General features: G+C 40.1%; 4 protein-coding genes across 6 annotated transcripts; 2 read left to right on the top strand and 2 right to left on the bottom strand.

Annotated features, from left to right (window-relative positions):
• Positions 1–41177: 41177 nt before the first annotated feature.
• Positions 41178–46757, top strand: LOC133787243 (mitochondrial phosphate carrier protein 1, mitochondrial). The gene is made up of 6 exons (XM_062225533.1): positions 41178–41564; positions 41962–42311; positions 42394–42437; positions 42740–42954; positions 43047–43171; positions 46281–46757. Exons 1-6 carry the CDS (start codon positions 41427–41429, stop codon positions 46345–46347), a joined length of 939 nt encoding a protein of 312 aa, XP_062081517.1. The 5' UTR covers positions 41178–41426; the 3' UTR covers positions 46348–46757.
• A 2263-nt stretch (positions 46758–49020) lies between these two features.
• LOC133787191 (calcium-dependent protein kinase 26) lies at positions 49021–53337 on the top strand. The gene is made up of 9 exons (XM_062225529.1): positions 49021–49264; positions 49707–50568; positions 50771–50914; positions 51000–51152; positions 51341–51456; positions 51571–51738; positions 52132–52356; positions 52511–52660; positions 53028–53337. The coding sequence occupies exons 2-8, from the start codon at positions 49782–49784 to the stop codon at positions 52634–52636; spliced, it is 1719 nt and encodes a 572-aa protein (XP_062081513.1). The 5' UTR covers positions 49021–49264; positions 49707–49781; the 3' UTR covers positions 52637–52660; positions 53028–53337.
• Positions 53338–55391: 2054 nt separating this feature from the next.
• On the bottom strand, positions 55392–57789 carry LOC133787207 (uncharacterized). Of its 3 annotated transcripts, XM_062225530.1 has the most exons (4): positions 57435–57789; positions 56510–57150; positions 55908–56112; positions 55392–55728 (listed from the first exon to the last, which is right to left on the bottom strand). In XM_062225530.1, exons 1-4 carry the CDS (start codon positions 57682–57684, stop codon positions 55688–55690), a joined length of 1137 nt encoding a protein of 378 aa, XP_062081514.1. In that variant the 5' UTR covers positions 57685–57789; the 3' UTR covers positions 55392–55687. The 3 variants fall into 3 exon arrangements, with proteins under 3 accessions (XP_062081514.1, XP_062081516.1, XP_062081515.1); XM_062225532.1 differs by lacking the exons at positions 55392–55728; positions 55908–56112 and adding an exon at positions 56118–56435; XM_062225531.1 differs by lacking the exons at positions 55392–55728; positions 55908–56112 and adding an exon at positions 56118–56360.
• A 7899-nt stretch (positions 57790–65688) lies between these two features.
• LOC133787175 (uncharacterized) lies at positions 65689–66784 on the bottom strand. The gene has a single exon (XM_062225528.1). It carries the CDS (start codon positions 66577–66579, stop codon positions 66109–66111), a length of 471 nt encoding a protein of 156 aa, XP_062081512.1. The 5' UTR covers positions 66580–66784; the 3' UTR covers positions 65689–66108.
• Positions 66785–72089: the final 5305 nt, after the last annotated feature.

Genomic DNA, 72089 nt, shown 5'->3' with positions numbered 1-72089 from the left:
ATTCTCAACGAATTTCATTCTACATGGTAGAAGAAAATAGAGAGGAAGTCTTTAGGAAAATTCCTATTGTACTTCTCGTTGAGGATGATCCTAAGACTTATAGAGAAGCTATGCAATCGAGAGATAGTGCATTTTGGAAAGAAGCCATCAATGATGAGATGGATTCCATTCTTTCCAATAACACTTGGGAATTGGTAGACCTCCCACCGGGGTCTAAGCCAATTAGGTGTAAGTGGGTATTTAGGAGAAAATATCACACTGACGGCACTATCCAAACATTTAAAGCTAGATTAGTAGCTAAAGGGTTTAGGCAAAAAGAGGGTATCGATTATTTCGATACTTATGCGCCTGTTGCAAGAACAACTTCTATAAGAATTTTGCTCGCTTTAGCTTCTATACATAACTTGTATGTTCATCAAATGGATGTCAAAACGGCATTCCTTAATGGTGACCTCAACGAGGAGGTCTATATGGAACAACCCGAAGGGTTTGTCCTACCAAAATATGAACATAAAGTTTGAAGACTGGTAAAATCCTTATATGGATTGAAACAAGCTCCTAAGCAATGGCATGAGAAATTTGATCAAGCCATCATGTCTAATGGGTTTAGACATAACAATGGAGACAAGTGTTTGTATTCCAAAACTTTTAAGGGATATATGATCATTGTTTGCTTATATGTGGATGACATGCTTATTATAAGTAATAGCATGAAAGGGATAGAAGAAACGAAGAGGTTTCTATCATCAACCTTCAAGATGCCAAGACTCCATTCAATCTTAGTGTAAAACTAGAGAAGAATGAAGGAAGAGCGGTGGCTCAATTAGAGTACGCTAGAGCTATAGGGAGTCTAATGTACGATGCCCAGTGTACTAGACCTGATATAGCATTTGCGGTAAGTAAACTTAGTAGGTTTACAAGTAATCCAAGTGTGGATCACTGGAAGGCAATTGGAAGAGTCCTAGGTTATCTTAAGAAAACCAAAGGACTAAGCCTTCACTACTCCAAATTTCCTTCGATTTTAGAAGGACATACAGATGCAAGTTGGATATCCAATTTTGGGGACAACTTGTCCACAACTGGTTGGGTATTTGCACTTGGTGGATGTGCAATTTCTTGGGGTTCCAAGAAACAAACCTGTATATCTCATTCCACTATGGAAGCAGAGTTCATAGCTCTAGCTGCTACCGGCAAAGAGGCCGAATGGTTAAGGGATCTGTTGATAGAGATTCCCTTAATCAAAGATAATGTATCTACTATATCTATACATTGTGATAGCTAAGCGACATTGGCTAGGGCATACAGCGGAGTGTATAATGGGAAGTCTAGACACATAAGAGAATTGATTCAAAGAGGAGTCATCTCAATATCCTATGTGAAAACAAGTGAAAATCTGGCAGATCCTTTCACTAAGCCACTAACGAGGGATTTAGTGGCTGCATCATCTCGAGGGATGGGACTTAAACTCCCTAAAGAGATTCACGATTGATGGTAACCTATCTTAACACTAGTTATTCAACTAGTGTTAGGTTCAATAGGTAACAACAAGTCAATCAAGTGAATATTAGTTGTACTCAAAACAAGTCCCATCTGAGATATTGAGTACTTGTGTGTTACCAAGTGGATGGTTAAAACCGAAAGGTTTTTTAATAGAATTCAGTCTTGTAAAGACAAGTATTTTTGGTAACAAAATACTATAAGAATTCTACCTATATGGACCTAGGGGTGGTGCCGCCTCTCATGAGAATTGGGAGGATTCTCAAGAACATCCATCAATGGAAAGTGCACATGGCCATTAACGGTGCAAAGCGAGACATAGAGGTCTCAAGTGAACAGCGCAAAGGTGTGTGTTATCACCAATTTGTCATCATGAAAAGATGGTTCAATGCCTAGTGCAACCTAATTTTCGACAAATTTTGTGATAATTACACTATAGTAAAGTTCAAGTTGAAAAACACTTTACTTTATGCACTAATGCAATGACTCCTATAAGAGAGAGTTCTTATTTAATCAAGTGGGGGATATGTTATATTTCAAAATATAATTATTGATTAAATAAGTGTTATAATAAATGACTATTTAATCTACTGGGGGAATGTTATATTATTTTAAAATATAATGTTTAGATTAAATAATTGTGACAAAGTGTGTCACATATTGTAACATTTAATAGAGAGTTACAATATTTAGATATATGAGATATATCCAAATAATGTAACACATTTGGTGTTACAAATTTGTAACTTCCAAATATTACCCTTTATTGTATAAAATTGTTGTTACACAATATTGAGATGAATTTCATAAAGCCATATGTGATATGGCTGTTAGAGATATGATTTTAACCCCAATAATGTGTTTTGGCAGTTACAAAATCATTTGGGAGGTGTTATCCCCATTTCCTGACGTGGGCCCGGGACGGCGGTCAAGGCCCATGGACTGGGCGTTCGAATGTGGGCCCGGCCCAGGCCCACTTGGTACAGGAATGTCCAAGGGGCACGACCCTAGTGCATTTCTGGGGCTCAGACTGTGTCCGTGATGGCGATCCATGACAGTTGTCCAGGAGACGTGCAGAGCTCAGGATCGCGTTGAAGTATACGTAAACGGTCCGGACCTGCGGTAAGCGAAGAGGGACAAAGGTAAACGAACTCGAATTAGGTCGTCCCCAGTTGGTAAGGAAAAGCGTCCGGGACCCTGAAGCCGCCCCACTCCGCGTGGGGGTTGTCCCTACTTTTCACCTGCGGAAAAGGCCACCTCGGGATTGCACGTCGCTGTTTCAGATCTACACTGCCAAGTACTTTGACCGATCTTGTCCCCTGAATCTGGCTCGTAACTCGAAGTGCCCAGACCAAAAGCACCATTTTGTCGGGCGAATATATAGTTCTTGGACCACCTTATTGGGCCTTAATTAGTCTTGAATTTATGTATGTTTTATCTTTTACATTGGGCTTCCACCAGAGAAGCCAAGAGTATCCATATCTCTAATGGGCCCGGGTCATACCCGGCCCAGATCCAGTGTTCCCATGAGCCTATAAATACAGGCAATAGAACACTGGGAAAAGGATCTCTCTTCGACATATATACAGTTACTCTGTCAAAACATAGAGAAAAACTCCATTGTAAAAAGACTTTCCAAGCTTTAATATAACTGACTCGTGGACTAAGGCTTATTAACGCCCCAACCACGTAAAAATCCTGTATTAATCTTCTACATTCTATTACCTTATTCTTAGCTAATATCTATTAGTGTGGTTTCCGAAAATCTCGGTAAACATTTTGGTGCTTTCATTGAGAGCTGAAGAAAGCTAGTGCTAACGTCAAGCCTTTACTACAATGGTGAACACACGACACACCACGTTCGACCCTAGTAATCCAGAGCGAGGCAATGAAGATCTGTTGCCTTCCCAGCATCTTCCTCAGAATCCACCTGAGAATACTCCTCAAGCATCTCACCACGACGAGTCACAAGACTATGAGGGTGGGACAGAATACGAAGAAGAGAATGAGGAATATTACGAAGAGGAAAACGGGGGGGTACCACAACGAAGCTGGGGATCCCGAGATCCCCGAAGGAGAGCCCAACCAGCAGGACCTGGAGATGACCAGACTGAGGCAGCAGGTCCTGGACTAGGAGGCCAGGATCGCTGAGCAAGCGGAGGCGCATTGAGGGATGCAAGAGTCCCTCCAAGCCCTGTAGGTGTTCATAGCCCCGCAGGGTCCGGCAACCAATCCTACAACTGGCCCACTCCCGGGAGCGCAGTAGCCTGCTTCGCAAGCCTAAGCCGCGGCCCCTGAAGAAGCAAGGCAGGCCCCTCCCCTGGAGCAGTTTCCTGAGCCAGCCCCAGGAAACCCGGACAGGGAGAAAAAGAAGGCTGGTGGAAAGACCCGAGAAAAGACCACCCCCGCCGCGAAGGCTGGGGCCTGTTCCCGGCCGCTCCATAGGAAAGAGAAGAGGCGCCCCGTCCCAGGACGAGGCCACCCGATCGATCCGCAGGGGACGCGGCCACGGAACGCACAGCCCCGGCACGCCCCAGGGCGAAACGGGCGGGAACGATCTTTGCACCCAATTGCCTCGGTTAACAAGAATCGTCGGGAGCAACCTCGCAACTAGGAGCATCATGCCCTCGGTTCAGGGGACGATACATCTCGGATAGACCTACGCGACGGAATGAACGCTCAGAAAGAGCGGGCCCGTAAGGAAAAGATTCTCTCCCGAGGTGGCGACCTCAGAAACAACATCAACGACAGGAGGAACGAAAGAATCCCCCTGGAAGACGGCACGGCCAAGCAGCTCATGGAGCAACTGGCTGCTTTGAAAAAGGTCACGGACTGCTTGGTCCGCAAGCAGGAAGGCGCGGACACTGACTCCAATGAGGAGGATAAAGAGCCCTGCGCGAGGCACATCTTGGACGCTGTACTACCCAAGGGGTTCAAGATGCCAAGCCTCACCGCCTATACTGGAAACTCCGACCCCAGGGACCATCTGTCCCGATACAACCGGCTCATGACAGTGGCCCATGTCAGTGACGACGGCAAGTGCCTCTGTTTCTCGATCACTTTGGGTGGTCCCGCCGAAGAGTGGTGGAAGAGACTTAAGCCGGGATCCATCCAAACCTGGTCAGGGCTGCAGTCAGCGTTTCGCAAGCAGTTCGTGGCCGCCATGAGGATGGACATGCAGATCAGCGCCCTCGCAAATATCAAATAGCTCCCCACAGAGACCTTGAGGGCCTACATCCAGCGCTTCACTGGGATGACATGTAGTGTAGCAAGGTCGCTACCCTGGAAGAATTCATCAGGAGGGCCCAAGGATTCATCAACTAGGAAGAGGCTCAGATTCAGGCTTTTGGGTGGCCTCCGGTTCCACAGCCCAGCACCCAGGCGTTCCCAGGATACGGGGCGCAGTTCCCGGCGCAGTCCTATGCCGCGCCCCCCGTCGCCCCGGGACCGGCCGTTGCGCCTGGAATCAGTTACACCCCTACGATGTATGGCCCTGCCACTTCGGGGTATGCCCCGGCCCAATCCACCCACTTCTCTGGATATGGAGTCGCGGCCCAGCAGTCACAGGCAGGAGTGACTGAAGCGAGCGTGAACCCTTCCCGGGGGAAGCGATCTGGCAAAGGCCAGAACCGGCCCGAGCCGGTCAAGAGGGGATACGAGGCCCAATATTCAGAATACACCAATCTGGTGGACACGAGCAAGAACATCTACCTGGCCACAGAAAAGGCAGTTCACTACCGAAAGCCTAGCCCTATGTTCAAGGGGGGAAGGAATCCGAGGGATACCAGCAAAAGGTGCGCCTATCATAAGGATGTGGGCCACACCACCGAAGAATGCCAGCAACTCAAGGATGAGATCGAGAATCTCATCAAGTTGGGGCACCTCCACCAGTGGGTTAGGATGCCCATGGGAGTCCCGGGCCTGTCAGCAGGCCTCGGACAACCCACGGTCCCGGGAACTCCCCGGGCGTACCCGCCTCAGGGAGGGTATGCACAGGGACCCACGGCGCAGGCCCCTTAGGGGCCCCCCGTCGCACAGGTTCCCGGCCCAGACATGCCTTACCCCTCCGGGGCCGCACCCCCTCAAGTTGACGGACATGTGGCCACCATCTCGGGCGGACCTCACCTAGGAGGACCGTCCAGGAACGACCAAAAGCGCTACCTAAGCAAGTTACACCACGATCAGGAGGTATGCGCCCTTGTCCAGGCCCCGGCTCAATGCCCTAAATTAATGAACCTCCCCGTCACCTTCACGGAGGATGACGCCCGCAATATCCATTTCCCGCATCATGACCTGTTGGTCATAGATTCTCAAATCGCCAACAAGTTGGTGTCCCGCATGTTGGTGGATGACGGGAGCTCCGTCAACCTCTTGTTCAAACCCACTTTCACTGCTATCGGCTTGACTGAAGCGGATCTGGCATCATGTCCTACCCAGATTTACGGCTTCAATGGAGATGTACTTCTCCCCATGGGAAAGATCCAGTTGCTCGTTACGCTGGGAAGTGAATTGCAGCACTCGTTCAAGTTCTGCACCTTTGTAGTGGTGGACTGCCCCACCGCTTACAACATCATCTTTGGCCGGCCCACATTAGTCGAGGTCGGAGCCATCACCTCCATTCGTCATCTTTGCATGAAGTTCCCATGCGACAACGGAGGGGTAGGGACTGTCCGGGGAGATCAGAAGAGCGCTTGGAAGTGCTACCACGTGTCGGCCCGGCCAATATATATGGTCCGAGAAGAACCCGTTGAGGACTTTGTCAACACAATTCCTCCCCCCCTGCTGAGAGGGTGGTCCGGGAAGAAGATGACCTGGACCCGAGGATAGGGGATGACCGCGTCCTAGAGCCAATGGACGAGATAAAGGAGGTATGTGTCAGTGACATCGATCCAACCCGGATCATCCAAGTCGGAAAGAGTTTGCCGGCGGAAGTTCGAGCCGCCATCATCGCCCAAGTTAAGGAAAACCAGGATATCCTGGCCTGGTCCCACTCAGACATGACGGGGATCGACCGCAACATCATCTGCCACACGTTAAGTATCGACCCAAACGTGACCCCGGTCCGCCAGAAACGCAGGCCTTTAGGGACGGAGAGGGCCGAGGCCCTTAAGCTGGAAGTTGAGAAGGTGTCTTCTATCAACTTCATACGCGAGGCTGTGTACCCCGTGTGGCTGGCCAATCCCGTCTTGGTGCCAAAACCAAACGGGACATGGAGAACGTGCATCGACTTCACGGATCTCAACAAAGCCTGTCCGCAGGACTGTTTCCCGCTGCCCCGGATCGACCAAATGGTGGATGCTACGTCCGGGTACGAGATCTTGAGCTTCATGGACGCTTACTCCGGCTACAATCAGATCTTTATGCATGTGGCAGATCAGGAGCACACCAGTTTCCAGACTGATAAGGGGATATACTGCTACATAGTCATGCCCTTCAGACTGAAAAATGCCGGGGCCACCTATCAAAGGCTTGTCAATCGGATGTTCCGGGCCCAGCTGGGGCGAAACATGGAAGTCTACATTGATGACATGCTGGTCAAGTCCATGACTTCCGGAGAGCATGTGGATGGCCTGGCTGAAGCTTTCGCAGTCATTCGAAAGTATGGGATGAAGCTGAATCCCAAAAAGTGCACTTTTGGTGTGGCCTCCGGGAAATTCCTGGGCTTCATAGTGAGTTTCTGGGGAATAGAGGCCAATCCAGATAAGATCAAGGCATTGATTGATATGGCCTCCCCCGAAAGCATAAGGACGTACAAAGCCTGACAGGGCGGATAGTCGCCTTGAGCCGTTTCATTTCCAAAGCCACGGATAAGTGCATCCCGTTCTTCAACGTCCTTCGGGGAAGCCAGCGTTTCGAATGGTCAGTTGAGTGCGAAGAAGCTTTTCATAAACTGAAAGAACACCTGGCCCAAGCTCCGATCCTGGTGAAACCAGTGGATGGGGAACCTCTGTACCTCTATCTAGTAGTGATAGAGCACGCGATCAGCGCAGCACTGATACGGGAAGAGGAGAGGACACAACTCCCGGTGTATTATGTAAGTAAGCGATTGTTGGATGCTGAGTCTCGGTATCCATTGATCGAGAAGCTGACCTTTTTCCTGCTGATGGCATCCCGGAAGCTCCGGCCTTACTTCCAGGCCCACGCCATAAAGGTCCTGACCAACCACCCGCTGCGGCAAGTGTTACAGAAGCCCTAGTCATCGGGAAGACTCCTGAAGTAGGCCATGGAGCTAAGTCAGTTCGATATATCCTACATCCCTAGAGTGTCCATCAAGGGGCAAGCCCTGGCCGATTTCATCGTTAAGTGTTCCGGGATGTCTCAGGAAGACAATGATCCCGAGGTCCCCGCGGCACCCATCTGGAAGGTCTTCGTAGATAGGGCCTCGAATGAGAACGGGGCCGGGGCCGGGATCATCTTGGTGTCACCACAGGGACACCAGTTACAAAATGCCCTTCGTTTCTAGTTCAAGGCATCGAATAACGAAGCGGAGCATGAAGCTGTCCTAGCCGGGCTGCGTTTGGCCCAGGAGGTAGGGGCAACGAACTTGGAAATCTATAGCGATTCCCAGTTAGTTGTCAGGCAAATCTCAGGGGAATATCAAACTAAAGGAGAGAGAATGGCGGCTTATGTGACCCAGATGAGAGAGATGCTATAGGCGTTCACAAAGCACTCCTTCCGCCAGATCCCCCGAGAACAAAATGTCTTCGCAGACACACTAGCAAAGCTAGCCACCGACGCCGAAGCATAACTGGCGGGGCTAGTCCCCGTCAACCACCTCCCCGTCCCAAGCATCAGGGCCTCCGCGGTCCACACCGTCGATCACTCCACGTCGTGGATGGGATCGCTTATCCGCTACCTGACATCTGGGGAGGTTCATGCCGACAAGGCCGCAGCGAGGAAGCTCCAATATCAAGTCCACCGATATGTCATGATGGACAGGAAACTCTATCGCCGGGGGTTGTCCATGCCCTACCTCAGGTGTGTGTCCGGGACTGAACTAAGCGCCATCATGCATGAAGTGCACGAAGGCTTTTGCGGAGATCACACAGCCGGCCCCAGTCTATCCAAGAAGATCCTGCGCCAAGGATACTTCTGGCCTACCATGGAGAAAGATTGTGTCGACTACATCTGCAAGTGCGAACAGTGCCAAAGGTACGCGAAGGTTCCGCCCCCCCCCCCCCCCCCCCCGACATAATTAACCTTGATGACTAGCCCCTGGCCCTTCGCGGTGTGGGGGATCGATCTTGTAGGATCGCTCCCAACCGGGAAGGGAGGGGTGAAATATGCCATCGTGGCCGTGGACTACTACACAAAGTGGGTTAAGGCGGAGCCCATGAACACCATCACTTCCAAGAAGGCATTGGATTTCGTCATCAACAACATAGTGTGTCGTTACGGCCTCCCCTACAAAATTGTATCTGACAACGGGAAGCAGTTCGACAGCGCCCACTTCACGGATTTTTGCGAAAGACACGGTATCGTCAAGAGCTTCTCCGCGATCGCCAGGCCCCAAGCGAATGGGCAGGCAGAAGCTGTGAACAAAATCCTAAAGGGGACGTTGAAGAAAAAACTCCAGGCCTGCAAGAGCAAATGGCCCGAGGAACTGCCCCGTGTACTGTGGGCTTACCAGACGACCGAGAGGACATCAACCAGCCACACTCCTTACTCCATGGTCTATGGATGCGAATCCGTCATCCCCATCGAAACGACCATCCCGTCTCACCGACGAGACATGTATGACCCCGCCCAGAACCACGCCTTACTCCAAGAATCACTAGATCTCATCGAGGAGATCCGGGAGGAATCGCAGGTACAGCTGAAGATGTACCAAGGCAAGATCGTGCGGCACTTCAACTCGAAATTCAAGAGCCGAAAGTTCGTAGCCGGCGACTTGGTCTTGCGAAGAGTCTTCCCTGCTACTCAAGATCCGGGAGTGGGGGTTCTGGGCCCGAATTGGGAGGGGTCGTATGAGATCCAACACGAAGTGTGCCCCGGGACATATCGCTTAAAGCGGCTTGATGGCTCGGAAGTCCCGCGAGCCTGGAATGCGGAGCATCTCCGTAAATACTATCAGTAGTCAGGGAAGCGTGTTCTAATTTAATATTTTCATTGCAAACGATGTACGCCTCAGGGCGACCTTTTTTTTTAATAATAAAAATGGTGTGTACAAAACATCATAAAAAATATGATAAAACAATGAGAATCTTTCCCAAGTGACCCCAGACCAGTCTCCGCTCACTTGCGGGGGGTGTCCTGGGTATAAGCAAATACCTGGCGGGGCGCAAGCTCAGGCTAGTCCCGGTTCAGACCGACGAGGTCCGGGTGATACGAACCCCGTGGGACCGAGCCCAAGGCTGGTCCCACCCCGGATGAACGATGCCCGGGGGTATAAAATTGAAGAGGACCGAGCCCAAGGCCAGTCCCACCCCGGACGAACGATGTCCGGGGGAATAAAGTGAAGAGGACCGAGCCCAAGGCCGGTCCCACCCCGGACGAACGATGTCCGGGGGAATAAAGTTAAGAGGATCGAGCCCAAGGCCGGTCCCCCCCCCCCCCCAGACGAACGATGTCCGGGGGTATAAAGTTAAGAAGACCGAGCCCAAGGCCAGTCCCACCCCGGATGAGCGATGTCCAGGGGAATAAAGTTAAGAGGACCGAGCCCAAGGCCGGTCCCACCCCGGACGAACGATGTCTGGGGGTATAAAGTTAAGAGGACCGAGCCCAAGGCCGGTCCCACCCTGGACGAACGATGTCCGGTGGAATAAAGTTAAGAGGACCGAGCCCAAGGCCCATCCCACCCCGGACGAACGATGTCCGGGGGTATAAAGTTAAGAGGACCGAGCCCAAGGCCGATCCCACCCCGAACGAACGATGTCCGGGAGAGAGAAGCATCCGGTATGCCCCAGGGCAAAGCCGTGGCCTACAACTGAAAGGGAGAACAAGGTTCCAAAATAAATTCAGCCCCGTTGGCCCTGGCCACTGGAGCCGGGATTAAAAACTTGGCAGTTAGGTCTAAAAACTCGGCAAGCTAGTCAGTTGGTCTAATCCAGGCCGTTGGAACCGGGATCAAACCCTTAGAATCAATTAGGCACGGCAATAGAATGAAATTTATACCCGGAGTAACGAAAAGAAATACATATATAAAAACCAGAGAAAATAACAGTGTTTTGAATGCGTACGCATCCGAACAAGTCAATTACAAAGAAAAAAAAAGACAAGGCCAGGATCCGGGCCTAGACGTCATCCGCCCGGAGCTCCGCATCCTCCTTCTCCTTGGCCTCAAACTCGGCCCGCTTTGACTCCGGATCGGGGAAGACCAGGAGGTTCATACTCTTGTCCTTGCACCAGGCCATGTAAATGGCCTCCTCGAAGGTGACCTCCAACATGCCCTCCGCCTCCTCCTTCTCGCGGCGGGACATTTTGTGTGCCGCCTTCTCCTCGAGGAGACAATCGCCCAGTTCACAGACCCAGGCCTTCAAGTCTGGATCTCCTCCTTGTGCCTGACCGTCTGAGCTGCGGCCGCCTCCAAGAGTGTTGCCCTCTCGTCGGCCTCTTTTCCCTTCCGAGACAGAGCCTCTTCCACTCTGGCCTTGACACGGTCGAACTCCTCACGATCGGCCCGGGCACGGGCCATCTCCCTACCAAGGGCCCCCTTGGCAGCCTCCCTCTGATTCACGGCCGCCTCCAGCTCCAGTTTGGCCGTCTCCATCTTCACGGCCAACCCGGCCACCAGATCGGCACTCCGATGGGACAACAGATCAACCTGGAGCAAATAAAAGTTAGGAAAAATTCTTATCAACAAGAAGGGGAAAGAAAAAGATAAGTAGAACTTACCGCAGTAGCCTGGTGGCGGAGCGTCTGGGAGATAAGCAGCACGTCCGGGTTGGCAATCGTGGCGTACCGTTTGAGCTGGAGATTGGACATGGTGTTCCCCACCTAGTCTAGCAGGTCAGCCGCCAGGGGGGCCATGTCCTGCCCGAGCTTAGGACGGAAGCCCGTCTCGGCAGCTGGCCGATCCATGATCGGCTGAGGAACGCTGAAAGATGTCGGACGCTCTGCGAATTCTACCTGACGGCGGATCGTCAGGGCCCTGTACGTTTCGTCCCTCCAGCCTTGACCGTTTTCCCAGGTCTGGTTGATCAATCGAGATTGCTCATCCCGCGCAGTGGACTCCCCCTCCTCGAGAAGAGTCGGACGTACGGGGAGAACAGGCAGGGCGGGGACCTCCTTCGCGACGAGTCGACTCTCACCGTGCGACTCGTCGGCCGAGCCAGCCCGCCACATCCGGGGCCTCTTCCCGGTGTTGGCCTCTTTGGTGCCTGGCTCCAGGCCCCTTTTCCCAGAGTTTTGACTGGTCGTTACGCCCGCCTCCAGGTCTATCACCGGGTTTTGGGTGGGGTCGGAGACTACGGCCGTCTCCACGGCTTGAATGGGGACCGCGGCAAGGGCTCCTCCACCGGGAGGAAGTTCTGTCTTGGACACTTCCTTGTTGAGGCTAGGCTCCGGGCCCGTCGCCTCGCTTACTTTCCTGGCAGCTTTCTTGGCTGCCCTGTCCTTGAGGAGCCGCCTCATTTCGCTGGCGGGAGTAGACATACCAGAGTCTCCTGTAAAAGCACAGAAAAGGGAATTAGTATGGAAAACCAAACCAAAAAAAAGAAAAAAAATATCAGAACTAATAATGACCCGAGACGAACCCTCATCTATGCCCTGGGCGCGACTCAACTCCTCTAAAGCGAAGGAATGGACTCGATCCCCCATGTCATCCGGGTTTAGGTAATTCCCGTACTGAAGGAACTCGGATAAGAACATAAGGACCTCCGACCCTACGGGGATGGGAGTCGAAGGTCTCGTCTCCCCGTCGGCCCCGAACGTGGGGCCTTAGAGTACTAGCCTATCCATAGCTAAGTCCCCGACTTGGGGAGCATAAGTCAAGATTAAAGGGGAGTTACCTCGCCCCGATACGCTAGCCCCGAGAGTCCCACTGTTTGGTAGGGCATCCTCGAAGAGCTCCTCCAGCTCCTCCGAAGTGGCCGCCTCCGTCTGGGCCTGGTCCTTCTTGCGCTGGGCCGCGTCAGCTCGCACCGCTTTCTCCACTTCTGCAATGTGGTCCAAGGCCAATTGCTCCCGGATGACGACGTTCTTCTCGCAAGCGATGCCCCGAAGGTTCGGGATGACGATGGTTTAGGTGGTCGTGAGCATCCCGACCAATCGGAGGTTATCCGTGTTGACGTAGTCGCCTACGTCCAGGTCCTCTGTGCTCAACCTGGAGTAGAACTTCCTCTGTTCCATGATGAACTTGGTGAGGGGAGTTTGAGCAAAAGGTCCTGCCACCCGGAGGAACATGATGAGAAACGGAGAAAAAAAGAATAAAAACGAGAAAAAGGACTGGGGAAGCACTTACCCACTCGTTGGAAATCCAGCAGCAGTGTAGGGTTCTTCTTGACGAGGAACCCGGACGTCATAAACCAGTAATGACAGACGTCCGGACGATGCTTCCAGGAGCTGGTGGGAACGGGGTAGCTACTTCGCGACTTCAGTCTGTAGAAGCCGTCCAAGGTTTTGTCCTTGACATTGACCTGCGGCTCCAACTTGTAGAAACATAAGACTTCCGCAGGGGTTGGCTCTGTGATCTCCTTCGCAATGCAAAACACTCGCCATCCCACGAGTAGCCAGTACGCTTGCGGCAGGAGTTGGAACGGCGCGATCCCCACATACGTCAGGGATCGCACGAAGTAGTCGTGGAGCGGGAGCGTGGCTCCCGCGCTGATGTGGCTGGCGCTCCAGGCCCTGAATCCCTCTACGGACGTGTGCTCCCGCTCCTCGATCCTGGCCATGCGGTTGTGGAAGAGACCGGGGGTGGATTCTATGCCTAGATGCTTCTCCAGGAGGTACATCATCCGGTAATTACGGAACAGGTTGGGTGCCACATCCATTTCCCACCTGTTACCCTTGGATGTTCGGGACCCAGAGATGACGATCGAGGCCTTGTTGACTTCTTCCTCAGAATGGAGAGTAACGCCCATGCCATAGTTGATGATATGGGAACAAAGAAAGAAAGCCAAGCAATCAGTACCTAAACCCAAGTCGGTTAAGGTACGGGGGGTCTCCTAAGGACTGCTTGGGGCCCCTGCGGATCGGGTCCGGGATCACCAAGGAACCACGAGACCCCGATCGGGAAGGGAAGAAGAGCTACTAAGGCTCCGCCATCTGTCCGGGGAGCATCCAGGTACGGAGCAGCCCGAACCAGGTGGCCTTCCTAACAACTCCTAAATGTACTCAGATTCTAGCAACCTAAACAAGTGAATTAAAAGAACAGCCCAAGTTCACATATTCATCAAGAAGGTCAGAAGGACTTACTGTGAGTTGTTGGCCGTAGAAGATGGTGGTTGTCCGACGATAAGAACGGCAGAACTTCGCTTTTGAAGTGGTGAAGCCGGTTCAACAGCTCGTCGATAGGACACTCCCAGGGCGTGCTCTCAGGCGGATGGACAGATGCTGGGGGCGTTGTAAATAGACGAAGGCGTAGAGTTAACAGACGGTGGTGGATGTCGTCGGTGATATCGGACATGCAAAGTTAGGCAAAGATGATCAATTCTTAAGATGGCTCAAGAGTGTAAAAATGTCAAATGAGCGTCTACGGGGTATTTATAAAGGCCCAAATCCTGGCCCCTAATCCAACGGACAGGAGTCTCCCCATCGAACGGTCCAGAATTGTGCAGGGGTATTTATGAGCCCTCTTAGGCTGGATCCTCGCCATCTCAGATCTAACGGCCCAGGAGGGGCGAATGCCAAAGGTCGCCCCATCCTACAGTCCACCTCAACCCAAAAGTATTAATGATGGACCCCCGTGCGGATGGGATGCTTTGGGATCTGTGCTGACACACTAGCCTAGGCCTAGTGACCCTTGAGATGGCTAAACAACTCTTCAAGGTTGAGACCCAGCCATGCAGCAGTCACCTGGTGACACGTGTACCCCTATCACGGAGCGGGACAAAGGTAAACGTACACGAACACTGGTAAAAGGTCCGAGCCCAGCATACAGCCAATGTCACTGCCCTCTGTCACGGACCCATGATTCCAATCGGGAACTGGGAAGACAACCGTGGATCGTCCGGGAGCAAGGCAAGCCTCCACCTGGCGGCCCCATGCGAAGGCTTGGGGGGTAAATGTTATCCCCATTTCCTGACGTGGGCCCAGGACGGCGGTCGGGGCCCATGGACTGGGCGTTCGAATGTGGGCCCGGCCTAGGCCCGCTTGGTACAGGAATGTACAAGGGGCACGACCCTAGTGCATTTATGGAGCTCAGACTGTGTCTGGGATGGCGATCCATGACAGTTGTCCGAGAGACGTGTAGAGCTCAGGATCGCGTAGAAGTATACGTAAACGGTCCTGGACACTGGTAAATGGTCTGGGCCTGCGGTAAACGAAGAGGGACAAAGGTAAAAGAACCTGGATTAGATCGTCCCCGGTTGGTAAGGAAAAGCGTCCGGGACCTTGAAGCGCCCCACTCCGCGTGGGGGTTGTCCCTACTTTTCACCTGCGGAAAAGGCCACCTCCGGATTGCACGTTGTTGTTTCAGATCTACACTGCCAAGTACTCTGATCGATCTTGTCCCCTGAATCTGCCTCGTAACTCAAAGTGCCTAAACCAAAAGCACCATTTTGTTGGGCGAAATATAGTTCTTGGACCACCTTATTGGGCCTTAATTAGTCTTGAATTTATGTATGTTTTATCTTTTGCATTGGGCTTCCACCAGAGAAGCCAAGAGTATCCATATCTCTGATGGGCCCGGGTCATACCTGGCCCAGACCCAGTGTTCCCATGAGCCTATAAATACAGGCAATAGAACATTGGGAAAAGGATCTCTCTTCGACATATATACAGTTACTCTGTCAAAACATAGAGAAAAACTCCATTATAAAAAGACTTTCCAAGCTCTAATATAACTGACTCGTGGACTAAGGCTTATTAACGTCTCAACCATGTAAAAATCCTGCATTAATCTTCTACATTCTATATCTTTATTCTTATCTAATATCTATTAGTGTGGTTTATGAAAATCTCGGTAAACAAGAGGGTTTGGAACCGTTTGGAAAATCAGCACAATTTTAAGTGCTGAAATTGGTCGGTGGCCGCGGCCACTGAATGTTGGTGGCCGCGGCCTGTGGGACACAGACCAGTGGCCGCGGCCACTAATGTCTCTAGCCGCGGCCACAGACCAAAAACTGACCAATTTTCAATTTTTTCAATCTTTGTTAAACGGCTCGAAAAACCCAAATAACTCCCAAATCTCCTTTTTAATTCCATATTAATCCAATTAAACATTGGTAACAGCCATGGGGGTTGGTGGAATTTGAAATTCAAAGGGTGTCTCTAAACTCTATAAATAGGAGTCTATAGCTCACTTGAAAGACACAACATTTCTATCCATTAAAGCACTTGACTAGAAACACCTTGAGGCTTGATAATTCCATAAAGCTTTTCCAATATCTGAGAGAGATCCCTTAGTGCTTGAGTTAGGGGGAAATAATCTCTTGGACAAAGGTTTTAAACCTTGTTCAAGTTGGTGATCCCCAACCCTCTTCACTTAGGTTGTGTAAGTGAGAGTTTCTTGTATTTCTGTTCTTCTTTCTATTGTATTGTTTTCTTCTTATTCTCTTGTTCCTATTACTTGTATTTCTTGTTCAAGAGTTGTAATCTTTTCTTTTCTTTTGTTTCAAACACTTTACTCTATTTGTAACCTTTTGCTTAGAGTTGTATTTTACTATTCTCTTCTTCTTCATCATCTTCTTCATTTCCTTTATTTATTTGTAATTTTCAGTTATAGAGTTGTAACACTTTATTTAATCGATCCTTGTCTATTGTAATATTTTGCATAGAGTTGTAATATTATTTTCAATTTCCATTAAGGCAAAACATTTTTTCCTAACAGTTCCACCATTAAAGAGCATCACAACCTGAGTTTGAGGTAAGTTTCTAGCCACTAGTTCCCTGTTATGCTCTGTTTTGGCTTTAGTTTTCAGCCTGTGACTTTGTGGTGGATAGTTGGAATTAATGGAAGTTTTGGTTGGGGTTTAACTTGGGTTTTGACGACGGAGTGTTATAGATCAAGTTTAGGGGTTGTATTGGATGTTTGGGTGGTGTTTTGACTTGGTTTGAAAGGTTGGTTCCAAGGAAAATCGCAAGGGAGGAAAAACCAGGGTATTGGCTGAACTGTGGGTTGGGCCACGGCATGGCCAGGGAGGGCCACGACTCTTGAGGGGTGCTGAAGGAGGGCGCCTCTATTTGAGGGGCGGGCCGCGGCATGGCCAGGGAGGGTCGCGGCCCTTAGTGGCATTTTGGCCAGAACTGAGTTTTTGGCTCGGGGATTCTAGCCTTAGGCCTCGGGATCGATCCTACTACCCGGTTTAGTAGTATTCGATGTCTCGGAGGCTAGGTTTTGGTTTGGGAACCTTTGTTATTCATTTTATTGATGGAATCCCATAATTGGTTATGACCAGGTAACCGCTAAGGGACCAAAGGTTGATCGTTCTTATTATATTTCTCGCTAGAACCTGAGGTAAGAAAACTGCACCCTGTGTATGTATGACATGCGTGATTGTTATTGAGGCATGTTGATTGATAAATGTGGACATGGATTGCATATAAAATGCTAGCGAATGTTGTTTACTTGTATATGGTACTGACTAGTCAGGGACACTGACCTAAGAGTCAGAAACAGCATAAGCTTCCTGAACGCAGGGCTGAATGAAGATTAGATCTAATCGATATCAGCGTTGAATGGATCTAAGGCATTAACGCTAGACCGACCCTAAGGTCAATGAACTTATGAGCGCTTGGCTAGTCTAAGACTAGTTACTAGAGCCAGGGCCTAAGGCCCAGGTGATTGTTTGTCACATTGCTAGGGAACGATGTTCCAGGGTTATGACTCTATGGTCATGAGGAGGGTTATGTTGGTGACTAGTCACCATGCACCTATCCTTTTTAATCTAAAAAACGGTCCACTTATTTGTTAAGCCCCGGTGGCCCTATCGTCACAAGGCTAAAGGGAGTTGTACCCAACTTAGTGACTTTGCAACTGTCACCTATTTGTTTGGACTGATAGTCCTGAATGATTATTATGATCATTGTTGATATTATAGCATGCTTTATTGTGTTTTCTTGTTGGGCCTTGGCTCATGGGTGCTATGTGGTGCAGCTAAAAGAAAAGAAAAGCTCACCCAGCCTTGAGTGGAGAGCTTAGGTGGTGATGTGTACATATGCGGCCGCTTGACCACCACGGCCAATGAGTTCTCAAAGGAACTAGGGGTTTTACCCTATTTTTTCCGCTTAGGTCGGCAGGCTTGTAATTTTGAAACAATAATGATCTTTTTGAGTTGTAAATAACTTGTAAAAGATTTTATGGGCCCATTAACAGTTTTATGTATTTAATAAAATATATCATTTCCTTTTTATTGATTTTCCACCTTAGCCTGTTAATAACACTTAGAACACATTTTTAACCAAAGGACTCGGGTAGCGGGTCAAATTTCCGGTTCACCGTAACTATTCTGGGGTAATCAGGGCGTTACAGCGGGTTTGTAAATTTGAAATAGTAATGACCATTTTGAGTTGTAAATAACTTGTAAAAAAATTTATGGGCCCATGAACAGTTTTATGTATTAAATAAAATATATCATTTCCTTTTGATTGATTTTCCACCTTAGCCTGTTAATAACACTTAGATGCATGTTTTTAACCAAAGGACTCTGGTAGCAAGTTAAATTTCCGGTTCACCGTAACTGTTATGGGGTAACCAGGGCATTACAGTGTCTGTGATTTCTTGATTAAGCATGCTTGAATACTCTGTATGTGGATAATTGTTAAATGATGTATGCATGTTTACATTATCTTATTGAAAAGCATTGACTTATAAGTCAAGGGCGACAGTAACGTGTCGAGCGCTGGTCAAAAGCATTGACTTATAAGACAAGGGTGGCAGTAGTGCGCTGAGCACTGGTCGAAAGCATTGACTTATAAGTCAAGGGCTGCAATAGTGCAATGAGCGTTGGTCGATATGGTTAGGCCTAATCAGGAGCATGACATACGCTTGACCAACCCATTGATCGTTGGAAAATTAAAGTGGCAGGTACGCTGGGCCATCTCCTAGGCTGGCTATATAGAGGATAGGGCAATAGGCCCCGAGTTGACTCCATAGTCCTATATCCTAGAGCACTGGGCCCCGATATGACTTTTAAGTAATTTATTTAGGGCAACGGGCCCTAATGTGACGTTGCGGTCACTTATTTCAATAAAATGCATGCACGAGTAGGGGTATTACTCATAGGCAAGCTTATTATGATTCTGCTATATGTCATTAACTGCTTATGAGCATGTTTAAATTTTTTTGCTGAGCCTTGGCCCATGGGTGCTTTGTGGTGCAGGTAAGGGGAAAGGGAAGTTGGACCAGCCATGAGTTGGAAAGCTTCAGCGGCGACATGTACATATGCGGTTGCTCGACCACTGATTAGTGCCCAAAAATACACATTTATTGATTTTAATAGTTAAAATAAATTAAGTTTTAATTAATATTTTCATGGAATTAATATGATTTAATTTATAAATAAAATATTTAATTTTTATTTAATATGTTTTATTTTGTAGGAGTTAATTGATATTTTTGGGACTTGGAAACAAAGAAAGAAAACAAAAAGAAAATTGAAGAAAAAAAGAAAAAAATGGCACTTTTGAATTGAAACAACCAAGGCCCCGTTGGCCCAAGCCTTGCACCTTTCCAGCGTGCCACGTGGCGGTTTTCTTCTCTGCCACCTGTCTGCGAGCAGCCCAATAGCCAGGGTCTGGAGCCCCGCCTGACCCACGTGCCCATTCCTCAACCCAGTTGCGTGACCTGCGTGCCCATGCCTCAACCTAGTTCCCTGACCCACGTTGACCCGGTCAACCAAGGTATTTCCACCATTTTTGAGCATCCACGTGGCTTCCTCTTATTTGTTGAGGCTGGGTCAGCTGCCACCAACCCATTTTGTGTGCTCTTTAGGCCCTGAACCTTACATTTTGAGCTTTAAAGTTCTCTTTTTGTGTTGTTTTAGAATAATGGGAAAAATGATCATTCACTAAAATAGCTAGGGTAATATTAATAATAAAATTTGATTTTTCAAAATTATATTTTATTATTAATATTTCATATTTATTTTGTAAACCTCATTTGTAGTTTAATTTCTTTTTAGTCATTCTCTTCTTTTATAAATAGGGTTTCTTCTTTCACATTTGGTATGTAATTTTGAGAGTAAAGAAACTATAGCAAAATTTATACTCACTTTCTTCTTAAGAATTTTGTGAGAATCATGAGCATAATGATCTAATCTTCCTAGGAAGGTTAGGGATGATTCCATATGCTAGTGATGGTATTTTTCAACTTTGATTTACTATGTTCTTAATATAATACATTTGAGTTGTTTATGGTCTTTCATCCTAAAAAAAATAATAAAATAAAAATTAAAAACCACCACGGTCGGGGTTTCTCAAAGGAAGTAGGATCAAACCCTATTTTGCCGCTTAGGCCGGTTGGATGTAACTTTTAATTTATAATTAGCCTTTTAAGCACTATTTGGGATCCCATGTATGAACATAAACCTTTTAATGAAATGGTTATTCCTTTGACCAAATTTTTTAACCCTAAACTGTTAATCACGTTTAATTATACGTTTATGGCCAAACAACTCGTTTAGAGAGTCAAATACTATTTAAAACACACAATGTAATAGTCTTGGATATCAAGAGCGTTACAGGAATCTTGAATTTGTGAAGCAAGTGCCTGGGGTTACCTGCAAGAAAACTCTCTGATGCTTAACTCAATTAAGTATTTTTTCAAGCAGAGTAACGATAGAAAATCTTAAAATGTCTTTGCTGTGTATATCGTTGGCTATTTTAGTGATAGAGAGGAGGACTGTAAAGCGAATGGATGAATTTAATTGGTTGTTTAGTGTAACGCCCTGGTTACCCCAGAACAGTTACGGTGAACTGGAAATTTAACTCGCTACCTGAGTTCTTTGGTTAAAACCGTGCTTCTAGGTATTATTAACAAGCTAAGGTGGAAAACCAATAAAAAATAAATGATATATTTTATTTAAAACATAAAACTGTTCATGGGCCCATAAAAAACATTTACAAGTTATTTACAGCTCAAAATGGTCACTACTGTTTCAAATTTACAATCCCGCCGACCTAAGCGGCAAAAATAGGGTAAACCCCTTAGTTCCTCTGAGAACTCCTTGGCCGTGGTGGTCAAGCGGCCGCATATGTACACAACACCACCTAAGCTCTCCACTCAAGGCTGGGTGAGTTTTTCTTTCCCTTTACCTGCACCACATAGCACCCATGAGCCAAAGCCCAGCAAGAAAACACAGTAATGCATATAAATATTAACAAATGATTATTATTATAATCACACAGAGCTTATAGCTCTGAACAGATGAGTGAATATCACTTGAGGTTATAATAACCATGAAGGAGCTTATAGCTCTTAATCACATGAGTGATTCAACACTTGAGGTTCTGGTAAACCATACTGAGTGGCTGACAAGCAAGTCACTAACTTAAACAAATGAGTGACTACTGGGTAAGTCACTAGCTTAAACAGATGAGTGACTACTGGGTAAGTCACTAGCCTAAATAGATGAGTGACTGATGGGTAAGTCACTAGCTTAAACAAATGAGTGACTGATGGGTAAGTCACACAAGCACTTTTATTTTTCATCGAACTTGAGGTCGGTCTGACATTAACGCTCTTTTGAGTCATTTAATGCATATGTCGATTAGATCTAATCTTTGTTGGCTTGCGTTGAACACGCTAAGGCCGTTCATGAATTATGAGTCAGCACTATGTGACCAGTGCCCAGTACTACTGCCGAACTTGGCTAACGAGTCACAGCTTCACAGTTGATACCGACACCTTTGCCAATTCTGACTAATTAGTCAATGCCATGGACAAGTGAGAAAGATTTGCTAAGCATTCAATAATCAATAGATGTCCACATTTAAACATTCAACATGCCTCATGAATAACCATACATGTCACATATGGGGTGCAGTTTTATTACCTCTGATTCGAGCAAGAATTAATAAAAGAACGACCCTTGAGAACGATCAACCTTTTAGTCCTTTAGCGGTCACCTAGTCATAACCAAATATGGGACACCATCAATAAAATGAATACCAAAGGTTCTCAAACCAAGATCTAGCCTCCGGGACATCAATCCCCACTAATCCAAGGAGTAGGAACAATCCTGAGGCCTAAAACCAAGTTCCTGAGGTCAAAACACTCAAACGGGCTCAAAACTATCCAAGAGCGCAGACCTAGCACCTTGAGTCGCAGCCCCCAGCCACACCAGGAGCAAGGGTCGCGGCGCCCAGCAAGGCCAAAACCTCTCCAGCTGCTTCTTCGAGTTTGGGCCGCAGCGCCCAAGAACAGGGTCGCGGCCCCCTACCCAGAACCAGCCATGAACCCGATTTCCTTCATCTCAAACCTTCCAAAAACACACCTAAACACTTCCAAATCCAAAAATCAAAGTTCCCAAACTCCCCAATGATCCAAAACCATGAAATCCTGAGGCTCAAACGAACCAAAAAAGTCATCGATTCACAAAATCCAATTTGAAGCTTAGAAACTCTAAAAACTCAAAACTTAAATTACCTTTGATTAGGTTGTTTCTCGTCAAATCCTTCGGTCAAGAAGCTTCTAATCTTTCCTATGATTGCTATGCCTCGATCCTCGCTTGATTCGGACTCCTAGAACTCAAGATTTCTTCGAAAATGCCTCTGTACGCCCTGATTTTCCCACGGGCTAATTAGCAGGCCGAGCTACGGACTAATCACGATTAGTCCATGAACATCCCCAAGACCGAAGCTCCCGTTTCGAGGTCATACCTTCTTAGCTCGAGCAATCCCTAAGGACTCGCCAAGGTTGCCCAGGACTGGAGCAAAGAATCTGAAGGCCGAAGGTCGAGTCAGGGGAGCAGCTCGTGGCACGAGCTATATATGGAGCTCTGACCCTCTGTAAAGTCAACACACGCAAGATAAACGTGCATATATCTGACATCATGTGTCCGATATCTCCCTGACTTCTCGGACACGCAGCAGGAGCGTGCGTGTTCAGAAACCCACGGCTGGGTTGGGCCGTGCGGCCCATTATCTCCTTACCTATCGATTTGACCATACTTATGTGTCAGGTTTAGGAATTAATCATGAATATCACAGAGTTGATATGATAAATAATAAGGTCTCGGGATGACCTTCTTACTAACTTTCAGGTGCCTTCTCCTATAAATTTGGAGAACCTGGGAGTTGATAAGGGTTAGGAAAAATAGTCTCTGAATAGATATATGCTTTGTAACCAAATACCCAGAGTATATCAATAATATTGACTAGTGGAGTAGAAGGATTTTAACCTTCGAACCACTTAAAAACGTGTCTTGAGTCACCTAGTTCATTCTCTAAGATTTTATATCTGCGACGGTTCTATATTCAGCACTAATCCCTTTCTCTCCTTCTCTTAATTACCTGTTGGCGAAGAACCGCGTCAACAGTTTGGTGCTTTCATTAAGAGCAAGTTCGATTAGTGCTGCCGCAAACATCCAACTATGGTGACCACTCGATCCAGGCATGGCAACGAAACAGAACAGCATGATGGGCAGGAGGCTCATCATATCGTCATCCCTGATGAACAAATTCCTGGAGTCCAGCAGCGGCCAGGAAAGCAGCCGGCGAGCCAAGACGATACTGGTAGTTCGGCGCCCCGGCCACCTAATCCGAACCCGTGTTATTATACTGCGGTGGAGATGGAAAATGCTCAACTGAGGAGCCAGTTAGCAGCAGCCGGTCAGCATATCCAGGATATTCTGGCCCAACTACCCCCTCTCACAACCAACGTTAACGTTGGAGAGAGGCAAGGTGAGGCTCCAAAGTCTCGCCGGGGTAATTGGTCCAGGCATGGCCATTCGGATAGACTTCCGGCAGCCATCTCCACCCCTTCATCACACCATCGAGATGCAAACTTCGGGGAAATGCCTGGGACCGGACAACAACAATACAGTCGTTCGGTCAGGACGTCAACTCCTAGCTCTCAACCTTCCTCGAGAACGCCCAGGAGAGCTCGAGGGAATTCCCGAAGGAGATCCGGGGAGAGCCCACGACGTCAGCCCGTCCCCGAAGACCATCCTGCGCCCCGTCCAGATCGCCCGGCGCGGGACCAGCAAGTTGGCAGGGCCGAAAGGCCCCCACCAAATTTGATCCGTCCAGACAGAACCAGGATCGCTTCTCCAGTCAGGCATCCTCCATCTCCGATCAGATATCCGTCTCCTCCTCGGCCGGTCTGAGACATCCCAACTTACGGGAGTAGTAGGAGAAACCCACCATCAGCAGGAACTTCCCGGCGTAGCAGGGTGCCTGAAGGAAGCTCAGGTCCTCACCACCAAAGGCGGACTCCAAGCCTATCCAGTAGGAGTCATTGGACTGACAGTCGTCGGAGTGACCTCTCTGGAGGAGACCTGCGTCAGCGACTAAGTTCGGCACAGAGTCACCAGACCACCCAGGGAGGCGACCTTCGAGATCGCCTTAGCTCTCATAGAGAGGATCGAGCTAGAGATGGTAGCCACGCTCGCTCGGGGGGGGGGGGGGTCCGATCCGAAGTACATAACATAGGGAATGTTCCAAATAACCTATCTCAAGATACAATGGGTCCGGAGCTGTTGAGCAGCCCCGGAATAACCCAGGATCTCAGGACCAAACCCTCGAGCGCCTAACTCAGATGGAGGAACTGATGAGGAAGCTCCTATCAGAAAAAGAAAAATACGAATATGATTCGGGAGACGAGATGGAACTCTTCGCCCCCAACATAGCAGCGACGGCATACCCATCTGGTTTCCGTATGCCTCACTTGTCAAAGTTCAACGGGGATGGAGACCCGTCGGACCATTTAGGGATGTTCAACACCCTAATGATGGCCCATAACATTGGCCCGGAGCTGCGTTGCTTGATCTTCCCTTCCACACTGATTGGACCTGCCAGGCAGTGGATCAAGCAGAGTAAAAGACAGTCAATCAGCTCCTGGAAGACCTTCTCAGCTGATTTCAAAAGGGCGTTCTGCACCTCTCAGGCCGCCCGTGTTCAGGCCGAATCCCTAGCCAACGTAAGGCAGCAGCCCGGTGAGACGCTGAAAGCCTACTTGTGCAGATTCGCGAATGTCGCTGCTCGAGCCAGAGACGCAGATGATAGCTCCAAGCTCATGGCCATGAGAACCGGAATCCTAGTTGGGGGAGACCTGTGGAAAGACATTCAGAGGAAAGGAGTCAGCTCGGTTAACGAATTCCTTAACAGAGCCCAAGAGTGGATAAACTTGGAAGAAGCTGAAGCTTCAGCCGCGGGGACCAGCCAGGTTCCCGAGAAGCCCGCTGGAACGGGGACGGAGATCGTGATGGCGACCCCCGACGTCGCGCAGAACAACCAGCCCGTTGGTGGCAAAAGAAAGGGGAATGGTGAAAACAGTCAGCACGGTCAAAAGAAGAATAAGTCCATGGATAAGTTCAAACCCGTGTTTACAACATATACCGAGCTCACCCAGTCCAGGGAAAGTATCTTCCTGGCCAACTCTACTCGGGTCCCCTGGAAGAGGCCGGAACCATTGAAACACCACAAGGGAAAGAGAGACACTTCCAAATTCTGCCGTTTTCACAACGACGTCGGCCACAATACCGACGAATGCAGGCATCTAAAAGATGAGATCGAGACTCTCATCCGAGCAGGCCCCTTGGCGCAATACTCACGAAACAGGGTCCCAGCGAATCGACCCGCTCCAGAAGTCCCAGCCAGTCAGCCCGGGCCTCGGGTAGATCAGGACATCCCTCCTCCCATGGTCGAAGGAGAGATATCCACCATCTCTGGAGGACCGCACATGGCTGGAACGAGCAGAGGCACCCAGAAGAGCTCGAGGAGGTGAACCTTGATCCGCAAAATCCATCACGGATGGTCAAGCTCGGGAAAAACCTCTGCAGCAAGAGGAAGACGGAGCTGGTTACGTTTCTTCGGGCTAATTTAGATCTATTTGCCTGGTCCCACGAGGACATGGTAGGAATTAGCCCGAATGTCATCATGCACACGCTCCATCTGGATAAAAGCGTTCCTGCCAAGTCTCAGAAGCAAAGGCGTTTAGGAACAACCCGAGCTGAAGCTCTAGAAGAAGAGGTAGCCCGACTCAAAAAATGTGGCTTTATCCGGGAAGCCAAATTTCCAATTTGGGTCGCCAATCCCGTGCTAGTTCCAAAGCCCAACGGGAAATGGCGGACCTGCATTGACTTCTCCGACCTGAATAAGGCCTGCCCCAAGGATTGTTTTCCATTGCCAAGGATCGATCAGTTGGTGGACGCCACGGCGGGGCACGAGCTCATGCCCTTTATGGACGCGTATTCAGGCTACAATCAGATCGCGATGAATCCGGCGGACCAGGAACACACTAGCTTCATGACCCCGACTAATGTCTATTGCTACAAGGTCATGCCGTTCGGTCTGAAGAACGCCGGAGCTACCTACCAAAGGCTAGTAAACAGAATGTTCGCGGACCAGATCGGAAAGAACATGGAAGTATATGTTGATGACATGCTCGTCAAGTCAAAGACTGCCGACAACCATGTTTCCGACCTGGAAGAATGTTTTAAAATACTACAGAAATACGGCATGAGGCTCAATCCCCAGAAATGCACTTTTGGTGTCGCATCCGGGAAATTCCTGGGGTTCATAGTTAATACCCGAGGAATCGAGGCAAACCCCAACAAGATCAGGTCACTGCTCGAGCTTCCCTCCCCCAGGTCGCGGAAAGATGTCCAAGGCCTCACAAGAAGAGTAGCAGCACTTAACCGGTTCATTTCCAAGTCAACCGATAAGTGTTTTCCCTTCTACAACTTGCTCCGGGGAAACAAGTAGTTTGAATGGACAGTAGAATGCGAAAGCGCATTCCTCGACCTGAAGGCACATCTGTCCGAACCACCTGTGCTATCCAAGCCCAAGGCAGGAGAGTCTCTCTTCCACTACCTGGCCGTCACTAAGGACGCAGCCAGCGCCGTACTAGTACGAGAGGAAGACCAAGTTCAGAAGCCAGTTTATTACATCAGCAAGAGACTCCTCGGAGCAGAATCACGGTACCCACTCATGGAAAAATTGGCGTTCTGCCTAATCACGGCCTCGCGAAAGCTCAGACCGTACTTCCAGTCCCACTCGGTACACGTCATGACCGATCAGCCTCTAAGGCAGGTTTTGCAAAAACCTGAAGCATCGGGACGTTTGTTAAAGTGGGCGGTCGAACTTAGTCAGTTCGAGATTTTCTATATTCCACGAACTTCCATAAAAAGTCAGGCCTTGGCCGACTTCGTGGCAGAGTGCACGGGATTCCAGGAGGATCCATCAGAAGGCTCACCTCAGATCACCTCGCCTGAATCGTTGTGGAAGATCTTTGTAGATGGTTCATCCAACGAGAACGGCTCCGGGGCCGGAATCATTCTGATATCCCCCGAGGGACATAGGTTCCACTCGGCGCTAAGGTTCGGGTTCAAGGCCTCCAACAATGAGGCGGAATACGAAGCTTTGTTAGCCGGGTTGAGGATAGCCAATGAGTTAAAGGCGAGCTCCGTCCAGTGCTTTAGTGACTCCCAGCTCGTGGTAAACCAGGTTCTGGGCGAATATCAGGCGCGGGGACCCAAGATGGCCGCCTATTTGGCAAAGGTAAAAGCCGAGCTGTCCGCATTTGAGCGAGGATCGATCGAACAGATACCTCGAGAACAGAACGCCAATGCGGATGCCCTTGACAAACTCGCCACCTCGGGAGAGACGGAGACCCTGGGGTTGGTGCCAATAGAATTCTTGGAAAAACCAAGTATAGAAGGAGATCGGGCAGAGGTCAAGATGATTGATGCTCGGCCGACCTGGATGACCCCCATTCTTGAGTATCTCATCGAGGGCAAGCTACCTGAAGGACGTAACGACGCGCGACGAGTCCTATATCAAGTTCCTAGATATACAATAGTTGATGGGGTATTGTACCGACGTGGGCACTCCCTACCTCTCCTCCGATGGGTTCTTCCAGGAGAGGCGAAGGCCATCCTGCAAGAAGTTCACGAAGGATTCTGCGGAGACCACACTGGGGGGCAAAGCTTGGCCTTAAAGGTTCTCAGGCAAGGTTATTACTGGCCGACTCTGTCCAAAGACTCGATCTCATATGTGAAAAAGTGCGACAAGTGCCAGCGATTCGCTGCGGTTGCCCGAGCTCCTCCAGTCGAGCTGAAAATGATCTCGGCCCCTTGGCCATTCGCCGTTTGGGGGATAGATTTAGTAGGCGCCCTGCCTACCGGAAAGGGCGGGGTCCATTACGCCGTGGTAGCCATCGACTACTTCACTAAGTAGGCTGAGGCAGAGCCGTTGGCAACGATCACGTCTAAAAAGGTGCTCGACTTCGTGGTTAAAAGCATCATCTGTCGATTCGGCTTGCCGAAGAAAATCGTCTCCGACAACGGTACTCAGTTCGATAGCGACCTGTTCACCGAGTTTTGTGAAAGGCACGGAATTGTGAAAAGCTTCTCCTCCGTGGCCTATCATCAGGCAAACGGCCAGGTCGAGGCTGTCAACAAGACTCTAAAGGCGAGCCTCAAGAAAAGATTAGATGACGCAAAGGGGGTCTGGCCAGAACAGCTCCCCCAGGTCCTATGGGCATACCGGACCTCGCATCGGACTCCTACGGGTCATACTCCTTTCTCTCTAAACTTTGGGAGTGAAGCAGTCCTCCCCGTGGAAGTTGAGGTTCTGTCGCATAGAGTCCAGTCTTACGACCAAGATCGGAACCATGAGCTCCTGTGCCATTCCCTCGATCTAATTGATGAAAGGCGAGAGGATTCGCAACTCCAGCTCGCCCATTATCAGCAGAAGATCACTCGCTACTTCAACTCTAAAGTCAAAAGGCGCACCTTTAGCGTTGGCGACTTGGTCCTAAGGAGAGTTTTCCTAGCCTAAAAAGATCCCAAAGATGGAGTCTTGGGACCAAACTGGGAAGGACCATACCAGGTCATCGAAGTCATCAAGGAAGGAACTTATAAATTAGCTCGACCTGATGGAGGGGTGGTCCCGCGGACTTGGAACGCCATCTACTTAAAGAAATATTATCAATGATCCACTTGTAAGGCCTGGGAGGCAACTTTTATGTATTAATAAAAATCAGTTTTTTTTTACGCATATTTGTGAGTGTAATCTTAAAGTAACCACGAAAGACCCTTTCCCAGTTACTTGGGGGGCATATGGTACCTGGATATAACCAGGTCTCCTTAACGACTTAGATGTTGATTTTTATCTATGGATCGTTGCTCTTCCTAAAGAGCTCGAGATACGGATAAGGGTTAACGCCAACTAAGTCCTATCCTGGTTTTAACTGGGTCATAAAACTTAGAAGTTAACTTAAATTTATTGATCGTGTTTCTTCTTAAAGAACTCGAGATATGGATAAAAGTTAACACGAACTAAGTTTTCGAAACAAGTTCCTGGTTTTAACTGGGTCATAAAACTTGGAAGTTAACTTAAATTTATTGATCGTGTTTCTTCTTAACAAACTCGAGATATGGATAAAAGTTAACACGAACTAAGTTTTCAAAATAAGTTCCTGGTTTTAACTGGGTCATAAAACTTGGAAGTTAACTTAAATTTATTGATCGTGTTTCTTCTTAAAGAACTCGAGATATGGATAAAAGTTAACACGAACTAAGTTTTCAAAATAAGTTCCTGGTTTTAACTGGGTCATAAAACTTGGAAGTTAATTTAAATCTATTTATCGTTGTTCTTCTTAAAGAGTTCAAGATATGGATAAAGGTTAACGCGAACTAAGTTTTTTCAAAAAAAAAAATATATATAATGTAGCCAAAAGCATGAAAAAAGCCTAAGTTAAAAAGTGTGAATTAAAGGCAAAGCGTCTCGAGGTGAAAACACCTCATGCAAAGGTTACACAAAAAAATACTTCAAAATATATAAAGAGAAAAAGAGAAGAGCGCCCTAAGCTCCGTCAGTCGGCCCTTTGGAGGTCATCGTTTCACCTTCCTCCGCCGCACCAGAGGCTTCCCCAGTCTCCGAAGGTGGCGCCTCTTTGTCGAGGCGAGCTTGGAACTTCCCCAACAAGCGCGCCCAGAGATTCGGTGGCATGAAAGAGAAGTCAGCCTCCGGATTGTGGAGGCAACAGTGATAGAACAAATCTTGCATGGACTGCTCCGAGATGGTCCTCTCTTCCTCCAGGGCGGCCTGGATTTCTGTCCTCGCTGCCTCAAGGTCCGCCTGCGAAGTGGCAAGGGATGTCTCGAGCTCCTGGACCTTCGAGCGGGTCTTCTCCAGGTCGACCTGGGCCCTCTCCAACTCACCCTTCGAGGTCGTCAGGGCATCCTTAGCCGCCTTAACCTCCTGAAGGGTGGCCTGGTGCTCGGTCCTCATGTCATCGAGCTGAGTTCTGGCCCTGATAATGCTCCGGTGAAGGGCGACGACACCCTGTGAGGAGTGAAAGATAAGCTGTCTCAGAGGAAAAACAAGGCAGAGTATAATGGTAAAAGCTTCAAGAGAATAGGGCAGCTTACCATTAGGGTCATGCTCATTGAAGAGTCCATAACGTCAACCGGGCTCATTGACTCAATAGTCCGGAGTTCCTTCTCGGTGAACTTGTAGATGTGGTTGACGGCGTAGCTCGCCGATTCGTACATCTGCCCCCGGAAGGCCTCTGGAATCTTCTCCAGGTCCTGGGGATTGACCGGGATGCGTACATCGGAGGCTGCCGCAGACGGAGTCCCGATCTCCATTCCTCCGTCCTGGGGGGCAGGCGGAACTCGCTGAGGCGGTGGAGGCATTTGTCCTGCTCCGGCAGCTGGAGGGATCGCCCCCACGACCTGGGCTGGCGGGGTTTTCTCCTTCTCCTTTGCTGGAGATTTAGTGGAGACCCCGGCAGAGCTCTTGGAACCCCGGAGCCTTTTCAGTCTTGGCCCGACTGGGGGGTTCCCCCCGAAGACTATGCCCCGCAAGCTATCCTCGGGCTGAGACATCTCTTCTGTCAAAAACAAAAAACATGGTTATTACAAGTTAGCAATCATACGGAGATAAAGACAAAGGTTTAAAGCTAAAAAGCATGTGAAAACTGAGGGAGCCCTACCCCTTGAGCTGGAAGAGCCTAAGACGATTATTTCCCGAACCGGCGCAGGTTCTGGCTCCGGGTCCGATTCCGAGCTAGACTCCCCTACGTACTACCTAAGCCCCGGAGCATAGATACCCCTCTGGAGTGATGGCCATGTGCGTAGGTTGGTCCTATACTCCTCGAATATGATCGACCTAAAAGCTAGGGTGTTATCTACTACTACAGTATCCCTAGGCCGGCTCTCTTGGTGATCCAGCACGAGCCGGTCAACACAATAGAGCAGGAGTGTGTTCAGGTCCGGGTCCCTTCGATGACGATGGACGATCTGCCTAGGATTGAACCTAACCAGTCGGGGGTCTGCAGTGGCCCTATCTAGATTCTTAAACAAGTAAGGGTTACCTTGGCCAGAAGGACCCGCGGCTGCTCCGGATTGGATCCTCTCCTCGCCCATCCTCTGGGCGACCTCCAAGGCCCTCTTCCTATTCCTCACGAGCGGAACTTCGGCCGCCTCGTCCTCTTCGTCTTCCTCTACCGCGCCCTCCTCCACAATGATAGGTCTGTTGTCGCGGGCTGGGGGCGGCCCCCGGGGCCTCTTCAGGTTCAGGGTCTGATTTGGGAAAATCAGTTTGCAGAACACCATCGTCTCGTCCGTCACGAGCACGCGATAGTCCTTCTCACTGGGGGGCAAGCCCGCCAGTGTTTCATATTGGCCCCCGAGGGTCACAGACTTTTCGGTCCTCGCGTAGATGGCTGAAAGATTGGCTGGAATTAGAATGGAATACGGGAGGAGCTAAAATAAAATAACACTTAAAAGGCGAGCTAAGATCGGGGATTACTTACGAGGACGATCGAAGTAGTGGTGGTCGCAGTTCCGGAACCCAGTTGACATGAAGAACTGGTCCTTGAAGTCATTTGGGTGGCTGGGCAGCTCGATGACCGCCGTTGTATTGGGAAAACGGGTTAAATAGTAAAACCCGTCACCTCGCCCCCGCTGATCCGGGCTGGCTTTGAGGCAAAAGAAATATAAAATATCAGCAGGAGTAGGGACCTCCCACTCCTGCTTCTTGAATAAATACCTCAACCCTGCCAGCAGACGGTAGGAGTTGGGGGGAGCTGAAAAGGGGCCAGCCCCACGTAGTTCAGGAAATCAGCGAAGTACTGATCCAGGGGAAGGAAGGCCCCTGCCTTGAAGTGTACACCGCTCCAGGCCGCGAACGATTCATCGAGCGGCGTGCAGCTCCGCTCGCCATCTGAGGCAGGTCGGGCAATAACGGAGGCTTTCCCCATTGGAATGTTGTGAGTGAGGAAGAGTTTGTTGATTTTCGTCTGGTCGGTTATCTTTGAGACGATTCTCTCCGCCTCAAAGAATGCGTCGGGGGCCACCTCGACCTCCTTCTCCACGGCCGGCCCGAAGCGGGGGATCGGGGAGCTAGGCATCACCGCCTTTCCTTTTTCCTGCTGGGAGGCCGAGCTTCCAACGTTCTTCTGGGGGAGGTTCTTTTTTGGAGCCATCTGGTCGCCTAGCGGACAAAAGAAAACACTTTAGAAAAGGCAACCCAAGCAGGAGAAAGAAGCAATTATTATTTGCACGAGCTGAGGTAAGCCCAGCTCGTGGAGAGTGGAACCACGCGGTTCAGTGAACACGCGCGTATACTCCCAACAGATCCCAGATTACTCGGAATTCGCGTGTCAGGGGGTTCAGAATAGAATTTTCCTTGGGGGGGAAAGCTTCAATAGGCAGAAAATTACAAAACCGCTTAAAGGCGTGTTCCCTAAGCTACCCGGTTTTGCACCCAAAAATTCCCAAAACTCCTACCCATAAATTTTTCCAGAAAAAGCATCCTGCAACCCATACTCTAAAGCGATTTCCTACAACAAATGTGCCCTAACCTAAAAAGAGTTGTCACCCTCCATATCCACACAACCCAGAAAACCCTTGCATGCGGCTACAGTGAAAATTCTTACCTAAGCTACAGTAGCATGTTTTCAAAGTGAACAGGGTCAGAAAACTTACAGTGTATGGCTGGGAGGGCGTTGCGTTGGTAGGAGCTTCGTCAGTGTAGTAGCTTCCAAAGCTTCGGAGAAATCCGTGCGCCTAAGCTTCGTGAACAATGAAAATGGCAGCAACAGGGTTAAGGGTTTCGTTCTTCTGAAATATGGAGAGGGAAGAAGAAAGGAGATTTGGAAAATTTCGAATGAAAGGGTGGCCTGTGCGTAGGGTGGCCACCCCCTTTTTATATACGTGAAGGATCAAGTGTAGAAGGCTCCTGGATGGCTCTGGTGAGGGATCCGAGGCCTTCCACTCGAAATACGAAACGACGGCTGGGCATAGGCTGGGCCATTAAATGCGGTTCTCGTAAGACGTACCGTCACCACCCACGACGTTCCACGTATCAGACGCCTGCGTAAAGAGTGGAATGCGAAGAGTTTAGGGGGAAGTCTAAAAGCCCCTACTGTGGTCTTAAATACGACGTCATGTACCACGAGCAGGAGCTTGGGGGGCAGATGTATGCCCTGATTTTCCCACGGGCTGATTAGCAGGCCGAGCTACGGACTAATCACGATTAGTCCATGAACATCCCCAAGACCGGAGCTCCCGTTTCAAGGTCGTACCTTCTTAGCTCGAGCAATCCCTAAGGACTCACCAAGGTTGCCCAGGACTGGAGCAAAGAATCTGAAGGCCGAAGGTCGGGTTAGGGGAGCAGCTCATGGCACGAGCTATATATGGAGCTCTGACCCTCTGTAAAGTCAACACATGCAAGATAAACGTGCATATATCTGATATCACGTGTCCGATATCTCCCTGACTTCTCGGACACGCAGCAGGAACGTGCGTGTTCAGAAACCCACGGCTGGGTTGGGCCGTGCGGCCCATTATCTCCTTACCTATCGATTTGATCATACTTATGTGTCAGGTTTATGAATTAATCATGAATGTCACAGAGTTTATATGACAAATAATAAGGTCACGGGATGACCTCCTTACCAACTTCCAGGTGCCTTCTCCTATAAATATGGAGAACCTGGGAGTTGATAAGGGTTGGGAAAAATAGTCTCTGAATAGATATATGCTTTGTAACCAAATACCCAGAGTATATCAATAATATTGACTAGTGGAGTAGAAGGATTTTAACCTTCGAACCACTTAAAAACGTGTCTTGAGTCACCTAGTTCATTCTCTAAGATTTTATATCTGCGACGGTTCTATATTCAGCACTAATCCCTTTCTCTTCTTCTCTTAATTACCTGTTGGCGAAGAACCGCGTCAACAGCCTCGAACGGTAAAATAAACTAAAGGGAAGAGAGAAAGTGTTTTCTAACGTACGGTTCTATCTGACAAGCTACTTCAAGCTTAAGTAACTTCAAATAAAACCTAGTGCTCGGGGTCCCGAAAACACCCTCGGGGACATTATAGTCAAAACTCCCAGAATTTCCTCATGATCTCAATAACTTCTAATTTATCATCAAATAAACATTCTCATTACTCAATATCCCAATAAAAGATCCCGTTATGACAAAACCGCTAATTTGAAATATAAGACTGTCTCATGCCGAATAGCTCGAATATATCTCCATAATAATTGGATCTCATCCATAATTCACAATATGCACCAAAATACACAATTATACCCTCAATGGGCCAAATTACCAAAACACCATAATAATCAAATGCGGACCCACATGCATGCATATAACATCATATTATAATATAATTAATATAAACATGCTTATTATCAGTTAATGACATAATTAAACAATTATGGTCCTCCCGGCCTACTAATCCAGTCATTAAACCGTATTAGAGATTTCGGGGCATTACATTTAGTAACTAACTTTCCCGTATTTTGTCCTCTGCTCCCGTTAAGTGATTAAAGTGTAAAAGCTTTTAATTTTTATTCGGCTTTCGCTAGAAGATATCACCTCTCTTTTATGCGGAAGCTACGTTACTTCATACATTCAATTTGCTACTTACTTTAAATGCACCGTATTGGGCTATTTTTTCAAAGACATCGGGTTATGCAATGATTTTGGACCCGATCTTATATGGTATAATCGGTCTCAGGCTCAATACATTATTTTTTGGGTTCCAACACTACCATACTAAAAATTCAACTAATAATTTAAAAACTAAAATAAACAAACTAATCTCCATTCAAAATAATTGAGAAACATCGAAAACCATTAAAATCATTAGAATATTTATATACTTACTTTCTCACTATTTAATATAGATTTGACATTTTATTTTTGTCCATATAGAATGATAACTAGATCTACTAATAAACCAAGTCTTTGAAGAGTTAAGAAAACCAAGATAAAAAGTCCAACTAGACTCTCCCACAACACAATGATGACTATCTCTATTTTATGAGATACATAACCCAACTCACCACAAAATGTAGAAATCTTAACAGATATGAAAACATTGTGGTAAAAGTCAAAACACAACCACCAAATGAGGAAGGTGGAAACAAGTGAAAATTACACCTAGTACTCAATTTAAGTTAACATCTTTAACTTTTACCCACTTTTTAAAACTCTTTGATTAATACCTAAATTATTAATGACTCTACCCATTATACAGTGGTCTAGTGGAACTGACAGTGGAATATTATTTAAAGAAGAATGTAAATGACACGACAGAGGCAAAGATTGAGATTTTTACATTAGACTTCTAGTAGTGTTTTAAGGGTAATATGAGAAATATGCTTAAAATAGTGAGTAATATTCAACTAAATATTATTAGTAGCTATTTTTAGTTAACTAATCCTAAAACTGGGTATTTTTCAAGTTGCATTATTTCACAAAACTAAGTATACAAATTAAAATTAAAATAAGAAAACAACACACCAAAACTAAACAAAGCAAAATGGCACCCAAGTGGCCAAACTCGAATGAACCTTAAAGACCATCTGACATTTGTCGAACAAACCCCATCCAACAATGAATGAATTTTCTTAAAGAAAAAGGTAAGTGGAAAAAGTAAGAGGTTTTGAATGTTTAGTTTTGGAAATTGATTAATTATGTATTTAGTTATCACAAAATTGATAAAATCATAATCAATTTTCAATAAAAACTAATCCCGAATTTTCACTAAAATTATTTTTGATCGAATTTGTATTAAGAGAGGTAGCTGAAGTTAGAAAAGATGGTTGCGATAGAATTGATTGCTATATGGAGGAATTTGAAAATCAAATCTCTGATGAGATGAGGAATATTGAGTTTTATCATAATCTTTTTAAGGATTTTGATTGAGTTTTTTTCTTTTTTCATTAGTGAAATTTTATGCATGAAAATATTCTTAAAAATTAAATTTAACTTTAATTGAGTATTTAAATCCCATTAATTTTTTTTTAATTCTATATATTTCAAAAAGGTGACCAACAAATATGAAAATTTTCTGACAAATAAAAAAAAAAACTAGCATTTGTTGACTCATAATTTAGATGTGTCATTTATTTTAGGAAAATTTACACTGCAGCACGTTTGTTAAAATTTAATTATACAATTCACGCTACAATTTTTATTTACAATATTATCGTCTTTCACTACTATTTTTCCAATTTTTGAAACACTTATTTTTTCTCTTTGTCTCTTCAAACTGCCAATCTCTGCTGCCAATTTCTGGCCACTCGTCTTCTACATGCGTCGTACATGGAGAAAAAGGAGGTTCCAACTAGTTCGCCGCCAGAAGTCACTGGAAAAGGTCGTACACGCTAGTCAAAGTTGCTAGAGTTGTGACTTTGACTCCATTTTTCAACAAGCTCCAAACACCAATGACCTCGAGGGTGGCATCATTGGATAAAGCTTTTCGAGAGGAACAATACCTAGCCACCCTCTCTGCCTATATCGTCAGCGCTTTCCGACGAGTTTGTGGGTATATCCGTAGCTTCACAAGCTTTTTTCGGTGACATTGCCACTCGTTTGGGCTCATGAGTGGTATGATCATGACCTATTATACGAGGGAGTCATTTTGGTATATGTCAAGTATGTGTTTCTTACCATCGTCGAATAAGATGATTGTGATGAGTCGTTTTAATGTTATGTTTGAAAAGTAACTTTTAAGTTTCTTTTCAGCTTTGTATAACAAAAAAACGGAAATGTATCTTCAATAATAGTCATTCGTGTGTTATGTTTGAAAAGTAACTTCGTAGTTACTTTTTAATTTGGTTAAACAAAAAATAATTTTAAGAGACCAACATGTGTCTTTTTTATTATAATTCAAAAGTAACTTCTAAGTTTCTTTTTAGTTTGATTAATAAAAAAAATTACTATTACTAATATGCGAATTACACAAATGACTAAAAAGTACATTAAAACTTTTCATCTAAAAGTTACTATGTAGTATTGTAAAAGCAAGTTTTGCTAATAAGCTATATAATAACTCAAAGTATGGTAAAATTAAGACACTAAATATAATATAAAAATGACTAATTGGTATCTTAAATAAAAAAATATTTATGAATAAGTTTTGGAAGTGACTAGACATATATATATATATATATATGAAATAATGAAGTTTTTTATAAAACAAAAGTCTTATAACCATCATAACATAAGTAACAAAAAAATTACTATTGAAAAAAAAAACGAAAAATCTGGTATTCTGTGAACTTTCTACTTTGGGTATATTATTTTCAAAATTCAGTATTTTTTATGATGTGGTAGACATTTTTGTAAATAAAATTTGTTAAGTCATTTTGCAATTATTTTAGTACATATAAAAATGAAAAAAATCCTTTAATTTTAAGGGAAATTCACAAAAATACCTAAGGTTTTAAAAAAAATACTAAAAATATGAAATCTGTAAAAAATTACAAAAATACAGAGTGTCGTAATCGTAAATACAGAGTTTTTTTTTTAAACAAAGTTTACAAATTTGTAACAATATAATTTTTTTGTAACCAAAATTTACAAATTTGTAATTAAAATTTACATATTTGTAACTATATGTTACGATTTTGTAAATAATATTTACAGACTAAATAGAAAATTGTAGCAAACTGTCGTATTTTTCAATTTTTTTAAAAATTTATAGTGCTAGATATAATTTTTCCTAATTTTAATCCGTATTGGGCTTTAAGCCCACTCTTCTTTTTGTCCAACCCAATGAAGTTGAAAATTGGTCCAAATGAACATCTGGGCCAATTTGCTTCATATTCAAACCGAAATACACAAATTGTTATTCAACTCCAAATTTAATGGTGAAAATGTGTACTAACAAATTGATTCATCCAAGAAAATGATAACAAATACCACATCTTGAAATAGCTAGAACTTCACTATTTGGACAATTAATGTGAATAATCTTAAAAATAAAATATATCTTCCAACTAACCGAAGATCAACATAAATATGTAACAAGTATTCCAAATAATTTTTGCACCAAAAATACCGCAATGTCTGCCTATTTTTTTTTTCGTAAAAATATATCAGATAGAGATGAACATATAAATTAAAAATCCAAAATCTAAAAAAAAAATCATACAGAAATCAAACATATCTAATATATTATAAAATAAATTTTTCATAAATTAAAGATTTTCAAATCCTTTAAAGTACACAACAAAAATAAGACTCGTGGAAAATAAGATATAATATAAAAAAATTATATCAACAACACCATCAAAACAAATGAAATGAGAAGCTCTATTTTTTTTATTTTCATCCAAATAACTTAAACAGTAAACAATTTGATTGCAATAGTTTAATGTTGGAGTCTTTTTTTTTTTTTTTGACATCTATATTTGGTTGCAAAAGTTTAAAGGTCATTAACAAATTATGTAAAATAAACATACCTTCAGAATATAAAGAAAAAAAAAGTAATGACAAAATTAATTAAAAGAATAAATTTAAAAAATGGGTAGTTTCCTGTTTTGTTGTGAAATTTGTTCTATAATTAGATTATTCTATATATGATTATAAAATAAATATATAATTTCCTATAAAAGAATATCTTTTATTGAAATTAGTTTATATGGAAATTATTAGTATTTATTTTTATTTGTTGATCTAATTTGGTTGCCCAGAAATCGTGTACAGCTTGCAGTGATAATGTATATATTATTTCCTTATTTATTTAAGCAAATTGGGTTGAAAAACTGTCAAGGTTCAATGAATCTGTTTGAACAGATTGCCAGTCTATTTGAACAGATTCTGACTTTACTGTTTTGGAAGATTTTCCATTTATTGGCTGTTTGATTTCTGATTTGTTTTCCACGACCTAAAGGGATTCTAAAAAGTATATAATCATCATTAGATTGCTGGTTTTTTATCATCTCTCTTGGTGTATTATTTTCCAAATATTTTTCAAGTTTTAGAGAGACTTTTTTTATTATGTGAAGAACTTGAGTCCAGCAAGTTCTTAGTGGTTTATTACAGTGTACTTTTGTATTGTTTTCTTTGTGTTAATTGTGCAGGTTGAACACACTTGGACATTGTTCATCAAGCTTCGGGAGAAGTCTTGTTCGTGAGTCACTTTTCGGGAGGAAAAGTGCAAGTGTTATGATTTGAAGGGAGTTCAAGATCTTAGCACTTAAGAAATTTGATTAGGAGTTTAGATTACAACAGTTGCGACAAATTCAAGAGGGAGTCTTTATTTGTACAAGTCAATTTGGTTTTGTAATCGTTTAGATATTCTTCTAATAAATTTCATTCTCTGGGCGTGGCCTCGTGGACTAGTAGCAATCTGCAAAGATTGCTGATACCACGTAAAAATTCGTGTGTTATTTACTTTATGTTCGTTTTTATCTTCTGGTCACAAACTGTTTAAACATATCTGATTTCTGTTCAAACAGTCTTTGTGTCTGTTTAAACATTTCTATAACAGTTCAACAATTAATTATTTAATTTGAACAATTAAGTTGGTAATCTTAAAAAATCGAATTTCAAATTATCTATTTTATATATTTTTTTATTTATATAGTGTGTATTTTACATTTTAGTATTATTATTCATCATACATTTTTTTCTTAATTTTATCTCATTAATCTTATTTTTTCTCATTATTTCATAATTAAAATTAAAAAACAAAATAGATAAATAATATAAAAAATAAAGAAATTACATTTTTATATGAGATTTTTAATAGTGTACAAAAATATGGTTTTTTTAAAAAAAAAAAAAGTTAATGTATGATTTTTTTTTTAAGAATTTTCACTTTTATAGTTTTATTTTCCCATATTTTTGTGTAAAAGTTAGTTTATGCTATATTTTTACTCTTATTCAAGTTTTATTAATTTGGAAAGGTATCATTGTAATTTGATTATTATTTTTTTAGCTTATTTATTTTTTTATATTAAATTTTTATTTGGTTGTTTTGCAAATTTTTTTTAATATGGATTGTGTTTATTATATTATTTATTTATTATAAACATTATTTTCATTTTTCTTAGATTGTACTTTTTTTTTCTTCAAATTTTGGGTAAGGTAACCAGTTACTTGATTATTCTTTCACAATTATGTAAAAATAAAATCTTAGAGCTCAGTTAAATAACATGTACCAAGAAGGGTAACCAGTTACCCTGAAATGAGTAACTTTCTACTATAGGAGGGGTAACCAGTTACTATAAGAGGAGTGACGGGTTACTCATATTAAATATAAAAAAAACATCAAATTTGAAGGAAGAACGCTTCATTAAAAAATGAATAATAAGTAACTATGATTTTAGTAACATAGGTAACCAATTACCCCTATGTTGGCTGATGTGTTTTAGTTTAAAATTTAGCTTCCATATTTTAATTAGCTACTAATTATGTTTCTCATATTTTATTTTTTTCTTTAATAAAATTTCCCTTACAAATTAATAAAAATATAATTCCTATATTTTTGTACATTAATAGCATAAAAGCCATATTTTTAAAATATTCCCATAAAAAATAGAAAAATCAATGTATAATGCAATTCCCCTAAAAAAAAAATGTATTGTGTAAAGTTAAAATTAGATGTAAAACAAAAAAGTGAGATTTTAGTTATATATTTTGAAGAAATGAGATAGGTTTTTGGTAAGGTAAAATTAATCGAAAATAATGGAAGTGTATTACACCATTGAAGAAAGAAGTAATAACCTCTAACCAAAAATATGCAAAGCTAATCCATGAGTCTAATATAGATTAGGGACGCCATACAAAAATTATTGAAAGCGTTCTAGTCCTAAAAATGTTTTTTTTATTAAAATATATATTCACAATTACCATTGAACAGAAAAGTACTTTATAATTTGGCAGAGAGGTTATATAGCATTTCTCTTACCTTAGACTAAATAATGATCTTAAATTAATTAGATGGTTCTTTTCAAAAAAAAAAAAAATGCCAGAAATCTTTAAGGTAAAGATGCCAGAAAAGTTTTGTTAAAAAAAAAAGAAGAAAAAAAAACCAATTATTTTGGTAATCAGTGTTATTAAACATTTGTTAACTGGAAAAAGAAATAGTAATTATGTTTAGGAGGAGAAAATGATTAGTGCTGCCAATGCAACCACGCATGTGATATTCTATTCGTATACTGAATGTTCCAATCTTTTGGGCGGGCGAAGTCGATCAAAGGGTTTGCGTGTAAACACAGAGTCCCGTTTTCTCTTCCTTCTTTTGGTTTTGGGGCATTATAGACAGTCGCCTAAAAAAACTTGGGTTTATTTGGAGGAGTTGCCCCGAATAAATGGTGGGTTTCATTTTGGGGTTTAAGAAGGAATAAGTATTTTGATAAAAGGGAAGAAGAGAGAGAGAGAGAGAGAAGGAAAGAGGATGAAAGGTGTTGAAAGAAGCCGCATTGAGCAATTCTCACCTCAGTATTATGGGATTTGTGCTCTTGGGGGAATGATCAGCACTGGTACAACCCACTTCGCTAGCACCCCTCTTGACTGCTTGAAAGTTCATATGCATGTAAGTATCGATGATGAAGTTTCATACTTTTGTGGGTTATTAGTAAAATTGAATAAGCTATAATATCAGCTATTTTTTTTTGGAATTGTATATGTTTGTTTTATTGAAAAGTGGTCAGCATTGAAGATGTCAATATGTGGTCATTAGAGATGATTGTGAGGGTTTGCTTGTCCATTTTCCTATCTTTTTGGGGATTTAGACATCTGTTATGTTAAGCCTATATTCTTAATTTTTTTTTTGATTAGGATGAAATGCAACGATTTTATTGATCGGTTCTAGAAATGTTTCTGGGTTTTACTTTACCCCCAGAAGGTATTAATTGGTTCATTCAAATCTCTGAGATTTGTAATTTTTTTTGTTCAGACTGATTTTATTGTGCATTTACTTGCTTTATTAGGTGAATCCAGTTAAGTATAACGGGTTTGGTTCAGGACTGTCTACTCTTTATAGAGAACAAGGCCCTCTTTCCCTTTGGAGGGGTTGGTCTGGAAAGTTATGCGGATATGGTCTTCAGGGTGGCGCCAAATATGGTCTCTATGAGTACTTTAAGAAAACTTACTCCGATGTATTGGGAGATGGTAACAAGAGTTTCATATACTTTATCAGTAGTTTATCTGCTCAAGCTATTGGAGATGTGGCTCTCTGTCCATTTGAAGCTGTCAAAGTCCGAGTTCAAATACAGCCCACTTTTGCAAAGGGCATGTTAGATGGATTTCCAAAATTTTATGCAACGGAAGGCTTTGCTGGGTAACTTACCTAGAAACTTGATTACCTCTGCATTTTTTTTTCTTCTGATGTCTAAAACTTACCATTTTATTCTTGGTTCCAGCTTTTACAGGGGACTTCTTCCACTGTGGGGTCGAAATATTCCATGTAATATGTCTATTTCTCTCTATCATGGAATTGTTGGCTTCTTGTTGACAAAGACCCAGCCTTTAAATTACTATTCTTTTGGAAGATTTGACACATATTAGTTTACATTTTAGAGATATGTTATACTCCTCTAATGTTTCCAAAATAATGTACAAATTGGCTTGGCTTCGGGCTATTGTTTTTTTGAAAAGTTTGTGTTATTTCATCAATCATTCAGTAGGAATCAATAGTGTTGTCTTGGCATTCAGAGATCACATTATTTTTTTAAACTTTATTTAACTTGCAAATATTCTTTTTGACAGTTTCAATGATCATGTTCACAACATTTGAGCATTCAGTGGACTTCATATACCGTAACATACTACAAAATAGTAAAGAAAATTGCTCAAGAGCCCAACAACTTAGTGTGTCATGTATAGCGGGTTTTACTGCTTCTGCTGTTGGTACTGTCGTGTCTAATCCTGCTGACATTATTGTATCCTCCCTTCATAAAAAAAATGCCGGAACTATGATGCAGGTAATCCTTTGAAGTAAGCTCTTATGGTGTTTACTCCAACTGTGTGATGCTAATAGCAGTAATCACATTTGTTTGTATATAATATTTTTCAGACTATAAGGAATACTGGGATTGCAAATTTGTTTACTAGAAGCCTTCCAGTTCGAATGACGATTATTGGCCCTCTTGTTACTATGCAGTGGTTCTTGTATGACAGCATTAAAGTGCTGATTGGACTGTAAGTGCTTTTGTCATAATTTATCCTCTCTTTAATTTTCATACTTGAGTAATTAATGAAACATGGATTCTATACTAAATGCTTTTTAATTTTAGGTGCTTCTCTTGCTTAGCACCGTCCCATAAATGTATTAGATGAAGACCACATTCTTGAAAGGAATTAGCTAGAGTATTTCATTTGTCATGCATTCTTTTGTGTACTTATAGATTAGATAACAAATATGATTAGAAACATTGGGAATGGGAACCATAGATTTTTCCATCCAACTAAAGGAGTTATAAAATTACATGTATGCCTTTACTAACCAATAAAACATTAGTATTTACTCACTAAAGTTGATTTATGTATGGCATTTACTAATTTCTATACTATTTTTAAAATGTAATAGTTAAATACAAACCCCTAGAAAAAAAAGACAACTTTTATATTTTAATCTAGTTTCAACTTCTAATAAGCAAGCTGATAGAACCTTTTGCTCAACTCAGATTTTGAAAGAATGATAAAAGGAATTTTATTGATGGAAGCCAAAGACAAGTTACAAAAACCTAATCTTTACTCTAAAATCGCAATAACAATCATCCATGCCTATCATAAGACTTAATCTGAGAATTTATAGGCTAGACTAACAAAGATTCCTAACCAGCCAACTGATGGAAATATAAATGTTTGACAGCTCACTTAAAAACATTACATATCAGCAATAGAACTAAAACACCCTACTAATTGTACATCTCTTCCACTAAAGACTTAACAACTTAGCAACCATAATCCTAATTCCAGGAATATGTTTAGGCTCAATGAGGCCTAACGTTACCTGCCCCCCAAACATTTACCTTGTCTTCAAGGTCAAGGATAGTGGACCCAGTTTTGAAATGCTTTGCTGATTTCAGGGGTAGTCCTACGGCAAAAATTCAATTTACTTTTCCACTTTACATGTGCCTCACATCCATTGCTGAGAGCTTCTCTAATAGTTCATTAACACACCCATGAAAGGGAGATTTAGTACCCAGATCTGAGTTGAGATAGAGAAGAGCAGACCTGGTTGCACAATCACCGGTCTTGCTGGAAATTAGAATTGAAAACCTGAGTAAATCACCTGGACTCTCCTTGAAAGGTAGTTGGCTGTGCTCTAATCCCATGAAACCAGGAACTAATATGTGACACATGCTCAATTTGTGGCAGGGAAGGTCATCAATGGCTTCAAAAGTCTGTATCTTGATGCTTGTCCAATGAGGTAATGCCCATAATTTTGTCGTTCTTCCCTTATGGGAAATCCATCTTTGTAGACGTACCATGTCTCGCACATCACTTGTGGAAATCACTGCTGGAAAATTGAAATCCACTCATACGCTCAATCAAAAACCCCGTTCCCAACTTTTGTAACAACCTCTGAGGCAATTAACAACCTCTTTCACGGTGTGGACTGGTTTCTCGAAAATTTTGAGTTGCCCTCTATCAAAAATCCATCGAGTTACATATGCAAGTACCACACCATTAAACATTGGATCTTGTTTCTGCAAGTATAATGCAGTCCTGTAAACCTGAATAGTTTCTCTCATCCTTAAGTCTCTTGGAACGAATCCCATTACTAGCCTTTTACACAAAAAAACAATTAAATTGGCCTTACCCTGGTCCCATATGACCAACCTGTCATCTTGATTAATTGGGTCAATATGGTTTCTTATGGGGCTGCATCTTGAACATTCAAGGGATTGGGCCTTACGTGATAGGTCTTTCTTAAACCATTCGAGGAGAGCGCATTGGCGAAGACACCCATTGTTGTCGGCTTCAGCAGAGTTACCCCATAAGTGTCCATCTTGGTGACTGGCAGACTCAACTTCTCCATTTCCGTCATTGGCTTCCTCATTGCTGGTAATGCCATCTCCGACGCTTTGGAATTCATCGCTGGAAATTGTCGCTGAATGATCCATTTGGCATTCCTCGGAGTCGAAAATCTCATTGATATTCAGTGTTGTAGTTGGAACTTGTGGTCTCAGCAACATACCTCGACCCCTCAGCTCTAGGAGTGAAGACCAGTTTTTCGGTGTGCGAGTTTGTTAGCATGGCTGGAACCTCAACCCATGAATTCTTGGAGGAATCTTGCTGATTCTTGAGAAGGTTCTCCATCATAGACAGCATTTCCTCCCTCAAACTCTGCATTCGTTCTGTAATCTGTTGTGTAAGCCTCCTCTCTACTGACTCAACCTTGGTGTCCAATCTGCCATTGTCACTCCCAAGTCGACAGCTCTAATACCACTTTGATAGAACCCTGTCCTCAACTCAGTTATTGAAAGAATGATGAAAGGAATTTATTTGAACAAAGCCAAAGACAAGTTACAAAAACCTAAGTTATTGGAGGAACTTGGGAGCCCCCTCGTGCAGTAGGTGCATCTAACTCAGTTACCCACTAATAATGTCTTGGTGCTCAACTGACTCACACTGATAGACACCAACTGAATTGAAATTAGGCTCCCGTTTTTTTATTTGTTTTCAACTAATCTTGTTGGTGTTCGATTTATTCATTTATTGAACATTGATCTTATTCTCTATAATTTTCCTTTTCTTTCCTTTCCAAAAGCTTTCCTTCTTCAATTACAAAGAACCAAAGTATCTCGGTTCTGTTTCATCAGTTTGCAGTGTTGGATTAGTTTGAGTTTTGAGGTCCAATTTGTTGAGTTAATTTAAACGACCAGCAAATGATTTCATAGGACTCAAGATTTCCGGTCTTCACCACCTGGTCAAAGAACATTTTCATCATGAAGCTACTACTAGGGCACAGCTGCTGTTGTGTACAGCTATTGCCTGTTAAGCATTTTTCTTCATCATATAATAAACAGTATGTAGAGGAGGCTCTTTTAGCCGCATATTGGCTCACTTTAACATTCCATTGTAGTAATATAATTTCGGTAGGTAGTGTTGTTGATGCGAGGACTTTAAAGGTCTGTGCTAAAATGCTTTATTGAGTTTTGAAGAATATAATATAAGACATGAAAGACCAAGGATTCTTCCTTTCTTGAATGTAAAACAAATATGTGATTGCTGGGGAGATTTTCTTTTGGTCTCTCTTTGCCTTATTCTAACACAAACTTGTTCTTTACAATTTTTTCAGGCCTACAAGTGGAGGACTCGGCAAGCGCCTTGAAGAGGGTAATTTGTCGACGAATAAAAATCAGTGAAATTGCAGAACTTTAGGTATTCTTTTATTTATTTTAAAGCTATATAGATACATAAACACAAGTTAATAATTTGAAGCCATTGGTGGTACAATGGTCACCTGTCTCAGATTTTTCTTTTCTTTTCCCTAACTCCCATGGCTGCTGGCACTACACTACCAACCATCCAAAATTGATTGGATACATTATAGAAATATATTGATGAGTATGTTATATTTTATAAACGCACTGTCTTGTGGTTGTGGGGCCCCTGTGGTGGTGGTCATGAATACTAAACACTAATACATGCGTGTATTACACTAATACATGCACTGTCTTATCTCATTTTCGTTTTATTGGTCATTGGAATGTAATAGGAAATAATTGGTTCTACATTGCAACCATCATATGATTTGAAAGACTTACTTTGGTGATGTTGAGTGTCATTGTATTTTCTCTGTGTAAATGTGATCATGTCATAATGTACAAGCAAGCAGTACATAAGTGGCTAAGTGATTTAGAATGAGTCTTCCCAATAATATATCTTTATATTATAACTTTTTTTTGTTGGTGGAACCGGCTTTTTGGAGCTTCGTTACTTCTGCTATTATAAAATAATTGAGTCGTTGGGCTTTATTTGGAACTTGGACTTTTAATAGAGGAAAAAACAATTGAAAGATTCTATTTTCTTTTGAATTCAATTTCAAACATTGAATGAGTGATATTTTCTTGTGGGAAAAAGTGGGTTCAATTTAAGTAATTTTATAGTGTTCACTAATAGATTAGAATGGAGAGAAGTTTCCCATTTATAAAATTCAGAATGGAGAAAGTGTGTCCAATTTGACTATTGTCTTTAATATGGTATTAAAAAAATTTGTGTATAATATTAATTCATGGAATATATAACCAAAAAAATAAAAAGTTTTCCTATATTTAGAAATGATATATCTCACGTTATGAACAGCTAATATTTATATATATATTTAATAATTAAATATGAGATCGATGATTTATATATATATAGATTTTATGTGACGTCGTATCCATGACGATGCATGCATGCACGTCAGTTTCAGGTTTAAAAACATATACGCGGCTGTTAATCTCTTATCTTTTAAGCCCTAAACGCATGAGAAAACTACATGTAATGACGTTATTACCCTTTAAAGAACGAGTCAAAAGCGATTACGCTGACGTGGCAGCTTACCTGCTACTCATCAAGCAAAGCACAACGTGATTAGGTTCAAGTTGACTTTTACAACTCCATTCACCATTGAGTTGACCGTATACTCCTTTTTGTATTTTTTTAATATTATAAGATATCAACCATTCAAGAAAAAGTGGTTAATTTTTTTAAAAAAAATAATAACCTTGATATTATAGATAAACTGGTTTTTTTCTAAAAAAAATTAATATAAATTCACGTTTTCATACTGGATTGAAGAAAAGTGTGACTTTTCTTACCCAAAAAGAAACTAAGAAAGGTGCAATACTCTTCAGTTGACACCTTGAGGCTTCAGCAAGTTGCCAATCAAATAGTACAATAAATTTTATAATTATTTTATTCAATTGAATTGTAAAAGCCGCCTCTTTATTTTTTGGAAAAAGACAAATTAAACTTAATTTAAAAAAAAAAAAAAAAATTAACAATGAAAATTGATTCTCATCTAAAGGCAGTGGAAGTGGATACTCAATGAATTAGGTCTTATCTGTGAAGAAAATTGATAAAAGGGGAAACCTTTGTAAACAATGTATTGACACAACTAAACTAAAGTACCAAGTATTAATATAAAGCCAAAACCAATAAGGCATTTCCAGATTGAAATTCCATACAGAACAATTTTTTTTTAAAATATCTATATTTAATAATTTCAACTAAAATTTTGGATAAAGGCAAGTTTAGCAGAATTTTTTAAGTGACAATTTAAGTAATGGGAAAAGATTCTCACCCAATTAAATAAATACAGATAGTGCAAGGAAGTGGATACTAAATACTATGGGTCTTATCTGTAAAAGAAGAAAACTAAGAAAATATGACTAAACAACTTAAGTACCAAATATTGATATAAAGCCACAAATCTAACTAGACAATTTAAGTTCTGCTATTGTGATTAAGTTTTCATTTAAAACTAAAAATTTACCTTTGTTCGAAGCCAAGTTTGTCTAAATTTAGTGTTAATAAATCCTAAAAAAACTAGCCACAACATTTTGACCAAAAAAAACATCATTGGACAATGCTAAGACTCACTTGCATTCTAGCGCGCGTGACCTCCACTCTCCAAGCTACGACAATCTTCCGGCTTCCCGCGAATGTCGTATTTATTTCCCATTTTGGGAAGGAGCCAAAATCGTCTCTCTCTTTTTCTCTCTTTTTTTGTGATTAACTTATCACCATGAAAAGTCAAAATTAGTAACTTTTTGTATTTTTACGGTAGATTTTATGTTAGCCTCTATTTTCATGACCCTTCATCACTGTTTCATGTATTACTACAACTAGAATAATAAAGTTAATTTCTTTTCATTCTTTTTTTAGAACAATAAAGATTGGATTATGATTTATATGAGATTAAAGTTGTCAAGCCGCGTTGTATTTAATTTTCTAAAAAAAAACTCTTTTTTCTTTAAAAAATAATTATTTTATTTATTTATTTTCAATAAAGGAGAAGCGAGAGAGAGAAGGTTAGCTGGTCAGCACTAACCTCCGATGTTTCTCAGCAATACCATCCTAAAATAACAACAAAATAAACGACCCCTTCTACTCTCTCCATTTCCTCTTCTAATAAATATTAACTTTTTATTATTAAATTTTTTTCTGCTAATAAGTAGCTGTAAAGATATTCCATTTCTCTCTTGATTCATCATATTATTCTTTTAGATCAACCTGTTCTTCTTCTTCTTTCTCTGTTCATCACTTTCTTCTTCCTCTTTTTTCTGCTTACCGGTACTAACCCTTTTCATATTTATGCCTCTAAAGCAGCTTAAATTTTTTCTGTTTTTATGTATGTGAAGAAATTTGTGTTTAAATTTCTCATCTTTATTACTCTAATGTTATGTCTTTTCAAGATTTGGCCGTAGGTTGGTGTTTTTGTGATATAAAGTTGACTTTTTTTTTTCTTAATTAGGTTCTATAGAAAGTAAAATGTATTTTGGGATGTTTTAGAAGGTAGATTTATGTATTTATCTTGATTTATGGGAACCTTTTTATTTCATGATGTGGAAATATTCCAAGATTCGTTATTATTAGGTGTGAGAAACAGAAACCCATGTCACTGATCTGCATATTTAAGCTTTTACATCATTTTCTTTCAGATTTGTTTATGTATGTTGATTTTGTTATGATTGTTGACCAAAAATCTAATCTGGGTTTGGACTGATTTTTGCAGAGGGATTATTAATGATAACTCATTAGATGAGGAAAAGGCTGTGAAAGATTTTGAGAGGGGAAACTTTTTTGTTTCATGGGCAACACATGCCGTGGATCTTTCAGGGGGAAATACTTTCAGGGGAGTCAGCTCGAGGACCAATCTGCTTCCAAACGCGACACTCCTTCTGATCGTTCTGTTTCAGACCATTCAACAACGAGTTTGAACTCCCAACAACAAAATAGTTCTCAAGAATTAGCCAAAGATAACAACACCAAAGCCAACGACAACAATACCAATAGCAATAACAATCCAGCTTTTGTTACTTCCACCAAGAAAGATACCATCATGAGGAGAGGTCTTGATAACCAGACTTACTATGTTTTGGGTCATAGAACGGCTAATATTCGTGATCTTTACACTTTGGGTCGTAAACTAGGACAGGGTCAATTTGGGACTACTTATTTGTGTATTGAGAATTCTACAAAGAATGAGTATGCTTGTAAATCTATCTCCAAGAGGAAGTTGATCTCAAGGGAGGATGTTGAGGATGTTAGGAGGGAGATTCAGATAATGCACCATTTGGCTGGTCACAAGAATATTGTCACCATCAAAGGTGCTTATGAGGATTCTCTTTATGTCCATATTGTTATGGAGCTTTGTGCTGGTGGGGAGTTGTTTGATCGGATCATTCAGAGGGGACATTACAGTGAGAGGAAGGCTGCTGAATTGACCAAGATTATTGTAGGGGTTGTTGAGGCATGCCACTCTCTTGGAGTTATGCATAGAGATTTGAAGCCTGAAAATTTCTTGTTGGTCAACAAGGATGATGATTTTTCTCTCAAAGCCATTGATTTTGGTCTTTCTGTATTCTTCAAACCAGGTAAAGATTTCACTTCCTTTTTTAGCATATACAATAAACAATTACCTGAATGTCTTAACTTGTAAGTATTTAACTTTAAACATGTTGTTTTAAAAGTAGATGCCTTGCCGGTTTATGTTGTTCTTATGGCTGCTGCATTGAGATAAAAATAGTCATTTTGAATTGTATGCCTCTTAAGTTTATCTTTCATGCTAATTTTCAGGTCAGATTTTCACTGATGTGGTTGGAAGCCCTTATTATGTTGCTCCTGAGGTACTCCTCAAGCACTATGGACCAGAAGCAGATGTGTGGACTGCAGGGGTCATACTGTACATATTGTTAAGTGGAGTGCCACCATTTTGGGCTGGTATGATGATTTGGTTTTGTACTACCATTGAGAGAGTCTTCCATCTTCTAATTTTTACTAAATGTTTTCTTTGTTTTCAATTCAGAAACGCAGCAGGGCATATTCGATGCAGTTTTGAAGGGACAAATTGATTTTGACTCAGATCCGTGGCCCGTGATATCTGATAGTGCAAAAGATCTAATCCGGAAGATGCTGTGCTCTAGACCTTCAGACCGCTTGACCGCTCATGAAGTACTATGTATGTTCAACTTTTCTTTGTTTTTCGAATTTGATTCATGATGGAGGCTAATTTTTTCCTTAGTTCTTTTCCACATGTTACTTGGGGTTTAAAGAGGCTGAGATTTTAGCTACCTAAATATGGGTGCTCAGAATATGCTCACCAGAATACAAGCTATAATTTAATATAAACTTTTCTCCTTTGTATAGGCCACCCTTGGATTTGCGAAAATGGAGTTGCTCCTGATAGAGCACTTGATCCAGCTGTCATGTCTCGTCTCAAACAGTTCTCAGCAATGAACAAGTTGAAGAAAATGGCTTTAAGGGTAAGTGTACTTATAGGTTTAGATACACACGACAACATGTACACATATATGGTGTGAGTGATGTGAAAAAGTTATGTGATACTATGATCTATGTTGTTTTTTTTGTATTAACAGGTAATAGCTGAAAGCCTCTCTGAGGAGGAGATTGCTGGTCTGAGAGAAATGTTTACAGCAATGGACACCGATAGCAGTGGTGCAATCACATTTGATGAACTGAAAGCTGGACTGCGTAGATATGGTTCCACCATGAAGGATACAGAGATACGTGATCTTATGGAGGCGGTAAGATGCATGTTCCGTCCCCCCTTTCCCTTCACACACTACAAGATAAAGTACATAAAAAAAACAGTTGTGAATGGCAGTATGATATTAAACATTCTCATATTGTGTGAAGACCTTATAAAAGAAAGTGAGGTAGTTAGATTCCATATTAACGTTGTGGGAAATAGTGTAGTTGGAGCTTGGAAGAATGAATGGTTTTCAATAAGATAAGAAATTGATGTTTCATTGATAAACGTCACAGGTTCATTGTCGTTTATGACAATTTTTTTGGTTTAGTTAGCTAGAAGGCATCCAAGTGGGTTGACATTGATCCATGTGGTGTGGTCATATTGTTTATAGTTCTTCTTCTGTCTGTAATGACATAATTAGCTGAACTACTATAGTTGTTCACAGGCTGATGTGGACAACAGTGGGACTATTGACTATGGAGAATTCATAGCTGCTACAGTTCATCTTAACAAACTAGAGCGCGAGGAACATCTACTTGCAGCATTTCAGTACTTCGACAAGGATGGAAGTGGTTACATTACAGTAGATGAACTCCAGCAAGCTTGTACAGAACACAATATGACTGATGTTTTCCTTGAAGATGTAATCAGAGAAGTTGATCAAGATAATGTAAGTCACATAACATTGGTGTTGTCTTATTTTAGGATCTTTAATAGACTATCAGTTGAATTGATCTGTTTCGGTTTAATATTTTAATAGTTTAAACTGGATTTATGCTTCTCCATTGCTGCATCTTTAATTTTCATTATTGTTCTGCCTGCAGGATGGGAGAATTGATTATGGTGAATTTGTTGCCATGATGCAAAAGGGCAATGCTGGAGTTGGAAGACGAACTATGAGGAACAGTGTGAATATAAGCATGAGAGATGCACCACCAAGTGCTCATTAGCATCCAATTTCATGTCATGTACAGGTATTTATAATTCTTTTCTTAAGCATCTAAATTCTTCTGGTTACTTTGTAAGTCATGTAATAGGCTAACTAGACAAAATCAGTTGGGTAACATTGAAGAACGTAATCATTTAAAGATAATAGTTGAATTGTTTTGCAATATCTTTACCAAAAAATTAAGGAAAGTCGATCCATCTACTGTAAAATTATTGCTTGCTTTAAATGGTGACTTGAGAACTGAAGATAACATAAAGAGAGGAAATCTCTCTTCCTCTCTTCCCCTGATGCTGGCATGTTTTCAAAAAATCTATTTATAGAAAACAAGTTTCGTCTACAACTGAAAAAAACCAAAGCTCAAGGTTTAATACTGTTCTTGGCACATTGACCAGGTTGTACAGCAAAGATAAAGGAGGAGATTTGGCAGTAGGATTTTGAGAACAAATTTTAATTCTTCAGCTCCCCAAGGCCTTGGATCATCATGTCACTGGGATTTTGGGATGTGGAGGGAGTTTATGTAGAATTTTATTCACTGAGATGCCTATATTGCTGTATGACCAATAAAGAAATATGTTGTAAGCTTTTCTGAACTATGGAGTGCTGTAGTGTCATAGCTATTCAAGCATCTAAATTATTTTGCAGTGTTTCGTTTTTGAGGCTTTTCTGTTTATATATATGTGGAAGAAATCAATTTGACCTGCAGATATTTTGCCACACCTTTTTATTTCATATATGTGAAAGAAAAAAAATCTCTTCTTTTCATTTGTAGTTTTTAGATTTTTTTTTTATTAAATTCAAATTTGGACCCTGATTTGTGCAAAAGTTATCAATAGGATTTTTTATTTTGTTAAATGATAATTTAAATTCTGAGTTTTGCAAAATAGAATAAAATAATACTTTGGGTTCGATTTTAGTTAATTTTTTTTAAATATAACTAAAATGCCCATACTTTTATGAATTAGTTAATTAAAAAAAATAAGTATATTTTAATAAAATAAATTATAAAAAAATATATAAATTAATTAAAATTTTAAACAAATATTAGCAAACAAAAAATAAAAAAAATTAAGTGTAGTTTAGTAAAAATAAATTAACTTAAAACTTTATTAAATTAATTAATTGATTAAATTTATACTTAAAATTAAAATAATATTTAATCTGAAACATAAATTAAAAAATATCTAAACCCTAGAAAAGATGTCTCATCCTCTTCTTCCTTCCTTTGTCATCTCCTTCCAATAAATCTGGTTCGACTATATCATTTCCTTCCTTCTTCCTTCCTTTGTCATCTCCTTACAATAAATCTAATTAGATCATTTCCTTCCTTTGTCATCTCCTTGTTCGACTAGATCAACACCAATGATGATTGGAGGAGGTTGGCGTTGGCTAGGTGTGTGGGCAACTTCGTCTTCATCTTAGTCGCTTCATCTTAGTCGCTGAAGGCCAATCTCTTTAGCCATGATAGCTCTCATTGTTGGAGCTTCAAATATGATATAGACGGAGGTGGCTTGCGAAGGGATTCAGTGCTCCCCGTCACATGCCACCTCCATCTCTATCAGATCGGACCCTAGAGATCTAGGTTGCAAGGCTGCTCTTCTTCTGGTTCAATCTTCGTTCTGGGTCATGAGGCTCTTCACGTGATTCAAGCTCTGCTACGGGCCTGAGATGCGTATTTGGGTCTAAAGTTAAGAAGAGAAAAGGCTTGAAATTATCCATTTGATTGTGTTAGATGAAGCTTTTTGAAATTTATTTTGTGAATTTGTGATGAACAAATCTGGATAAGGTTTGGATTTATTTATTAATTTGTGAATTTTCTATAAAGGTTTGATGGGATTTGTGATGAGGAAATTGTTAGTTGTATTTTGCTCAAATGTTTTTGTTCCTCATTGAAATCATATAATTATTTTCTGATGAATAAATATAGTTGAATTGATTTTTGTATTTGAGATTTGGTTATTGGAGTATGATTTTTTATTTGTGTGTTTAATATTTGACTAAATATGTGGGTTTAAATTTTAATTTTGTTTTTAAATTAAATTAAAATTTTAATTAATCAACATTTGATTTTTTTCGAAATTTTATATTTATTAAATTAACTAATTTATAAAAGTAGGGTCATTTTAGTCTTATTTAAAAAAAAAATTTACCCAGATTCTAAATACATAGTCGGAATTGTCATTTAACAAAATACATAGTCTAATCGGTAACTTTTTCACAGATCCAAAATGATTATGAACAGTTAAGGTGACAAATGATTATGAAATGGTACTTGAATCATGAGAATTTGGCTATGTTTCAAAACTGATAATGAAAGTTGACGATACTGAATTAGTACAATAAATAGATAAATAAATAAAAGAAGTTGGGTGTACTAGATAGAACTTTGAGGTTGTTCACGGGCTCATATTCATAATGGTTCCAACTTTCGGGGTCTTTTTCATTTCACTGGTCATATTATAACATGGGACGATTTATGTTGGTTTAGTTGTGTCACGTGCATTTGACTCACTAATGATTCAAAAGCCTGACATTGTCGGCCACATAATCTAGATGCAACAATATAAATTTGGTTCTAAGATTGGAGAGTTTGGATTCTACTAAAACCGTCTGCCAAATTTGACTTATGTTCTAACGTGGCAACTGGGTTGCTCCAATTGAGAAGATAAGATATGCATCAAAGCTGGTATCCAAGAATTTAAAGACCCTTTAAAAATGAGTTGAATTTTACTATGTATACTTGTGAGAATCAAACAATGTCAGAGAAAACAGTAACCGATGTAGCAGCTTATTAAAGCTCAAAGAAAGAATCTCGCAGAGAAAAATACAGAGCATATGAATACGACAATACTATGAATTTCGAATTTGGAGTGGATTTTTTGTATGTAAATACTTACAACGGGCGCGCACATGGGCTGCTTCACATTGTTATTATAAACTTTGGATTGTGTCAAGGAAAAAAAAGAAGAATTAACAAAGATTCGTATTCATTGGACCTTAACTCTTTTTGGCTAAATTTTGCTCCAGCTAATTCGATTTTAGTTGTCATCAACGGTTATGTACCCTCCAAGGCTGCAGTTTCACAAGCTATTACGACTTCCTACAAATTAAACATGAAAAAGATTAATTGGGTTGCCAAAACTATGATTATATAGCATGGCAATGTAGAATCTGGGATGCTATTTTTTTTTAGTCCAATCCTAATAGAACTCTTCTTCTACGACTCGTGTTCAAGAAACTGGCCTATGGTAATCTTTTGCTTGGTCAAACGAAACTTGCCTTTAAAGTTGCTTTGCTTGAGAAGGTGCATTCTGATGTGATCGCACGACCATTGTTGAACAGCCATCCCACCTCACAGAGTGTATCACCACCTTTACCTGCTTTTACTGAACACCACAATTGCTTGGGAAGCAAGATAATGTCACATTCATCTCTGACTGACTTCCTATCGCTGTAATCTAGAAGTTGTTGAAGAAAGTCCTGTGTTCATGAAGATAAGTTCAATTCATTGACTAATTATGCTGTTCACTTCATTTATAGTCAAAGAGATTAAGTTTTACTTAACCAGCCTCCAAGAAACATTTAGGAACTTTCTTAAGCAAGAGACATAGCTATAGAAGCTAGAAAAAGTTCTAGAAACTTTATCTTTATTGACCACAAAACCTAGTAGAATGGGCACACACAACCAACTGTTTTTCAGTCTACGCAAACTTCTGTAGGCATGGAGACTAGAAGTTACGTCAAGCCAACCCCGAAGCACATTCAAACCATCAAAAACACCACCATTAGACGTTAGTGAACACCTATTCAAGGATTTAGAAATTCGGATTCAGTTCAAACATAACCAAAAATAAATGAATATGTCACAACTCACAACCTGATGAGAACCGTCAAAGTTAGCAACAGCAGCTGAGCCCTGCCAGACGCCAACCAGTTCAGAGGCTTTTAAGGCAGCAGTAGAAGCAAATGCTGAATCCCGGATGGCACATCCACCAAGTTGATCCCCATTTCTGAATGGTCCATACCACTGCTCAACAAAAACTCTAATACTACGCAACACCATCTTCTCATTCTCAACACCGAGTATCTGAATTATCCTCACTCGAGACTCTCGATCTTCAGGATTGATCAAGCAATGCTCCAACTCAATCAAATTATGAGAACCCTTTTCATCAATGGGCCAGACAGCCACATATGATCCACTTGGTTGATAAGCAAAGGCAGATACTCTACTATTTGGACCTCCAACACTCCTCTCATCGATGCTAAATCTTGTAGCAGCATCAGCCTCACATCCCACTGTGGGGAGTAGCTTAATCAACTTGCATGAAAGAACATTTTCTTCTGGGTCAGCTAGAGTGGGACATTGTGTCTGCCAGTCGAAAACCTTAACTTCCCATTCCCGGAAAGCATCGGGTACAACACGTTCCGGAAGCTCAATTGGGATTCCTTCATTTGAAAAGTCGGCTCCAAACCCATCCCATTCACCAGATACATTTTTGGCAAATTCCATCCACGCTTCAAACATAAAATAAAGAGAATTTAATCAAATTGCTACACACCTTATATTGCTAAAAAACAAGTATTGATTGAGTTCTCCATCTCGGCATCTCCCATAATAAACGGAAACAACCAAAACCCAATTTCATTTTCCTTTAAAACCTTTGTTTTCTCACTAAACAAACAGAAAACCAGCATATATTACCCACTACTACTCTTTTTATCATCTTCAACAAATTACTATTAATGAGAACCAAAAAGATAGGTTTTAAATTATGAAGTGGGGTTTGAATAAAACTTACCACTTGTGAAAGTGGGAGTGAAGTCCTTAGTGTTGTCTTCCTGAATTTGGTGGAACTCAACATCTGAGAGGGTTGAATCGGTGGTTTTAGCGGCGGAAGAAGAAATAGTTTTCTGGGCAATCCGTTTCTTTGGAAGACAAACCCATGAGAAGAACTGCGTTTGTGAAGGGTTTTGGCAAGGAGAAGTCAATCTCCATGAAGAGCCCAGAGCTCTGGTTTGTGGGGTTACGCCATTAAAAGCTAAAGCCATAAGGATGGTTTGTTGTTGCTATGCGAAACCAAGCCTAGCAGTGAGAAAAGAGTGGTCTGAGCTTAACTACGTCAAAGGAAGGAGATGGAATATTCTGTGCAAATAGAGAAAAGAATCAAGTAAAGTAGGCCACAGGTTGGGAATATATAATTAACGGTTATCCACCGTTTTGGCTTCAGCTTCTCTTGTAACGACAAACTACTACATGTCGTTCTCACTATGAAGCATACTTGTGAAAAAACGACATGTCGTTTTTATTGAACGACAGCAAATCCCAAACTTGTCGTTTGACTGTTCCGCAAGTCAATAACAGAAGATAAAAGAGAGTAAGAGCGCGAATCACTTAAAGTACGACAAATTATGCAAAACGACAAAATCAATCGAATAAACGACATACAAACATAAAACGACAAGAATAACCTAGAAAATGGGGAAATTAGGTGCGAGTTCCAAAGGGGCATTGGTAAAACTTTCACTTTGGTACTTGATACCTTTAATTATTTAAAGGAAAAAAAGCGCTCAAGTCTCTCATCTCGCCGATAGCATCGTGATTATGATGATTGATCCAAAACGACAAATATCAATATAAAATGACGACATCCTGAACGAAAAACGACGACTTAGAAAACGACAAGAAATCGACATGAATTCAACCTAGAAACGAGAACGACAAGAAGCATGTAAAAGGAAGAAAATCCAAACGACAGTAAAGTAAATACACCAGCATGCTTGGATTACACTCCCAATATTTATTTAGACACTGTATTTATATACTAGAAACATCGTAAAATACATCCACTTTATTTAATTATATTTATTAAATTTGTATTATTGTCATATAATTAAATTTTAAATAAATAAATAATATTATATATAAAAAAATAACATAAATATATTAAATGAAAAATTAAACCAAAATATTATTATTTATAATTTTATATATATATAACATGAATAATAATTTTTTTTATAAAAATTAAGATTATGTATTATATATTATTATTGTAATGATATTTTATAATATTTAAATTTATATTAATATAAGTATTAAATACATTTTCTTGTATTAAATATTATTATAATAATGTTTTATAATATTTGAATTCATATTAAAATAGTTAGTAAAAAATTAAGAATATATATTATCATCATAATAATATTTTATAATATTTAATTTATATTAATATAATTATTGAATATCTAGTTTTGTATTATATATTATTATAATAATGATATTTTATAACATTTAAATTTATATTAATATAATTATTATAAAATTATATATGCAGCCTTATATTTGAATTTAATATTAATATAATAATGATATTTATAATATTTGAATTTATATTAATATAATTAATAAATATCTATTTTTAGTTAGTTTTAAAAATATATTTCATTAAATATTTAGAATATTCCGTTAAAGTTAACAAAACAAACGGTTAAAATCAATCATTTCTGTTATCTACACACTTTCTATATAGAAAATATATTTTTTGCCAAATATTTATATAATTTTTTCTAAAACATTAAATTAAGTTATTATTTTTTTCTTTCCTTTCAAAATTAATGTGTTAAATTCAATTTTTTACGTCTCTAGTCCTTTTGAAAAAAATATATATTTATATATAATTTTTTTTTGTATGATATTAAAAATTTTAAGTATCAATAAATATTTTGTCAAAAAAAATAATGTCAATTTTTCTAATATTGAGGTGTGAATATAACCATCGTATTAAAAATGATTAATTTCGGTACTAGCCCTCCTCAATTATAAGATAAAAGCTTAAAGAAAAAGAAAAACGGAACACCGAATTTACGTGGTTCATGTTATTAATTAACATTAGTCTACGAGTCACTTGTATTAGGATGATAAAGAAGTTGCACTACTCAAGCTTTCTTGGTTTTCACGCATCGTTTGTGCTCACTCTGAAAAATGGAAATCAGATCCTTTAAAAAATGTATGCCCTAGCCTTATTTATAAGCAGCTAAGATAATTAAGCTCAATAATAAAAGTTGATTACAATTACAATCTCTTAATGGAGGTTTGTTATTGTATAAATGATCATTTTGTGTTTAATAAGTTGGTGGACTCCACCATATCTCAGTGGGCCCAATATGTGAAAGTTCAGCCCACTATTTTGTTGGGGACAACGCCCCTGACACTGTCAGGATGGTAGCTGTACACTTTCCCATGTCAGGTAGTGTTGTGGGGCGTCCTTTTTACCGCTTGTACGAGATCGACACAACGATCCATGTGACAGTAGGTGTCAGAAGGTTGTCTGTGGTCCAGGACGTCTTTTTGTCAAACACCTGGCAACTGTCTTCCTGGTTTGGAGAAGGGTTCTCGCATGCTTGGAGGAGGTGATATTGGAGAAGATGGTCACATTATGAGACTTGGAGCATTACCCTTTGACAAGGTCCTCAGGAGATAACGCTTTCGAAGGATGTACCTCCGGTGGTGGTGAATGGTGATGAGAACTAGACTCCTCCCGTGAAGCCTTAAACAAGTTCTGGGGAACCTTAACAAGCTTCCGCGGAGCCCCTAATCAATCTTAATTTGTGCCACATGTCCATTGGTGAAAACATGGACATCATATTCCATTTTAGTTTTTTTTTAATTTATAGAATAAATTATATAATTATCGCAGTAATGATTGTTACGAATTTTCTACACGCAAGTATATACATTCGTTTAACAAGTAATATAATATAAGAAATGTTGAATCGAAAATGACTGTTACCAAGTACCAATCATTTATCCTAATATTCTATTTAGTTAATTATATTTTGATTATCAGAATTAAGAAAAACTATTAAAATAAGAATGTAATTACAGGAATAAAAGATAGCAAAGTATTGTACCCAGTTTTCGAGCCATGTTAAATGTGAGTTCGAAAGTTTGATTCACAAACAATTGGACTCGTAAGGTTTAAAGTATGCTCCAGGACTAAATATCGAGCCTGCAAGACATAGACGACCTCGAATATGGTGATCTCGAAGTGTACATGATCTCGAAAGGTAGCTCCGGAGACGCATCCATCCTCAGGGATGACCTCGGATCAGGGGTCCCGAGCTCGACGCACATACGATCTTGAAAGCCATGTGACATCGGGAGATGTCTCTAGCTCGAAAGCTGACGAAAAACCTGGGAAGCTAAGGCCTTGGAGATATATGATAAAAACCTTGAATATCTATAAGTGTTGTCCATACGAGATGTAATCCTCATTTATTACTGTAAATCCCCTAGAATCGTGGGATATTATTTGGTCAGTTATATGTCCCCTGGTCTTCAGGGGACGTTTCCTTTTATATTTGATTATAGGCATTTAAAGCCATTTATTTTATTTACACAAAAAGAGTACCTACCCAAAATATGTGGGATAGTATTCCGCAGCCTTCTCTATAAATAGAGAGGTCATGCGCCATTGTAAGGGGCTGAACCTTGAGAGAAAACTCTGAAGAATTCATGCTTAAGAATTTTCAGAGATAATCTTGAGTTTAATAACAGAGACTCGTGGACTAGGCAGATTTAACAGCTGAACCACGTAAAAATCGTGTGTTTGTATTGTCATATTTTAATTGACCATTATCAGTTATTGTTTACGTGCTCTCCTTTCACTGTTGACGAAAAACGGCGTCAACACAAAGGAAATAGAATTCAATAATTAAATGAACTAGGACAATTAACTTCATCTACCATCCACTTTATATTTCAGTAATACAAATTATACTATTCAATTCTTTCTCGTGATAGCAGGTCAACAAAAGTAACTTATATTTGTACTAGGATATACAAGTCTCAACCTTATGTAAATTTTCTACATCTTTGTGATAAATGAACTTAAGACAGACATTAAGTAAGACAACACTAAAACTACATAGACCAAATAGGTACTCTCGTCCTATAATAAAACCTATGTCTATTCAATTATAGCATAATCAATTCTCATTTCTCAGATTCCGAGTTAAAATCATATAAATCATGTAATAGATGGTCAGTCAATCACAATCATTAAGCATAAATTCGAATAGATCACAAGATAGAATATAAATCATAAAACTTGCATTAATTCAAAATAAAGTTTCAGGAGAATCCATTAACACCCTAGAAAAAGAGTTTAGTTAATGACATAATACATAACAACCATAGAAGAATTGAAAAACATCCAATTTACATAAATAAAAAGTAGAAAAGAGGAAAAACTATGATGAATTATTTGATTTCAATTGCAATCCTTCACAGTGTGCTTTTTTTCCGTCTCCTAGGATTAATCTTCTCTTTAAAACGTCATTAAGAAAGCTTTTATAGTCCCTAATTAATTATATGCGAAATGACAAAATTGCCTTTGAAAAATACCCTAAATTCTGCTTCCGTACGGACTGGCGCTGCGACTCCATCCGATAGCACCGCAGCTCTGGGTTGCTTCGAGTTCCAGACTTCATCTCTGGAGTATGTAGTGCTGCAGCTCTATTTGGTAGCGTTGCGACTCTAATTCCAATTTTAATAGAGCTTCAGCTCTATCTCCCTGGCGCCTAGGGGCTAACTTTGGCTGATTTTTTCCTCTTCTCTGTAACTCTTAGGGCTGCGACTCTACACCATAAAGTTGCGACTCTAATTCCAATTTTTCTCCAAATCACCAAGTTGACTCCCAATTTCGCCTAATTTCTATTCCTTAGCCCGTCTAACACTCTTTCTTCAAGAATTAAGTGTTTTTCCTCAAATTTCAAATTATTTATTTAATAACAACACTTAATCCTAAAAACACAATAAATACCCGCATTATATTGCACAACACCAAATAAAAGACTAAAATTGTATAGTCCATGTGTCACAAATCATTATCATCAATAAAGCATGTGATCATTGATCAATTTATAATGAAACATCTCAAAATTTATTTGGGTTAAATAAAATAAAATAATTAATTACATAATATAGTGATTTTTGTGACTATAATAAAGTAAACAAATCACATGAATTCGTTTCTCAAAAAAAAAAAAAAAAAAATCACATGAATTCATAATTAAAAAGAAAAAGGGAAATAATTAAGCTTAACTTCCGTTCTGGAATTTACCCATTATCCTAGATTATTATTCAATTATTGTAGCAATAATCATGTTGTCGGATTTGTCCCCCCAAAAAAAAATCATGTCTCGAATCATTTTTTTATTAAGGATTAAAATGTATAGATTATAAGACTTGAAAATTTATTTACATATGTTTATCCAAATATATATCGATAGATAACGGAAATTCTTAATTTTAGTAGTTTTTATTTTTTTAATGTTAATTTTAACGGAATATTTTTATATTTTACAAAATATTTTTATATTTAACGGTAGTTTGTAAACACTTAAAATTAAATAAAATAAATAATTAAAATAAGATATTTTTGAGATATTTTAAAATAATAATTATTTAAAAATAATAAATAATTAAAAAATGATATTTTTCAGATATTTTACAATGATAATTATTTTAAAATAATAAATAATTAAACAAATTAAAATATGATATTTTTCAGATATTTTACAATGATAATTATTTTAAAATAATAAAATCACACGTTTTACAATTTAAATAAAATTTAATTAAATTTAAATTCACTTATTAAAATAATATCATATTAAACATATAATATAATCTAGCAACAAACATATAATATCATATTAATTAACAACAAATTATTTTTTAAAAAAAAAACTAGCAAGAAACTTAAATTTAAAAATCCACGTATAATATTTAATATTACATTAAATATATAATATTTTGTTGTCACTCCCAAATTAAAAAACTAGAATAAAATAGAATATTTATTTGAAATTTATGTGACATTAATATAAATTTAATAAAAATAATTAATAAATTCTATAAATAAAAGTAAGCAAACATGCATATGCACGTTACTTGTATCTAGTTATTGGTACAAAAAATTTATAAAAACATCCAAAAGTGTCAACTTTAACAACAATAACAATAAAACTCCCTAATAACCATTACATATTTAAAAGTAACTTAAGTAATTCAAATGTAGAATAAATTATTAATTTTCTCATTTGTTTACAAATAAATGACATAATATATATTTATTTGACTGTATAATATAAAAATGCAAATTACACTATAAAAAAAGGTCATTTTGCCAAGGACCACTTATTATTATGTAGATGTATACTTTCTTAATACATGACTTGAAAAACGTATAACTAATTACATTTTAAAAATTATTTTTATTTATAATTGGTTTAAATTAGAACTAAATTTTTTAATAATAAAATAGAGATTATTCTTATATAGAAGTCTTACTCTAACATAAACATAATTAGTGAAAAACAATAATAAACTCTCATGCAAACCCGTGAAACGACAATAATCATATAACGACCATCAATTTTGAACAACTACAAAGTTATAAAAATTAAATTACATTTCCAACAGTCAAAACTTCCAAATAAATAAATTTAAAAAAATGACAATAATCCGAAAACAACCTAAAAATGTGAAAACTATATCATAGTTAAAAACAACAATTAAATGACCAACAAGAAAAATAACAAGAACTACAAGAAACCACGGCTTAAACATATTATTACATGAAAAATTAGAATTTTTTTTAAGCTTTGAACGGAATACTAGTGTTGGAACATTATAAAAAATAAATGAAAATTTTGAGATAATTTATTATATTTTGTGAAAAATAAAATAAACAAGAAGATGCAATCTTTAATAAGATTCTATTCATTTAAAAAATGGTACAATGAAAAGGAACTGGTTACCAAATGGGGTGTAACTAAGTCTATTATTAATGTATATATTCATCTAACTTTGCATACATTAATTAACCAATAACATGTGTATAACGAGTAGTTTTAACTTTTATCAGTTAAGACAACTAACGTCTTCAAGAAAACGACACTACTTACCAGAAAAAATAACCAAATTAGAATCTCAGTTCCATTTTTTTAAGCATAGAATTTACTAGAGTGTCGTTTTGATAAAAACCAAAGTTATTACATGTATACATACAAAAATGAGAGTCTTCTTCTGGGGACATATTATAGGTTTTTAAGGAGGACATGCATGATCATGATCCCAACTCATTACCAACCTTGTTATATTTTTTGTCTAAGACTATAATTTTCTCATTTTTTTTCCATAAAACCCTTGACACAAAATCTCTTGCTTCCACACCCACACACAAAAATTTAAAAATGGGACCCAAAAACACAAAAAAATAAAGAAAAGAAAAAGGCCAGCTTAGCTCTATTGAATTGACTATTGAACCTATTTCGTCGGTGATGATCGTGGGAACGATGGGATACATGTGATTGGTCGAAATCTCATGACTGTACTTATGGTTTTATTCATTTATTTTTATTTTAATTCGAAGGAAAAAAGTGGGTTATCATATTCTTACACATGCACCGACACTTTAATTTATAAGATTAATAAGATTATTATGCCCATTATTATTAATGGCCAACTTTCCAGGGAAACAAACAAGCTTAAACTATCTGTGGCGCATGTTATAACCCGTAAGTAGTTGTAATTAAATTCTTGAGTGTATAGAATTAGAACAAAAGCTTCAAAATCGAAATCAAATACCCATGTAGTGTTTTTTGTCATTATGTTATGTTATCTTGCTGTCAATGATTGGAGACAGCATTTTTTATACTGTATTCCACCAAAGACTCTTGCCAAAATTTCATGTATAAGAACTCAATTCCATTTTAAAAGTTGACTTTGGTTGATTATTTGGTTTGTACATACACAAGAAAACGACAATTATAACAGTAACAATGCCGTTTTGCCTTGTAAAACTTACTATCCAAGTTTGTGATTAAAAAAAAACTAAGCTTTCAATTGAAGGCAATGTACTCATTCTACCAGTTAAAGTGATTTTACACCATACTTTTTGGGGTCCAATATTCCAAGTTGAGTGACTCTTAAGATCATGGATTCTCATTCTTGAGAATGTGGACAGAAAACAAGACAGAACAACAGCTAATAAATTGATTTATATTACATTAAGATGAGTAGTACAATAAGGTGGAATTTTTACAATGAAGCAATAAATTATTTGCAAGAAAAAATAATAATACAATTATATAAATATATATACTTATAAATGCAGAAGTGCCTTCCCTCCTCCTTCCATGGCTTGAAATTTACATGGTGAAAATTTCGAAAGAGTAAGGGATAATAGATCTTGAGTAGTAGTCAAACAATCCCACATAACATACAGTAACAATCTAGCTAGTTACATTAACAAAAACAATAATAATAATAATCATAAGAGAAAGAAAAATATAATAAAAAAATTACAAAAAAATTCAATTTTTGATCTGAATCTCATCAAAACATTATTACAACTTTCATTCATTCAAATTCTCGATCTGGGTATTCTTCATTTGATCAAATTACAACTGGGTTCTCCTCCCTTCATCGAAATTCTTGGTGTAACTGACGGAATCGTACCTGCAAGTTTGAGGCAAACCCACACGTTCTGACCCCAAAAGCTTTCTCACCTCAGACCTGACCTTATAGAAAACATGTCTCAAGCTTCCTCTGTTATGGGAGCCAAGTAGCTTGGTCTCTTCCTCGTTCATCTCCAGATCGCTAGCGAAGGTGGGCTTTCTGGATAGGGCCCAGGCCCAAGCCCAGTCCCACCATTTCTTTATCGAGCTACCTGCGTATTCTCCCATGGAAGACACTGACTTGGTTCTGCGCATGGCCCATGAAGCAGCTTCGGACGATGAAATGGAGGGCTTGATGTTGAGCGATAGAGATGACAGCCTTCGCCGGATCTGGCCTTGCTCTTTTGGGTCCGCCGATTGTGATACCGGAAGGAAAGTACTTCGCTTTTGAAACGTTTGAACAATAGAACTCATGATACTCTTCTCTTTTTCTCTCTCTTTTTTTTTTCCAAAAGAAGAAGAGAAAGAGAGAATGAGAAAAAGGTTGGAGCTTGGTGAAGTTGTGTTGCAGTGGAGGCGTGTTTTGTGATTTAAGAGGTGGGAATGGAAGAGTTGGGTTCACTCACAGCTCTATAACAGGCTGGTTTTATTCGTTTTTTGTAGTAGTTTTTTCTTGGGGTCTGGTGGGCTCCATCTTCACCTCCCAACAAAAAAAATATTTATATACATATTTTTATTTTATTTTATTTTTTGTTTTAATCATTACATGGTGATAATTATAAAAGGTAAAAAGTGTAAAACATATGGTGTGGTGATTAGAATCGTCGTGAGATAAGGCGTCAATTGAGCAAAATTATAATACAAGAAATTTGTAAAGCATTGTACTCAAACTACACAACGCACTACACCTTGAGACCCGTTTTTTGATATTTCAATGAAATTTGTTTATTGTTTAATCAAGGAGGCTCGATACGTTTCAAATTTCTAATTTGAATATGCCAAAGCAAGTTTTGATATAGAATAAATCATTAGGGAGATGGGAAGTAGTACCTATTAAATGTATAATATCAAGCATATTGTATACAAAAAATGATAAAGCTTAAAATATTACTAAATTCTTAATTCACTATTTACGACATCTCCAATAGGTAACTTCATTTACCATTTTACTTTAAAAAAGAATAAAATGTCATCTTCAATAAACAATTTCAACTTCAATAATATAGATGATTTCTTTTATCAAAATTAGGAATATTTGTGGTAAAAGTACTCAATATTTGAAGTTTGTAACTCACATAGACCAAATCTTTTTTTTTTAGCGGGAAAAGTACCCAAAGTCATTAAAATAGTAATTCCGTCAGACTCCATCCGTTATATTTTGTTACGTGCTAACTAGACCAACACGTGTCACTCTGTGATTGATTCAACTCATTAATATTTTTTAAAAAAATTAAATTTAATTGATTTTAAAATAAAAATACATTTTAAAATATTAAAATAATATAAATTAATTTTATAAATAAATAAATAAAAATTTAAATTGATTTTAACTTTGTTTTTTAAAAAAAAAACCCTAAAACTATCCCACCTCCCTCTCCCTCACTGTCTTCTTCCTCACCTCCCCACGCCGTCTGTAACACTCTGGTTACTCCAGAACAGTTACGGTGAATGGTGAACTGGAAATTTGACTCGCTACTCGAGTCCTTTGGTTAAAAACGTGCTTCTAAGTGTTATTAACAGGCTAAGGTGGAAAACTAATAAAAAGGAAAAGATATATTTCATTAAATTCATAAAATTGTTCATGGACCCATAAAATCTTTTACAAGTTATTTACAACTCAAAATTGTTATTACTGTTTCAAATTTACAAACCTGCCGACCTAAGCAGCAAAAATAGGGTAAACCCCCTAGTTCCTCTGAGAATGCCTTGGCCGTGATGGTCAAGCGGCTGCATATTACACATCACCACCTAAGCTCTCCACTCAAGGCTGGGTGAACTTTTCTTTCCCTTTACTTTCACCACATAGCACCCATGAGCCAAGGCTCAGCAAGAAAACACAATATAGCATGATATAATATCAACAATGATCATAATAATAATTCAGGACTTTCAGTCCTGAACAGATAAGTGACAGAGGAAAAGTCACTAAAGTGGGTACAACTCCCTTTAGCCATGTGACGATAGGGTCACCGGGGCTTAACAGATAAGTGAACATTTCACTAGCTTAAACAGGATAGGTGCATGATGACTAGTCACCAACATAACCTTCCTCATGACTCTAGAGTCATAACTATAGAACACTGTTCCCTAGCCATGTGACAAGCAGTCACCTAGGCCTTAGGCCCTGGCTCTGAGTAACTAGTCTTAGACTAGCCAAGCGCTTATAAGTTTCATCGACCTTAGAGTCGGTCCAGCATTAATGCCTTAGAGTCATTCAATGCTAATATCGATTAGACATAATCTTCATTCGACCCTGCGTTCAAGACGCTTATACCGTTTCTGACTCTTTAGGTCAGTGATATGAGACCAGTGCCGTCCCTGACTAATCAGTGTCATACACAAGTAAACAATATCCGCTAGAATTTAATATGAAATCAATGTCCACATTTATCAGCCAACATGCCTCAACAACAATCATGCATGTCATATACACAGGGAGCAGTTTTCTTACCTCCGGTTCGAGCGAGAAATATAATAAGAACGACTCCTAAGAACGATCAACCTTTTGGTTCCTTAGCGGTTACCTAATCACAACCAATTATAACCTCCATTAATGAAAATCAACAATGAAAGGGTCTTAACCTAAACCCCACTCTCAGGACCTCGAAACATGCCCACACGGTGAGTAGATTCGATCCCGAGCCTTAAGGATTGAAACCCCGAGCCAAAAACCCTTAAAAACACTCAAAACGGGATTCTGGAGGAACAGAGCAGCGCTACAGCGCTGCTCAATAGCGCCCCAGCGCTATACTCAGAACCCCCAACTGCCCAGAAACCATCATGTGTAGCGCTATAGCGCCCTCTAATGGGCGCTGTAGCGCTACCCCCAGACCAGTTTCCCCCTGGAACTTCCTTCTTCAACTCCTTCAGTTCTAACTCGATTCCACTGCTTCCAAATCCCATTTTTGATGCCAAATGAACCCAAAAGCTATCCTCACATACCCCAAACATCACAACCATAAGAACCCTATCCAAAACTCCCAATAAAACCAAGTATTCAACTTAGAAATCTCAACTGCAAATCAGAACTAAAACAGGGCAAACCAGGGAATTCAATGGCTAGAAACTTACCTCAAACTTAGATTATGATGCTCTTCAATGGCGAAACACTCTCCCAAACTCCCAAGGCTTACTTCCCAAGATTGAATCCTCAAGAATGGTTCAAAAATCACAAAGAAAGCTGAAGGAAAGAAGGTACGGGAGAAGCTTCAAGTGATACTCTGTTTTTCTCTTCTTTCACAGCCTAAAATGGCTTATATCTATCCTAGGGGTGAAAAGACCAAAATATCCCTATGTCAATTAAGGGTTTCTAAAGGCTCCCAAGGGCAAAATTGGTATTTCCCACCTATCTCGTTAATCATAATTAACACTCTCCAATTCTCCCTATTCTCGATAATCTCAAACACCAATAATTCATATCCCGTTACCCTTTAATTCCCAGCAATACTCTAATCATTAAAATCACCCCGAGACTCATCCCGAGCCCCGAACTTAAACTTGTTATGACTAGACCGCTAATTAATATTTCAAGATCGTCTCATGTCGAATACCTCGAACAAACCCACATTATAATGTGGTCTCAGCAATATGTCACCGACATGCATTCAAATATACAGTTATGCCCTCAACGGGCCAAATTATCAAAATATCATAATAATCAAATGTGGACCCACATGCATGCATATAACATCATATTATAATATAATTCACATAAACATACATATTATCATTTAATGGCATATTTAAACAGTTATGGCCCTCCCAGCCTACTAATCCAGCCATCAAAACCGCATTAGGGATTTCGGGGCATTACACCATCGCAGCCCCCTCCATCGCCACCACCACCAACCACGATCTATTCTTCCTCCCCACAGCCTCCTCTTCTTCTTCTTCTTCTTCTTCCTTCAGGTCGCTTGGCTTCCTCGTAGGCATGGGAGTAGATCTGACCGACGGTAGGATTCGAGCAACCACGGTGACGCCGGAGTTGGGTACAACATCCTTTCTTCTTCCCTGGCACTGGCAAGCAGAGTCTTCTTCCTCGACGTCCATTCCATCCATGGGTGCCGATTTTTCTCTTCAAAAGCTGGCAGCAATGGTGGTGTAGGTGGTGGTCATAGGCCATCGGTGCTGTCCTTTGCCGATGAGTTTTGTGATGCAGCTCTTGCCGCTCGAAGTCGTCTGCTTGCCTTTGTTGGTTTTTTGGTCTATTCTCCAACGGGGTGGTTTAGGTTTTGGGGTTTATGTGGTTAACAGGGTGGTGGTGCGATGGTGGTGTAGGTGGGTCTCGGGTGGTGGGTTTTTCTCTCTGGTGTGGGGGATGGTGGATTAAACAGTTTTAATTTTGAATTTAATTATTTTGAATTTTATATTATTTTAATTATTTTTTAAAATTTTAAAATCAATTAAAATTAATTTTTTTTAATATTAATGAGCTAGACCAATTATGGAGTGACATGTGTGGTCCAGTCAACACGTAACAGAGTATAACGGACGGAGCCTGACAGAATTACTATTTTACTAACTTTTGGTACTTTCCTCGCTAAAAAATAGATTGAGTCTACGTTGGTTACAAACCCCAAACATTAGGTACTTTTGCCGCAAATATCCCACAAAACTAAGATCACTTTCATTAGATGACTCATAATAGAGAATTCTTCAAATATTTGAAGAAACGAGCTAAAAACACCCTCCGATGTGAATTAGTTTTTCATTTTAAAGATTCTCTAAGAATCACTATTCTTCTCTATATCCAGAGAAGGGAATAAAGATCCTTCAAAAAATAATAATTAATATTTTATTATTTTTACTTTTGTTTTTCTCCAAAGAATTTTTAATTAATATTTAGTAATTTTTTTTATTTTTTTAAATGAATAAATAGTATTTAAAATATAATATACAAATGATATGAAAAAATATAGAGAAGCTTATGTATGTAAAATAAATAAAAAAGTGAGGCTTTAGTAATGTATTTTAAAAGAAAGAATAGAGCTTGTGTGAGTGTTCTTAAACCAAAATGAGAAATATCACACACGACTCTATTATGTTTTCCTACTTACATATATATATTTATATAATATTTTTTAAATTTTTATAATTTTTTTGTTATTTTTATCATATTTCATTTTTAATTTTTAGAATATTATACTAAAATTTAAAAATAAATAAAAATGTACAACACAAAATTAATAACATAAATAAAATAGATATTTGCAGTGATAATACTTAAATTATTATGTTAGTAGCACTTAAGTACCTAAGTTATTTTTTTGGTGGCGAAAGTACATTCCGCCTATGTTTTGGTGCAATTTAGTGCAACTGTCTATTTCGTCGTGAAGTCCGCTTACATGATGTGAAATTTACTTATAACTTTGGTACTTTCATCGTAATTATATCTTAATTTTGGTATTTTTGTTGCAAATATCTTTTAAATTAGGTACTTTCACCGCAAATATCCCTTTTATTGAGTACATTTGTCTACGTTTTACAGACAAACTTAATAGTGAGAATTGATGGTTGTACCAAACTGCACCAAAACATGGACGGAATGTACTTTCGCCGCTAAAATAATAACTTGGGTACTTAAGTGCTACAAACGTAATAACTTAAGTACTTTCGTCGCAAATAACCCTAAATAAAATACCAATAATATTATAAATTTAAATATTTGAAAAAGTGTAATATTTATTTTTTCTAATGTAATAATTTAGGTGTTGTTTGATAACACTTAAAAAATAGTTATTTATTTATTTAATTAAAAATTTGAC

Source organism: Humulus lupulus, chromosome 1 (assembly GCF_963169125.1).
Source record: "Humulus lupulus chromosome 1, drHumLupu1.1, whole genome shotgun sequence".
In the NCBI taxonomy this organism is placed as follows: Eukaryota; Viridiplantae; Streptophyta; class Magnoliopsida; order Rosales; family Cannabaceae; genus Humulus; species Humulus lupulus.
This window is presented reverse-complemented; position numbering and strand designations above follow the sequence as displayed.

Coding starts and splice junctions, on each gene's coding strand:
- LOC133787243 (XM_062225533.1), top strand. CDS start 41,427: ATGAAAGGTGTTGAAAGAAGCCGCATTGAGCAATTCTCACCTCAGTAT. Junction 41,565..41,961: donor GCTTGAAAGTTCATATGCAT/GTAAGTATCGAT, acceptor TTGCTTTATTAG/GTGAATCCAGTTAAGTATAA. Junction 42,955..43,046: donor ATGCCGGAACTATGATGCAG/GTAATCCTTTGA, acceptor AATATTTTTCAG/ACTATAAGGAATACTGGGAT.
- LOC133787191 (XM_062225529.1), top strand. CDS start 49,782: ATGGGCAACACATGCCGTGGATCTTTCAGGGGGAAATACTTTCAGGGG. Junction 51,153..51,340: donor GACCGCTCATGAAGTACTAT/GTATGTTCAACT, acceptor TCCTTTGTATAG/GCCACCCTTGGATTTGCGAA. Junction 52,357..52,510: donor GAGAAGTTGATCAAGATAAT/GTAAGTCACATA, acceptor TTCTGCCTGCAG/GATGGGAGAATTGATTATGG.
- LOC133787207 (XM_062225530.1), bottom strand. CDS start 57,684: ATGGCTTTAGCTTTTAATGGCGTAACCCCACAAACCAGAGCTCTGGGC. Junction 57,151..57,434: donor CACTCCCACTTTCACAAGTG/GTAAGTTTTATT, acceptor TTATGTTTGAAG/CGTGGATGGAATTTGCCAAA. Junction 56,113..56,509: donor ACTTTGACGGTTCTCATCAG/GTTGTGAGTTGT, acceptor TCATGAACACAG/GACTTTCTTCAACAACTTCT.
- LOC133787175 (XM_062225528.1), bottom strand. CDS start 66,579: ATGAGTTCTATTGTTCAAACGTTTCAAAAGCGAAGTACTTTCCTTCCG.